General features: G+C 40.5%; 1 protein-coding gene across 1 annotated transcript; it reads left to right on the forward strand.

Moving 5' to 3' along the window:
* Nucleotides 1-6,774: 6,774 nt before the first annotated feature.
* PDE7A (phosphodiesterase 7A) lies at nt 6,775-55,726 on the forward strand. The gene is made up of 13 exons (XM_056110856.1): nt 6,775-6,966; nt 15,151-15,211; nt 16,517-16,600; nt 33,922-34,073; nt 36,636-36,699; nt 39,582-39,677; nt 40,370-40,470; nt 41,716-41,847; nt 42,544-42,635; nt 47,045-47,189; nt 48,030-48,126; nt 50,626-50,706; nt 53,897-55,726. Exons 1-13 carry the CDS (start codon nt 6,907-6,909, stop codon nt 54,100-54,102), a joined length of 1,371 nt encoding a protein of 456 aa, XP_055966831.1. The 5' UTR covers nt 6,775-6,906; the 3' UTR covers nt 54,103-55,726.
* The last annotated feature ends 5,222 nt before the right edge of the window (nt 55,727-60,948 follow it).

Here is a 60,948-nt window from a genome sequence, read left to right on the forward strand (position 1 = left end):
CCAGTGGAAGCCATGAAACTCCAAAATAATTCCAGTATCACATTTGAATGGCGCTGGAGCCATAGCACAGCAGTAGGGCGTTTGCCTTGCACGCAGCCAACATGGCTGACCCAAGTTCGATTCCTCCGCCCCTCTCGGAGAGCCTGGCAAGCTACCGAGAGTATCTCGCCCGCAAGGCAGAGCCTGGCAAGCTCCCTGTGACGTATTCGATATGCCAAACACAGTAACAACAAAATCTCCAATGGAGACGTTACTGGGCCCGCTCGAGCAAATCGATGATCAACGGGAGGGCCTTTACTTTTACTTTACACATTTGAATACCTGTGGTACTCCAGGTTGTTTTTCTGCACCGAATTTCTGGTGGTAAACTTCCTGGGTTTACCATAGATAAAATATTTCCCCCCAGCATATATTCAGGTCATATTCAGCACTTTCCAGACTCTTGGCTCTGGGGTGCTATTATCTTTGTTCTGCATAAATAAATGCCCAGTGTGTCAGGAGGCCAGTGTGTGGCATCCTGTAGATGAGAAGACCTGTTGTTGGACACGCACAGAGAAGTGGCTGGTTGGATTCATGTCAGTGCCAAAGACTACCTTCATGCACTCACACCTTTCGGGTCCCAGGGCAGTTGATGCCCCTTCTTGACACTTTTCTAACATTTTTGTTTGCCTTTGTGGCAGCTGCTTTGGTTTGTACTTGCTCCTGAGGAAATGTACCACTCCAGCCACCTTCTTATCAGGCCCGTCACTGAGCAAGATGAGCATGTGGTGGAGCCTCTGAGTGGCCTGGATTCCCTTCCTGACCGCCGGGAAGCCCACATTTAACTTGCTTGATGGAATGAATGGCTTAGATGAGAGTGGGGCAGGAGCTCATTCCCTGAGAATTCTGGAGACCCATGGGTATCCCTGCCACAGAGACTCAGGCACCACCACCTTGGATTAAAGGCTTCTCTCAGCTACAGGAACCAGTGGACTGTGAGCCTCTTCCTGGGCCCTCATATGTCAGTGTTGAGAGTGTCAGGAAGAGTGTGGGCTGGAGGTGGGTGTTAATGCTGGTCCCGGGCACCTGGTGAGACCTGAGGTGCTGCTGGAAGACACCCTCCATACACAGGCCTTGCTTGCTCGCAAACTCTTAGTAGAGCTGAGGATTCCTTTCCGTTTTGATCAACCTAGACTTCCAAGACAGAGACTTAAATTCTATTTTCCACAAATTTCTGCCCCTTGGTCCTATTTCTGCCTTCCATAACCATATAGAATACAGGTAAATTCCATAGGTCTATTTATGTTACATAGGATTAACACCTTTCTGTCCCTCTTTTTCTTTGCATAAGGTATCTTAGTTTGTATATATAATCTATCTCTGCATTTAAAATGCCATGTATTTATACCAGCCAGTGTGGTATTCAGGACTCAATTCACTCATATAAATTGCTCTGAATTGAGAATAATGGAGCATCCCTGATCTGGATACTTTCTGACTTTCAGTGGCTCCGAAGAGTGCCTCTATTTATTGTCTTCCTATTCGAGTTTAAACAGTCAAACTTTTTTTTTAAGGCATCCAAGAAAACTCCTCTGCATGTCGTTTATTTTATATAAAAACGCAGACTATTCTGTCATGTTTATTATTTATCAAATAAGCCTCGTGGTTCACATACAGATTTTGATTTTGATCAGAATTTGTCTGTTCTCCACCGCAAAACAGAAAATATAGAACAGCACAAGATCACATACTGAGGTCTATTATTGAAAACAAGACAGGGTTAAATGCTGAGTTCTTTTAGCAACCTCTTGAATTCCTTCGCTAGTTTCAAGTACTTCTTTTCCGGGTATGTGCATTTGGAGAGCTAGGAGTTTGCCTAACTCCAGTTTGGGGCTTACGTTGCTTTGAGATGTCCCCAGACACTGCTTGGGCCTTGCTAAATGCTCTGCTCTGTTCTGTGACGGTCTCCTGATCTAATCGAACAGCAGCCTAACCCTTCCCATTTATCTATTACATGGCTTCCAAGTAGACAGTTGTGGATTCTTACACCATTGGTTTTATTTCATTATGGAAACTGATCATTTTCATTTTTCCATAATTTCAAGAAGTACTGTGAATAGTGCTTCAGTAAGCAACTCTTTGTTTCTCTCCATCTCCCTCTCTCCGCCTCTCCTTCTCTTCCATGACCCAACGTGTGAGCTGTGGGCACTTACTACCACAGAGCCATTTCCCAATCATACAGGTCTTTATGGTCTTTATGATCTTAAATTTTCCCTTTTCCCCTTTCCTTCCCCTCTGTCGATGTTGCAGGGACTGGGGGTGACATACCAGCCTAGTTGTGGAGCTCCTGGCTTGTGTGCTCAAGCATCTTTTTTCAGTTGTGGTGCCTGCAAGATAGCACAGCGGTAGGGCATTTGCCTTGCACGCAGCCAGCCCGGCCAAGCCGGGTTCGATTCCTTCGGCCCTCCCGGAGAGCCCGGCAAGCTACCGAGAGTATCTCGCCCGCACGGCAGAGCCTGGCAAGCTCCCCGTGACGTATTCGATATGCCAAAACACAGTAACAACAAAGTCTCACGATGGAGATGTTACTGGGCCTGCTCGAGCGAATCGATGAACAACTGGAGGACAGTGACATTGATAAAGATGGACTGTCCTGAAGCAATAGCACAGCGGTAGGGTGTTTGCCTTGCATGAGGCCAACCCGGCTGACCCGGGTTCACTTCCTCTGTCCCTCTCTGAGAGCCCAGCAAGCTACTGAGAGTATCTTGCTCGCAGGGCAAAGCCTGGCAAGCTCCCCATGATGTATTTGATATGCCAAACACAGTAACAACAAGTTTCAAAATGGACTTGTTACTGGGCCCACTTGAGCAAATCGATGAACACAGGGAGGACAGTGTGTGTTTGTTTTGTTATCATGATATAGTTTTCTGGACCAGAAAGCATCAATATTTAGAAAATATCATGATGCTTTTACTACAGTTATGGTTGAATCACTTTCATATCCTGTAGGCCATCAACAGCCTGGATAACAGTATTAACAAAAACTTTATTCAGAACTTAAATCAGCCTGACACAGTCCCCTACCCCCACCCACAGAGTTCTTGACTGGTAAAACCTCCAAATTTAGTACAGGTTTGAAACAGTTTTGGTTATCAAAGCTTAATATTTTGGATACTATCTCTCTTGAAATTCATACCTTTGAATAACCTCGCTATATGTAGAAACAAACAAAAGCATTCCCTGGTTTGTTAGTAAATTTGACTGAAATTCAAAATGCTAAAAGCATGACTGGAGGGTATTTAATCTAGGCTTCACATTTTTTCTATTACAAATTTGTTTCTACTTTTCTTTTGACACAACATTTGTATAAGGAACTGTCAGGCTATTTCTGTCCATGAGATTCCAAAATTATGGACACTGATGTCAATGCAGATGAGGCTAGCCTAATTTGGCCAAGAGAGGGACATGCTGAGTCTCTATATGGAGCCGGAAGGTTATTGCCAAGATTGACAGGTGTTCTGTGAGTGGCAGAGAGCCCCAGGGATAAAACTTTGCACTTGAATTACTTCTGTAAGACACAATGATCAAAGTCTAAACTTTTCTTGCTATCAACAATGCTCCTGAAAATTATGATGTCTTCTTGCTAGAATTTTAAATTTTTCGGGTACTGGTCTTATGACTACCCTGAAGGTAAAATGTTTTGTTTTCTTTTAGTGTCAAATTCCATTTTCAAAACTTTAGCTGTATACTTTGTACTTTTTCTAGCATCGTCTAATGATTTCTTTTTGTTATTGTGCCTTTTGCCTTGGTCTCTGGGAAATAGCTATAAGAAGCTAGATGTAAATAAATACATTTGTTACTAATGTGAAATAGGTAGTTGTTCCTTTATCTGAGTGCCAAGGGTGGACTCCATGACCTCATACAGGCAAGGCAAATACTATACCCCCAGCTATCTCCCCACCCCTTGATGTGCATAAATTTTATGCACATGATTATATATTATTATTATAATTATTATGTAGAACATAATTATATATCATTATACTATATGGTTATATAATATATAATCTATTCTAATATGTTAAATATTGCTTATTATGTTTTTATCATATATTATATAATTATATTAAAATTATTAATCTTTATGCATAGGATTATATATTATGTGATTCTGGAAAGATTAATTTTTAGTGGATTTTTAAAATACAGTAATACTGTAAGTATACGATCAGCCTAATTCAAGAACATCTTTTATTGCTTCTCATTGAAAACTTTATATTAAAGCTTGTAATTCATTAAGATAAGTTGGTAATAAATATATGTCAAAATAAGAGTGCATGCCTTGCATGTATGAGGCCCTGGATTTGATCCCCACTGCTGGCAGTAAAAAAAAAAAAAATTAAAAGAAGAAAAATATAAACACATCATTAGCAATGATATTTATTTGTAGATACAGTCTTGGTAATTTGATATTTATTTTTATTCAAGTAGGAATTTTTTTTTTATTTGGAAGGATTGTGTCAGACACACAGTTAACAATTTAAAAAGTAGATGCAGGGAGAGCAATATTTAGGAAATATTTGTGCTTTGGAAGCTGTTCCTCAGCTGAAAAGTGAAGGCCAAGACCCCATCCTTTCCTGGGCTCTGCAGTTTCTCCAGGGCACTAGTACAGACTCCCCTAGGGAGTGCTGTGATTTCATTGCGGCCTACAGGCAAGGTGAGCTGGAGGAGTTAGGGCTTGACATTCTTAGCATCCGGTTAGGTTATCATTTTTAGATCTTAAGTATTTGAATCTACAAAAGTTGGAGAGCCTAGAATGATCCAGGTGTTCTTTCTGTAGGTGTTTCTTAGCTCCAGTGCAGGGGAGGAAGATAAAATCCAGGAGGTGATAGGCTGGCTGCACAGGGTCACTCAACTCGGGGCTGTAAATCTGGAAAATAAATCTGGACCCTTGTCTCCAGACCCAGTAGAGTTTAGAGATTGGAAATATAATCTCCTGTAAATGCATTTGAATGAGAGAACTTCCAGGACTGCCTTAATTTTTTTCTACTTATGTCACTCAATTTTGACTTCTTCTCATCCTTTTTTCAACTTCCTTAGAGTAAGAGAAGTGCATATTTTGAGCTGGATGCTATGCAAAAGACTTTCATAAAAATATTTAAGTATTGTACCAAAATAGCAGCATTGGGCTGGAGCAGTAGCACAGCGGGTAGGGTATTTGGCTTGCACACGACCGACACGGCCAACCCGAGTTCAATTCCTCCGCCCCCTCGGAGAGCCCGGCAAGCTACCGAGAGTAACTCTCCCGCACAGCAAAGTCTGGCAAGCTACCTGTGACGTATTTGATATGCCAAACACAGTAACAAGTCTCACAATGTTACTGGGCCTGTTCGAGCAAATCGATGAACAATGGGAGGACAGTGACAGATAGTGACAGTATTTGCTTCTCAAAACTTGGCTGTAAAAAAAAAAAAAGAATTGGCTGTAGGCAGGTGAGTGGAGGGGAAAAGTGTGAAGTATTCCTGGGCTCCCCAATCTCACTCTACAACCGCAACCTGCAGTGTAGCAATAGGCTTCAGGATGAAAACAGTTCCTTCTTGGGCTCCCCCCTCATCCCTGTTCTCTCCCTCCTGCTCCTCTTCCCTTCTCCCACACTCTGATTGGGTTGGTGAGACTGTTCTTCCGGTCTTCTTCATGTTCTTGCAGCTTCACTTCAGCTCTGGGTAATTTCAGGGTCTCTGAGTAAAAGCCGTTTAACTAGGTTAGATTCCAGCTAGATGGTATTCCAGTCTCGGCTTCCTATTGCACTTCATATTACACAGTTACACTTGCAGTGGCGTGCTTTGCTTAAGACTGGTGGAAAACTGTAACCTTTATAAGGATAGGAGCCGTATCTGGATTCTGTGTGGGTATGTCCCTGCTGTGTAGCACAGGACCTGGTACTTAGTGTTTAATACCTGTTTCTGTATACTTGAAAGAAGTTTCATGAAGCACTATTTTCTCAGCAATACTTCTTACAGGCAGCTAGTTGCTGTGAGGGGTCATGAAAATAAATGAATTTGAGGAGCTCATTCACAGTCAAGAGAAGAATGGGGCCTGTATTAAAAATACTATAGATTGCACAAAACCCCAAGTTCTATCCCTGGCACAACATGCCCCCTCCCTGCCCCTCCCCCCCCCCAGCACAGCCGGGTTTAGCCCCTGGGTCCAGAGCTGTGCTGGGAAGCCTCCCAAATTCTCCGCTAACTTGATGTAAGTGAGGCTGAGAAATAATCAGCTTTCAATTACTTGAAAGTGCTAGCTAGATTAGCCTTTTCGATAGGTCTAAATGAGTGAATTATGTTTAGTGACTCAGATAAAACTCATGAAAACCTCTAATACTCAAAAGTCATTCTAGCTCTAAAGGAAATAAAAGGTTAAATCCCAAGTTAAAAGTTGAAAAGAGAGACTAAAATGCATTACTATTTTCAGATGCAAGGGTATTGCACTTGTGAAGATGATTTGTGTGCAAGACCTGAAGAAACTTTTAGTACAGCCAAGTTTTTGTTGTTGTTGTTGTTGTTTTTTTTTTAAGTTCTTTTAAAACACTGGTTGTGCCTAGACTGTCTTTTAGCTCTATTCAGTGACGATGTTAGGTCAGCCCTGGCTGAGGTCTTGTCCTTTCTTTAACAAGATTACTCGCACCATTCTACCCCAGCCCAGGGCTGTGACGTTAAGCACACGCCAGGGGAGGCCTGTTGGCAGTGCTTTCTCGGGACAGTCAGGTGATCCTGGTTGGAGGGCAGCTGCCCGAGGTTCAAGGCAGTCAGTGTTCCTTCAACTGCCTCTGCCTCGGACAGCTGGTGCTTATCACACTCCTAACAAGGCTTCTGTGCTCATTGCGCTCGGGGACGACGGAGATTATGTAGTGGGCTTTTGACTGATCCAATGGGAATGACATTGATCTGGTGTCTGGCTTTAGTTCTTATCAAGTGGATCACCTCCAAGGTAGGCCCTCTTTATTTTTAGGGCTGTGACCTTAATCCTGAGTTTATGTATTTGGTAGGAATGAAATAGTTAGTTGAGTTTCTTCTCCTTTTGCTTCAGGTTTTATTTCTCTGATTCAAAAAGTCATGAGTTTTATTAGACAGCAAAAAAAAAAAAAGCTTAAAATAATGGTATCTAATTTTTCTTTTCCTACACTATTTTTTTGGTATCAAGTCTCAGTATTATTTCCTTAAGCAGGTCTTAATTATTAAAATGCTGAGCTTTTAAAATGATACACTTATTAAACAATTTAGATGTGGGATATTTATTTTAAACATTCTTCTGTGGAAATAAAGGCTTTACAAAAACTTAACATCTTTAAAGTTTACTAACAGATTTCTAAGAAATTAGAAGCTTTTAAAAAGTTAAACAACACCCTCTATCATATCTCTTAAAGCCTACCTACTGCTAAATGTTTGCTTTACTAATATATTGAGAAAAATATAAGATTATTAAATATGTTTTTAAACTTGAATTCTAAACATCAGCCTTGATAAATGCTTGCTAGGATGCTAATTATTTGCTCTCTAGATGAGGGCCTAAGGTAGGGAATTTAAGTAGGGAACATTTAAGTTATATTAATTAAAATTATTTTTATTATGTAAAATGATTACATCTTTCATCTGCTCTTCAGCTTCCTTTTTCTATTTAAGAAGTTAAGTAAAAATTTATAAGGAATTTTTGATATGCTACGCACAGCTTTCACTAGGTTAAGTTTTTCTTTTCAAGTGAGGTTTTTAGACCCTGATAGGGACTGTTTGACATTTGAGCATAACTTTTTTAAAAAGCCTAATTATCTCTAACTTGAAGCATTCCTGTTTTCTTAGTGAATGTGCTTGAATAAATGTCTTAAGAAAACTGCACTCAAATTTTTAAAATCTTAGTATTTTATAAGTTTTGGCACTTCTTAACTGTTTTTAAGAATTTGCCGAACTATTGAATTAAGGTCAAGTTAACATTACTACTGTATTAGTTGAATTGTAGATGTTTTCAATGGCTTTGCACTTTTTTTAGTAATCACCAAAATGTTTAAATTGCTTTTGAGCCAAAAGAAAGGCCTGAGGTGCATGCTTTATATGGAAGAGACTAATATTTGATCTCTGGAACCCCATGGTCCCCAGACACCCCCAGGAGTGTCCTTGAGTAAAGCTGGGTGTGGCCGAAAACCAAAGATGGAACCAGACCAACAAAGAATGTTGTTTTAGTAGGAAAGAAAAATAGGTAGGATACTATTCATTGGATCAACACATTGTTTGAATAGCATGCTACTGTTTTCTAGTATCATTACCAAAAAATTTTTAGTGCTACTGTGTAAGGGTTTAGTGCTACTGTGAAGAGTTTAACTTGAGTTAACCATCAGTTCACTAATCTACAAAACGGTGCCAATAAAACCTGCCTTGTCGAGCGGCCTTATGAAGTTTTGTATGAAGCACCTAGAACATTTTTTGGCACAGAGTAGAAGCTCAGCAAGTGCTAGTTAATAATATATTATTACTTTTACCATGTAAGGGACATAAACTTGTTGCAGAATAGGTTATTTCAGAGGAAAACTTTAACAAGATTGAATATAAAAATAATGACTCTTAAATTATCTCTGCTCAGTTTAAAACATGTCTTTAAAAGTTATGTATTAACTATTATGGGGTACACCTCTTTCCCTGGGGAGTCCAGTCTTCAGGGAGGAGTAATTCTCCCTGATTCAGTGAGTGTCTTCGCAGGGCACTCCGACCTATCTGTGGTCGCCGATCCTCTGGAGCCTTACAATTTAACTTGTTTGTGCTGGGACTGTCGGTTTCTGATTAGCTCAGCCTCGCCCATGTTTTGACCTATACTAGTTTGCTTTACAAGCTGTTCCCAGGATGGCTAAATTAGAAGAGTCACGAGTCACAACTTCTCGGCTGTTTCCATTCGCTTGTGAGGTGGAAATGAGATAGTTCAGAGTGTTTTGTGACTGACATTGTGACACAGTCTTTGATTTCTTTTGTTCTTACTGTCTATCAAAACTAGAATTTTAATTGTATTTGACTTTTCAAATGAATCTTTTGAAAAGCAAGTCGTGTAAAGCTCAGATGCTTTCTTTAATATCGTGATTCTATCATGTAAATAAATATTTTGATGTTGGTTTATAATTCATGTATTTTTCCCAAACAAGATATTATAGGTATCAAATTTATCAAATTTCTCAGTGGGATCACAATGAATACACAATAAATCCGTGGGCTGGAGTGATAGCACAGCGGGTAGGGCGTTTGCCTTACAAGCGGCCAACATGGCCGACCCAAGTTCGATTCCTCCGCCCCTCTCGGAGAGCCCGGCAAGCTACCGAGAGTATTCGATATGCCAGACACAGTAACAACAAAGTCTCCAATGGAGACGTTACTGGGCCCGCTCGAACAAATCGACGATCAACGGGAGGGCCTTTACCTTACCTTACCTTTATCTCAGTGGGAGTGTTATAGGATCATTTAAATCTTGGTTTGTGAGGAGATAGATGTATAAAACTCAGGATATACTGATGGATTCAGACATATATATATATATATTTTTAATTTTTATTAGTGAAACACCATGAGGTACAGTTATAGACTTACAAATTTTTGTGCTTGGGTTTCAGTTATACAATGATCGAGTACCCATCCCTCCACCAGTGCCCATTCTCCACCATCAATGATCCCAGTATCCCTCCCACCCTCCACCCTCCCATCCCACCCTGCCTCTTTGGCAGGGCATTCCCTTTTGTTCTCTCTCTCCTTTTGGGTGCTGTGGTTTGCAAAAGAGGCATTGAGGGGCAGTCATGTTCAGTCTGTAGTCTACTTTCAGCATGCTTCTCCCATCCTGGGAGGATCCCCACTACCCTCTTTATTTGGTGCTCCTTTCTCTCTCTGAGCTGCCTTACCCCCTATCATGTGCAGTTGGCCTCCAAGGCATGGAGTGAATCTCCTGGTACTACTTACTTTGGCTATTCTTGGGTGTTAGTCTCCTATTTTGTTACTTTATGTTCCCCAGATGAATGCAATCTTTCTATATCTATCCCTCTCTTTCTGACTCATTTTGCTTAGCATGATACTTTCCATGTAGTACCACTTGTATGTAAATTTCATGACTTCATCTTTTCTAACAGCTACATAGTACTCCATTGTGTAGATGTACTAAAGTTTCTTTAACCAGTCATCTGTTCTCGAGCACTCAGGTTTTTTCCAGATTCTGGCTATTGTAAACAGTGCTGCAATGAACAAACAAGTGCAGATGTCACTTTGACTATACTTTTTTGCCTATCTAGGATATATTCCCAGGAGTGGTATTGCTGGGTCAAATGGGAGCTCAATTTCTAATTTTTTGAGAATCATCCATACTGTTTTCCAAAAGGGTTGAACAATTCAGCATTCCCACCAGCAATGAAGCAGGGTCCCAGACATACATATTTTTAAAATTTTTATTTGTGATTGGTCTAATTACATTTTTATGTATATATTTTTAAAGATTTTATTACTGAATCACTGAAATGGATCTTTACAAAGCTCTTCATAATTTTAGGTTTCAGTCATACAGTGTTCCAATACCCATCTGATCACCAATGTACATTTCCCAGCACCAGTGTCCCCCTAGTTTCCCTCCCATCACTCCCCAACCCCCACCCCCGCCTGCCTCTATGGCAGGAACTTCTCTCTCTCTCTCTCTCTCTCTCTCTCTCTCTCTCTCTCTCTCCCCCCCCCCCCCCAGACATAAGACATTTTAAAGTTTGTTCTTTTAAAATATTTTCTCTCATTTGGGTCTATTTTATAAGAACTGTGTCTTATGGTTTAGTGTGACATTTAAGATATTTATGTACCAAACTTACTTAAATTCTGCACTGGGACATAGACAGTAGAGCTCTCGCCTTGTATGTGAAGCCCTGGATTCAGTGACCAGTCCTTGAATGATCACCATTAGTACTTACTGATGTTTTAGTTGCTCCAAAATAAAAGCAAACACCCATTTACTTAATTTAATAATGAATAGGATAACTTCATTATTTTGTGCATCCTTATATGTATACGAGGGGCCGGAGCCATAGTACATCAGGTATTGCCTTGCACGCAGCTGACCCAGGTTGGATCCCTGGCATCCCATATGGTCCTCTGAGCACCTCTATGAGTGATTCCTGATTGCAAAGCCAAATTGCAGAGTAAGCCCCAAACCCAGCTGGGTGTGACCCAGAAACAAATGTAATGAAATTACACTCTTGCCAAGTTCTGTGATTAATACAAATCTTACCATTTAAATATCAAAATTAGTATTTCTATAAGTAAGTTTACGATGGTTACCTTAAAAATAAATTCATTATGTCGTATATGCAGGATAATTGCCCCTATTTCTTAAAATAATGTGCTGTGACCCCATACGGAGTCTTGTAACTTATAAAAATGTTGTTCCAGGTGGCTGGAGAGGTAGTATGGTGAGTGAGGTGCTTGCCTTGCAAGGGCCTCTCCCGGGCTGAGTCCATGGCACAACTTATGGTCTTGCAAGCACAGAGGCAGGAGTAAGCCCTGAGCACGGCTGAGTGTGGCCCAACTCCCCCAACCCCCAATTCCAAAAGAAGATTGTCAGGGAGCAGGTGAATATGTGTTTTATCATTATTTTATCCAAGTTGTTATTTGGCAACTAGCAGGTAGTAGGTATTGACCATAACAGGCCGTTGATGTCTTAAATTTCATTAGTATTTGGTTCATAAAAACATTTACTTCTGAGCTGGAGAGATAGTGCAGCGGATAGGATGCTTGCCTTGCACACAACTGACCCAGTTTTGATCCCTGGGATCCCATATTGTTCCCCAAGCACAAGGAGTAATTCCTGAGCACAGAGCCAGGAATAATAAGCCTTGAGCATCACCAAGTGTAGCCCAAACCAAAACAAATTTAAAAAATCTTTATTTCCGTATGCATGCTCTCCAAAGCTCCTAAGTTTTCCTTTTAGGGAATCCTGTAATCTAATAAACTGTCTCCTGGTGGGGTTAGAACAACAGGTGTGAGTGGTGCCTTTTCATACCTGGTGATTATAGTGACTGCTCTAGAATAGAGTTTACACAAAACATTTAGTCTTGGGGTAGTTGAGATCTTCCTTTCTTGCACATTTCTATGTCATAGATTTTTTTTTTTAATTTTATTGAATCACCGTGAGATAGTTACAAGCTTTCATGTTTAGGTTACAATCACACAATGATCAAACACCCATCTCTCCACCAGTGCACACTCCCCACCACCAATATCCCCGGTATAACCCCCCCTTTCCCACCCTCTCCCTGCCTCCATGGCAGACATGATTCCCCACAATCTCTCTCTACTTTTGGGTATTATGGTTTGCAATACAGACCCTGAGAGGTTATCACGTTTGGTCTTTTATCTACTCCCTGCACACATCTCCCATCCTGACCTATTCTTCCAGCCATCTTTTTCTTAGTAAATTTCTTCTCTATTCCAGCTGCCTTCTCCCCTTTGCTCCTGAGGCAGGCTTCCAGCTATGGAGCAGTCTTATCTGTCCTGTGTATCTACTATCCTTAGGTGTCAGCCTCATGTTGTGTTGTTTTATACTCCACAAATGAGTGCAATCCTTCTATGTCTGTCCCCCTCTTTCTGACTCATTTCACTTAGCATGATACTCTCCATGTCTATCCATTTATAAGCGAAGTTCATGATTTCATCTCTCCTGACAGCTGCATAGTATTCCATTGTGTAGATGTATCAAAGTTTCTTTAACCAGTCATCTGTTGTAGGGCACTTGGTTGTTTCCAGATTTTGGCTATTGTGAACAGTGCTGCATGGACATATAGGTACAGATGTCATTTTTTCTGTGGTTTTTGCATCCTCGAGATATATTCCCAGAAGTGGTATTGAGGGGTCATATGGAAGCTCAATTTCTAGTTTTTGAAGGACTATCCATATTGTTTTCCAGAAAGGCTGGACTAGTGGGCATTCCCAGCAACAAGTAAAAGAGTGTCCCTTTTTTCCCACATCCATACCATCACTGGTTGTTTTTGTTCTTTTGAATGTGTACCAGTCTCTGTGGTGAGACGATTTCTCATTGTTGTTTTGATTTGTATCTCTTTTTTTCTTGTACAGTTCTACTAGTGTCTTGTATATTCTGGATATTAATCCTTATCAGATGGGTCACAATCACACAAATCACAAATCATCCTGTTATTCGTCGATTGCCTCGAGCAGGCCCCAGTAACGTCTCCTTCATCCTAGCCCTGAGATTATATTCAAGGCTCTTTAGGAGAATGAGACCCAGCATTGTTACTGGTATTTGGCATATTGGGTATGCCACGGGGAGTTTGCCAGACGCTGCCATGTGGGCAGGCTACATTTGGTAACCTGCCAGTTTGTCCAAAGTAGGAATGAGGTAATAAGATGTCATAATAAGATGTCACGCGGCTGCAAATGTGGCCACACGGTTCCAGGAGCTGGTTTTTATAGTCTCTGAGTCTTGGCCGTTGATGGGATTACACGGCGCCAGGGGGCCAGTTGGTGGGTGTGACCCCCGCCTACTGGAATTTGGAGGATCTGGGTGGAGGATGCTCGGCCCAAATTCGAGTAGGCTTGGAGATCTCGGCCCCGGAACCCGCGTGACTTTGTCCCTCTGCCAGTACCTTCATGTGTGCGGAGAGTGGTCTCAGCATGGTGGTGACTGGTCCTGGAGGTCTTTGGCTGCCGGAGCCCTGGTCGGGGTGGGTATTGGGTAAATATTCTTTCCCATTCTGTGGGCTCTTTCTGTATTTTGGTGACTGTTTCTTTTGAAGTGCAGAAGCTTCTTAGTTTGATATAGTTCCATTTGTTTATGTTTGCTTCCACTTGCATGGTCAGTGCTATTTCATCCTTAAAGATGTTTTTAGCTTCAATGTCGTGGAGAGTTCTGCCTACATTTTCCTCTATGTACCTTATGGATTCATGTCTGATATTGAGGTCTTTATTCCACTTTGATCTGACTTTTGTGTCTGGCTTTAGAGGCATGATACTGAGCTAGAAACAGACCTGCAGACCAATGGAATAGAGTTAAATATTCTGTCACAGACCCCCAAATATATGACCACTTAATCTTTGGCAAAGGAGCAAGAAATGTAAAGTGGAACAAGGAAAGCCTCTTCAACAAGTGGTGCTGGGAAAGCTGGATAGCTACCTGCAAAAAAAATAGATTATTTGACTTTTTATTTTATGAATACATAATATACACATGCTACAAAAGTTCAGAAGGTAGACATTGAAGAATCCTCTGCTACTCCTTCCTCTGTGTGCGTAACCAGTATTGGAAATCAGAATTTTATTTTTGTTGGACATTTTTGTTCTCTTTCATGAACTGTTGCCCACATTCCTCTAGCTGTGGTGACGGGCACACATTATCGCCAGGAATCACATTCCTGGCCACAGTGTCGCGTGTCCTTCTTAGCTGTGGGTCCTCAGGGATTGCACCCCTTTTGGTGGTGGAACTCACACTCTGCTGTGGTGCAGCCAGAAGTCCTGTGCAGGGGTCACAGAGCTGCTGAGCATAAATCGCAGAGGTGCCAGAATCACGCTCAGGAATGGAACTCAGTACCTCGTGCTTGGTCACTGAGCCATCTCCTAGCCCCCTGGGTCTGTTTTTAATTTCAAAATATATATTTAAATCTCTAAATGGAATCATGTTTTTTTGTTTAATAGATTCAGTGTCTTCTCACAAATCTTCAAGTATACTTTTTCTTTTAAATGTTAATCTTATTTCTTTGTAGCCTCTGTGCCATTTTGTTCACTTTATTTTTTACGAATGGGTTTCTTCCCACATATAATTCTTGTTTGCCTGTTTATTGATTTCTGTTTAAATGGAGCAAGTACTTAGCCCACTGGTTTTCTTCTATGCAGAAGATCTTTTTCCCAAGTGAATTTGTTTGACTTGTCCACCAGGATAAGTGCCTGACTGCTGTTTACTCCTCTCCTGTGGTAATGCTTAGCTACATCATAGTTCATTGTCTTCCTCACATCTAAAAGTTTTAGGAGCAGATGCAGTTTATCCACTTTCTTTTTTAATCTCCAGGTTCTTTTATACTGTGCTTTATACATAATAAATATAGTTACTGAATTAAATTTATATCACATTTACTTATTGTCATGCATTAAAATGTGTTTTATTTTTTTCCAGAGACGTGGAGCTATTTCCTATGACAGTTCTGATCAGACAGCATTGTACATTCGTATGCTAGGTGAGCAATATTTGATATTTTATCTATTATTTGAGAATAAGGTGCCTTTCATTGGATATTTTTCATCACTGCTGCAGAAATCATGTATTACATTGAGGTTTACTGACTATAAACTAAATACTGAACATGATATGAATAAAGGAAGGAGGCATTTTACACTCTCCTGGTAACTGGGATTGTTATTTGTGCAGAGTGTGAAATTGCATCCTCGATGTTTATTCACAAAAAAATCATAGATTTGTAGAGTTGCTGATTGCCTAAGCATTGTCTGTGCTGATGTAGACAAATATAATAAGGCTCTGAATTACCTCATCAGTGCTGTTACTGGGTGTGTTTTGCTCCTAGTTGGCTAATGGTATAAAGCAGTTGTCTTTCTAGTTCTGGTTCTCAAATTTTCAAGCTGTTACTCAAATTAAATATTTGTGTAGCGTTCTTATTCTCTTCCGCTCTTTGCTAGACTTGTCTCTTTATCCACACTCTCCTTGATCTCTTGAACTTTAGTTCATGCTATGAGACTCCAGTACGCAAATTTACTCATCATTTTTTAGAGGGATAGTCTATGAACCCTCCTCATTATGCTCGGAATTCCTCCCTTCACTTCCTGTATGGAGCCAGTAATAAGATATTAGCACACACTTGGAGTCATCTTTCTGAAGGCTAGCATTAAGTTAGATAATAATGTGATAATTAGGTTATTGGGTAGATGTAATTTCTTTAAATTCATGTGCCCTTAAAGTCAGTACTGAAATTTTATAAACTTCTTTAACTAAATAAGCTCCTGTGGGCCAGGGAGATGGCGCAAAGGGCTGGAGTGTAATACCTGGTTTGCCTGCTAGAGCCCCGCATTGTATTCAGAGCACTTGCAAGGCCACCTGAGCATTGAGCAGGAGTAACCCCTGAGTACCACGATTTGTGACCCCAGAAATCTCACTCCTACCAAAAAGCAAAAATAAATCAAACCTATTTCTTTTTTTTTGTAAAGCAAAAATAGGTTTTATTAAAACTGACTTAGAAAGATGTGAGGGAAGAGAAAGGGAGAAATGTGTGTTCAAGAGAGACTACAAGTGTCACCAGAGAGGAAATTTCTTTGCTCACCAGAGGCAAGCAAAGAAACATAGAGACAAGTAAGCAAGATACATGATTGAGGGAGAACACGGGCTTGACGAGCAAGGCTTAGTTACCTATTTCTTATATAATGTTGGTGAATCACTAGGGAAATGAAACTGGTGGGCCTTTGTTGCATGTGGGAACATCTTTCCAAATGACAGCCTTTCAAACTGAGATTCCACTCTTGATTCTGTCCAGGAGATGTACGTGTAAGGAGTCGTGCAGGATTTGAATCAGAGAGAAGAGGGTCTCATCCTTATATTGATTTCCGTATTTTTCATGGTAAGTCTTGGCAGACAACATTTCTGTTAGATGTTCAATAAACTCTTTAAGTTTTCATAAAATTACAAAAATTTTGCAAGGGGAAAGAATTAGAAGCTAACATTTGGAATGTTTTAAAAACTCTGGGTTATGACAAATGATGCTTTGTTTGTATATAATATTAGTGAATGTTTAAAGCAAAATAAAATTGGAAAGTTTTAGAATATAAAATGTGATAGTTTTTTCTCCTTTCTAATTTAAGTATAAAATTCCTTTGGCACACTTTTTTTCTTTCAACATACTTTTAAAAAAAATTTTGTGGGGCTGGAGTGATAGCACAGAAGGTAGGGCATTTGCCTTGCATGCAGTCAACCCAGGTTTGATTCCCAGCATCCCATATGTTGTCCCGAGCACCGCCAGGAGTAATTCCTGAGTGCATGAGCCAGGAGTAACCTCTTGTGCATCGCTGGGTATGAGCCAGTAAAAAGCCAAAAAACAAATTGTTTTTGATTCTTGGACCACACCCAGCTCTGCTCTCGGCTTTTACTTCTGGAAGTGCTACGGAGACATATGCCACAGGGCAAGTGCCCTATCTGCTCTGCTGTCTCTGTGGCACTTAAAAATACTTACACACTTTCTTTTATTGCTTGACTTGTCCCTCTCCCCTTTTCCTTTGTTGTTGCCATGACCAGGGGTCACACAGTCTTGGTTTGATGCTCACACACTTAGCTGAGGTACCCACTGGGAGTCACACTCGTTAGCTCTGGTCCTTGCACACATGCTCACTGGTGGCATTCCTGCACTCACCCATCTTCAGTTGTGGTGCGGGCCAGAGCTGACACACTTTAGCTGCAGTGCTCACACCCCCCAGTATGGTGGGACAAAGGTCACAAACTCCTTTGCGGAACCAGTGGTCCCAGGATTTGCACGTAGTGCAAACCTACAATCACCTGGCATGGCAGGTACATTTGCTGCTGGGCCACGCTTGGACACTGAAAATTTGTTTTATTCCAATTGGTTTATCTTCATTGCTTCAGATAAAGTATTTCCATGGAAGTGACATTTTATAAAGGTACTTCAGAGTTCAGAAGGGGTTCTTCTCTGTTGGAGGGGTGGTGTGGTGTTGGAATGCTGCAGGCATGTAATTCTATTACAAACAGGATTGTAAATCATGGTGCCTCAGCAAAAAGTGGCAAGTGGAAAAAAAATTTTTTTCTTTTGATGTGTTAAAAAAAATGCATCCGCCCTTTGCAGATGTTTGGCAAAGAGACAGTTTTTGAAAGCCCATTCTGTCTAGGTCTGGCCCGTGATAGGAAAAGGGAAAAAAGTAAAAAGAAATGCAGTTCTTAAATATGATCTGTCTGTTTTTGGAGGAATTCCACTTTCAGTAATCTTGGATAAATTATTTTGATTATCAGTCCTTTAAAAAAAAATCGGGAATCCTGGATAAAATATGAAATTCATTAGAAGGCTATTGAGGCAAAAAGATAAGCCTGGCATTTCAGACTACTTCCCTATAAAGCACTGACGGTGTGAAAGGAGGATGAGAAACTAAGCTAAAATTCTCATGGACACTTAACCCTTAAAAAACAAAAACTGGGTGTTGCCACGGTTGGCATGTCGGTTCTGGTCTTCCATCCTTGCTTAAGTTGTATTCCTAAGTTCAGGGAACCGTATGTGGTGCCAGCTTGGAGGCATGCAAGGCAGTGCCTTATCCCCTGCACATCCTCTCTCTCTCTCTCTCTCTCTCTCTCTCTCTCTCTCTCTTTCTCTCTGCCTCCCTTCCTCCTTCCCTCCCTCTCGCTCTCTTTCTCTCCCCTGAATTTGATTACTTAAAAGCCCTTGTATTATATAAAAGCCCTATAATTCTATTTTTAGTATTCCTAAAATTTTATATGCTGTATCAAGCACTAAGTTAAAATTTTAAATGCATATTTTAATTAAAAATCAAAGAATAAGTGTGACCAAAAATGAAGAGCAACAGCAGACGATGGACATACTATAGTACAAGGGCTTTTATGTGACCAAATGTAGGGGAGGGAGAGAGAGGGAGGGAGGGAAAGAAGGAAGGAGAGACAGGGGGGAGAAGAGAGAAAATGAGAATGAGAATGTACAGGGGATAAGGCATTGCCTTGCATGCCTCCAAGATACGTGCGATCCCTGGCACCACATATGGTCCCCTGAACTCTACCTAGGATTACTCCTGAGCACAGAGCCAGGAATATCACCAGAAAACCAGCTGGTGTGGTCCTCAAGCCCCCCAAAATAAATAGACAATTGTAATTTTGTTGATGGGGGTGGGAAATAAAAGTGAAGAATTTCAGGAGAGGACTGGCGATGGCTCGAGGGGTAGGTACACTGCTTTGAGAGCCAGTGACCCAGATTTGTTCCCTGACACCACATGGCCCCATGAGTATTACCAGAAGCTACTCCTGTGCAAGGATTTGCAAGTAGTTCCTCCCCCAAAAATTTAAATAGCAAACAACTCCAAAAACAGAAAAGGGATTTTGAATAGAGAACTGAAAACTGTAAAAAGAACCAGGTAAAGAGCAGAATGTGGAGGAGCACATGCTTAGCATGTGAAAGGCCTTAGTTTGGTGCCCCGTGCCATATGGCCTCCTGAGTGTCATCGGGTATGGCCTGGTAACTCCTGAGCACTGTTGAGTCAGCAGCAACACATCACAGCCCTGGGCAGCAAACTGTGAGACTGTGAGCCCTACATCGCCAAACCCATGGTCCAGAGAAGCGTGTGTGTGTGTGTGTGTGTGTGTGTGTGTGTGTGTGTGTGTGTGAGAGAGAGAGAGAGAGAGAGAGAGAAACCAAATAGAAATCTTAAGACTGAAAAGTACCGTGTGTGTGTGTGTGTGTGTGTGTGTGTGTGTGAGAAACCAAATAGAAATCTTAAGACTGAAAAGTACCATGCCCTAAATTGGACATATTAGAGAAGATTTTAAGAGTAAATAAGACGGAAATGAAGAAAGAATTAGTGTTTTGGACCTTCGGTCTGAAGTCACTTAGAATGAAGCACAAGGAAGCAAAAAGGTAAAAATACAGAAAAGATAGAATCCGTTCGGATTTTCCATCAGCTGTGCCTCCTAGGAAGGGTGAAGGGTTGAGATTCGACTTCATGGCACTGCCAGGAGGTGGGGGCCTCCACTCGGCCTCATTGTCTCTAGAAGCATCCTCTCTCTGGGCTGCTAAACGTGGTGCTGAGAAATGGCTCAGTAAAGACAGATGCCAGGAAGGCATGTTCGGCACACTCAGCACGGATGGACAGGGGCACCTGCCCCCTTCCCCATTGTAAACATCCCCCAGTAATTAAAAGTGAGCCTTACCTAGAGAAATCAATAACTTTTTTCTTCCTTTTGATTCAGAGTTAGAAATTCTGGCATGTATATCAGGTTCCATCTCTCTGTCCTCCACAGTATTTTTTTTTTATCTGTAACCAAGTAGCTTCAAACAGCCTCCCCACTAGGACCATGTGTTTGGAATCTTCGTTCTTCTCTGCATGTCATTTCCTGGAGCTGGACCATTCAAGATGACTTCTCACTCATATCTGATGCCAGGCAGGAAGGCTGGATTTCTGGGGTTGACCAGCCTTTCTTTCTTTCTCTCCATAAATGGCAGTCCCGGAGCCTAGACTACCTTTCACGGGGCTGTTGCCTCCCTCTCGAGCAAGCATTCCGAGAGAGGAGTGTAGGAGCTTCTGGTCTCTGGTGCTAGGGGCGTGGGCACTGCTACATTACCACCTTGCCATAAGGTGCTGATCAGTTGGGTCTCACAACCCACCTAAAGAGAGGGCAACGGCCCCATGTGACAATGGGAATAAAGTTTAAAAGGATTTATCTTCTCTCTTCAGTCTGCCACAAAAAGTGATGTAAGGTCGTGCAGGTGCCAGGAGAGGCAGACTATAGCAGAAGCTATCTTGGGAAAGAGAGTGGCCGAGACCTCTCTGAAGCTTGTTGAGAGCTATTAAGATGCAGATGAAAGAAGCAGCCTGAATCTGTAACATGGTCCCAGTATTAGAAAACCACAACTCCTGGGGCAGAGTATAACTGCAAACCAAAGTGCCCTAAAAACTACTAAGGATAGCAGGGGAAAGATGGTTGTGACCTTCAAGACAGCAGTTATGTCAATCAGCTTAATGGCTGAATAAATAGCAGTACTCCTACATTTAAAAAAAAAGGAGCAATTATGATGCTGCCAGAAATGGGCTCATTTTCTTCATAAAACAAGAAGCTAGAAGACAGAGGAAAGAATAGCTTTAAAGGATGACAAAAGAAGTGCCATATTGATACCAACAAGCTCTTCTAGAGAATAGAAGAATATGCTTCTGTTTGGTTGGTAGATTATTTGGGTGCTCTGTTACCTTTAATTATTTATTTATTTATTGGGTTGGGTGGGGGCATGGCTGGCAGTGCTCAGGGATTACTCCTGGCTCTGTGCTCTGAGATCACTCCTGGCAGGTTCAGTGGGCCATGTGTATGGGGTGGCAAGAGATTAATCCTGGGTTACCCCCTGCAAGGCAAGCACCCCATCTGCTATACTGTCTCTCTGACTTCGCACTTATATTCTTTAAGAAATGTAAATTGGGTGCCGAAGCAATAGTACAGCAGATAGGATGTTAGCCTTGCATGCAGCCAATCTGGGTTCAATCCCGAGCATCCCATATGGTCCCCTAAGCACTGCCAGGAGTAACCTGAGCATTTTCAGGTGTGGCCCAAAAATAAGCGAACAAACAAAAAAGATAAAATAAAAAGAAAAGAAATGTAAGTTGATTTACATTAAAGAACAATTACTAAGGGCCACCACATTAGCCGAATAAGGAAAGGTCTTGAATACATTTTGGTATTCTTTGTTTATAATTCTGTATCAAGTTAAGAACAGAAAAAGCATATTTGAAAGAATATTCAACCTAGAAGAAACATATTTCATGATTTTGAGACTTTCTGGAATGAAAATCAAGGTGCATCCTTTATTTCTTTTCTATACAGTATTGTTTTGGAGAGTCTGATTAATACAGTGGTTCAAGGGGATAAAAGGATAAGGATTGGAAAATAAGTGTATAAAAGTCATTTTTTATGGGTACCTTGATGTACTTTGAAAATTATTAGGATTATTAATTTAGTAGTTTTTTAGGTACAAAGTCAACATGTAGCTCTTTTGGGGGGATTTTGTTTGTTTTGATTCTGGGCCATAGCGGCTATGCTCTGAGGTGATGTTTGGGAGCCCCATGAGATGCAGGGATCAAACCTGGGTTGACTATGTGAAAGGCAAATAAATGTCCTTCCCACTCTACTGTTGCTCCAGTGCCCAGCACAGCGTTCTGTTTCTATAAAGCAGCATTGACAAAAATTGAAATAGCATATGATTAAAATTTTCATCAACTAAAGATGTAGGGTTAACTCTAATGAAAGACCTGTATGGCATTAAATAGAAAGTTAAAGGAGGCCCAGGGATATATATATATGTATATATATATATGTATATGTATATATATATATTATACAATAGTAGGGCAATTGCTTCATCTCTCTGGGATCCTGGGTTTGATTTCCAGCACTCCAAAAAAGAGGAAAAGACATTAAAAAAAATTAAAGAGAAAAATTAGAGATCTAGAGAAGTGAAAATCTGTACTGTTGTTAATTGATGGAACATCCAGTATTTTGTAGATTTTAATGTTCCCAGATTGATGAGACCACATCAAAAATCGCAGCAAATTTTTGCCACTTTTTGGTGGAATCAGCAGTTTGATTCTAAAACTTACGTCAGGGTCGGAGTGATAGTATAGCAGTTAGGGTGTTTGCCTTGTATGCAGCTGACCCAGGTTGGATCCCCAGGACCCTACATGGTCCCCACCAGGAGTAATCCCTGAGCACAGAGTTAGGAGTAAGCCCTTAGCACTGCTGGGTATGGCTCAAAAACCGTAATAAAATAAAAATTAAATGCCCATATTGAAAATGTCAAAAAGAATGAAGTTAATTAAAAAATACATTATGGAAGTTACTCCTGCTCGATAAATTTAAAATATGTTATTTATTTTTTAAACTATAATAATTAAGCTAGGTTAATACTGGTATAAGGATCAATAAACACCATAAATATTATTGTAAATTCCAGTATCCTCATGCCTATGGATATTAGATTTGCAACAAGTGGTAATATACAGTAGTGGAAAAATTATTTTAAATAAATGGTACTACAGTGTAGCCAAAGCATGGAATTAATCTAAAGGCTCTTCAACACATGATTGGATAAAGAAGCTGTTTCTGTTTCTTTAGCTGCGGTATATTCTCAGTGGAAAACGACCCTGCCTTTACCAAAGTTGAACTGGCACCAGGAGCACATGCTTTGTATGCTGGAATCTCAGGTTTGATCACTAGTACCAGATAGTCTTACAAGCCCTTGAGCATCGCCTTAACCATATGCACATGCTCAAGGACACACACACACACACACACACACACACACACACACACACACACACGCAAACACACAGGCACACACGTGCACATATAACTTTTGGTATAAAATGGATGGCACTTGAAAGATTATGCTCTGTGAAATAGGAAAATGGAAGATAGGTATCAAATGATTTCATTCATATGGAATATGAATTACTAAACAGAAAAGCTGTCAGAAAACAGTAAATTAGATTTCATGAACACACCTGGTGGATCCGGAAGGAGAGTGAAGGCAGGCAGAGGGTGAGCTGGGGAGGTTTTTTTATAGCACACAGCTAAAGCCAAACCCCTAAAGTTCCATGATACTTGTAAACCAGTGATGTTACAAAGTAGTAGTTGTTAAATAAACAAATGGTGATAAATCTGTTAGATAGTCTTATGTGGGGAGTTATTCTTGAGTATCTGTTCACACGTTAGGTGAAAAAAAATTAACTTTTGGTGTTCTGAGTATGGCAGATTAAGCTGCTGAGTCAGAATGTGAATTAAATATTGATTGGGTAGTATAGAGAGCTACTTTTTTATTTTTTAAATTATTTTTAAATTGCAGTATTGTGGTCTGCAGTACTATTGAAGCTGTTTTGCAGTGGTAGTCCCACCACACCACTCCCTCCAGCAGTGTTTCAGGAAACCACCTTATTCCACCGTCACTTTGCCCTTCCAAAATACACCACTCCTGACTATTCCTTTTTTCTTTTTTTTAGACTTTATATTTGGAAGCACTTCCGTGTTGCTTCCTGATTGAAACTATTGTGATTAGTTCCACAGTGAGCATAGGTGTGTTTGTATCTCTTGGATTCGTTGTTTTTGTTTTCTTTGACTAGATAGATACTTGGGAGTAGAACTACTAGATATGATATCTTTTTAGCTTTTCTAGAGAGCTGTCTGTATCTTTTTCTCCACACCCTCACCATCACTTGTTTCTAGCTTTGTTTGATACAGCCCTTTCTCACAAGTGTGTGTGATATCTCATTGTCATTTTTATTTTGATCTGGGTTTTAGTGGGAATAAGCATATTTGTACTTGTCTGTTGGTCTATCTGTATGTATTTGGTGAGGTATCCTGCTCTTCCCAGTTTTTTTAAGTTTTATTTTTATAAAGTTGTTCACAATAATTATCACGTTCAATATTCCAACACCAATCTCACCACTATTACACCTTCCCACCGCCATTATTTTGAATTTTCCCACCACCACTCAGGCCTTTCCCAAAAGCAGCTCCTAAATAATTTATTTTGTATTCTTGTTATAAATAATCTGCTCAAAGTGATCTGAAAAAGTTTCCTTAGAGGAAAGTATGTGAGGATTTTATTGTATCTCACCCTGGAGCCATTAAGCCCTTGCATAAGAGATTACTAGCACGCTGTTACAGGTTGAGCCCTATGTGATAATTTTGTGTGTGTTGGGGGGGTCAAGATTGGTTGTCTTCTACTTTACATCCCATCAGATGTGGTGTGCTACTCTTAGTATACCAGTAGTGTAGGATATGAGATGCCACATGGTTGCAAATGCAGCTTCATGCTCCAGGAATTCTAAAATTTTAAATAGGTTGATGCAACTGGAGTTAAATTTTTAACTGGATGGAGACGTCTCTGCAGTTTGTTGCTCTCTTCTGAGAGATTTATTTGTGAGTCTCTGGATCATGGCCATTATATGGTGCCAGAAACAGTTAGTAGGTATTACCACCAGACTCCCGGAAGAACAAGGAGATGGGGGTAGGTCACCCATTCCCAACTTTGTGAGAGCCTGGAAATTTCTATCACTCGCGTTCCTGAGTTTTTCAGCAGATTCATTCTCATGAATGAGGCTCATCCCAAGCCTGTGGAGATCAGCTGTGAGCATGGTGCCAATCAGCTTCTTTTCGGCTGCCAGGATTCTGTTGGGGCGGGTGGTGGGACTCACCCGCCCCCTCTGGGGTGCCCTGGATGAGACTCAGCCTGGTGTGGGGTATGAAGGCATCTCTGTTCTTCCTAGTATTTTTAATGAAGGTATTGTTGTTGAGTTATTGTTGTTGTGAGATTTTTTTCCTTAACATTAAAACACATACACATAAATTCCTTTTCTGTTAGCCTGTTATTGGCTGCATGATATTTTCATCCATTCATTAGGATTTTAAAAAAATTAGTTTGTTCTCCTTCTTTCGCTTGTTGCTGCTGCTGTTGCAGTGACGGGCTTGCACCGCTGGATGGTAAGTGCACACTTAGCTGTGTGCCGGGGCCTCTCTCCATTATGATGCCAGAGATAGCCAGCGCTTGCTCTGCTGGTGCCTACGGTGAGTTGGTGGCACCAGAGACTGAACACAAGGCCTCATGTCTGCAGGAGACACTGAAGCCGTGCTTCATTCCTGGGCCCCTTTTGCTTTTAATGATAGTTTCTTTCACTGTGCAGGAGCTTTTTAGTTTGCAGTAATTTCATTTGTTTATTTTGGCTTGTTTTTCCCCCTTAACATAAAAGTGATATTTTAGGGTGTTTTTTTTTCTCCTACTTTACAAAGTGAGCACTGAATTTTGCAAACTAAGATAAGACTTGCTTAAGGAGGGGCCAGAAGGATAGTACGTGGGTAAGGCACTGGCCTAGCCAGAGGCTGGCCCAGGTTCAGGGAACTGTATATTATACCTTTTATTCTCACATTAACATTGGTCTAATTTTAGATTTAAGAATAGCTGACTTATTTATTTGATCATGTAATAAAGCTTTGTCTATATATTCATTTTAAGGGAATGATACTCTACATATTGCTTGTTTAATTTTTATGTAAATTTATCTATTTTCAGAATCTGTTTGTCTCTACACAAAAGTGTATAATGATATTCAGTATATAATGATGTCATCATGGAGGCTAAAGCTGGCTTTGTTAAAATAATGTAAATTATGGTTTAAAATATTTGATCACAATAATAACTAGCCATTAATGTCATTTATTTTTATTTGATTTAATTATTGTTGTTGTTGTTATTATTTTCAGTTTGGGGGCTGCACCCAAAATGCTCAGGGGTTTCCCTGGCTCTGCAGTCTGGGATCACTCCTGGGGAGGCTCGTACAGGGTGCCAGGGATTAAACCCAGGTTGGCCACAAGCAAGGCAAGTGCCCTAACTTTGGCCCCAAATGTCATTTATTCTTTCCCCAAAAGACATACGTGTTATCTCATTTTATTTATTTATTTATTTATTTATTTTGGCTTTGATTTGGGGGCTATACCTGGTGTGGGTTGGCAGCATGCAAGGCAGGTGCCCTCCCCACTGTACCATCGCTCTGATCCTCATTTGATTTTTACAGCAGCCCTCTGAAGCCCGCTTTGTGGATGGTACAGTATCAGAGTCCCCATACAACTTTCCTTTTACTACTTTACGGTGCTCTGCTGCCGACAGAGGCCAGGGCCTGGGCCTGGGGGCTGGTCAGTGTCCACAAAGTTGATTCTGCAAGCGTGAAGCCATTGAGTTCGCTCCTCGGTGCGGTGGCTCCCACCATCACTGACCACGGTCTCAGCGGTTCTCTTGTCTGGGACTGCTCCCCACCCCAGAGGGTCTCAGCTCTAGCACAGCCAGAAGTGCACCCCTGGGTCATCACAACAAAATAGCAATAACAAAGGGAAGGGAGAAATGCAAAATGGCCATTGTTCTCAGCACCCTAGCACTTGCTACCTTTCATCCGTGTGCTCCACATAAAAGTTCTAATAAGGAGGGGCTGGAGCGATAGCAGAGCGGGTAGGGCATTTGCCTTGCACGTGGCCTGCCCAGGTTCGATTCCCAGCATCCCATATGGTCCCCCGAGCACTGCCAGGAGTAATTCCTGAGTGCATGAACCAGGAGTAACCCCTGTGCACCGCTGGGTGTGACCCAAAAAGGAAAAATAAAATTCAAATAAGGAAACTTGGTTCATTGATGAATGTCTCATAATGTTTCAAAATGATGAAGGCCATTATTTTCTTTTAACTATCAGCTTTTCAGCTATACTTTCAGCAGGGTAACTAATAAAAAAAGAAAGGTTAGAATATAGACTGTCTTGTTCTATATTAATAACTGCTATCACTTATATAGTTATTGTACTGCCTGATATTTCCCTACAATAGAATTAATGTTCCAAATTTATGATGATAAATAAAAATTTTAAGGGAAAAAACAAAGGTAATTTGTGACAATATGCATTTGACTTGATTTTTATGGGGAATGATGGCAAATGGCAAACGTTGTGACAACAGGGCTCCCTCTTGTGGTCTTTTAAAGCTAGGGTGGTGATGTCCCAAGTTTCAAATTTTTAAAAAAATTTCACCTCGTTTATCTAAAAACTAAATAGCATTTATTGTGCCATTTGAATGGCAGTTTGCTGGAGAGCCTGTAGTAGAGGCCCTGGAGTTGTGTTAATTATCTGCTGTGTGCTTTTGTTTCCCTCATGGGCGGCCTGTTTATTTCCTGTCTTATTTTCTAACATGAGAGGAAAATCAAGATATAAACACAGCTCCTGAGGTTATTTCAAGTCTAGCTTCTCTCTCTCTCTCCTCTCTCTCTTCTCTCTCTCACTCCCTCTCTTTCTTTCTCTATCTCTCTTAATTTTTTAATTTTTTTTTGGTGACTCAGTGGGATGAAGAACAAATGACTGGAAGTAATCAAGATCATTGAGGAAAAAATACCTCTAATTTGAGGGGAGATAGGTTTAGTTTTTTTTTTCCAGAAGAGAACCAGCAGCGTTTGATAGTCAACAGCTCTTTACGATAGTAACATGATTAATTCACAGTTTATCAGCTCTCTAAGCAGAATCAGAATGTAGGTAACCATGTAAACTAGAACAAGCCAGGACTTAAAATAAATAGCCCTAGCCCAGAGGAACCGGAACTTTAATAAACACAACCTTATTGTTTATTATGCTGTGAAATAATGTTGTGTCTCATGTTACAGGATGAGCTCATGAGAATGTTGGTAATCGGGTCAGATTTTTATGTAATATGCTCAAAAGATGGAAACTTTAATGATTGAATAAAAGTACGAGTTACATTCTCATTGTTGTACTTTCCTGTTTTCAGACCTCCTATATCCCCTTTTATATAGTCTTCAAAGACATGACTTTTTAATCATAGTGAACTCTATCTGCTTGTTTCAATTACAAAGTTTTTACTTCTACTCACAATAGAGCATTAGAATGTGCTTGAGGAAAGAAGAGTAAAGGGGGAGAAAACTTGGGAAAAAAATGAAAGTTTCCATCTTAATAGCCTCATCATACTAAAACAAGTTAAATAATAAAAATAACATTCCCAGCATACCTTTTTCTTGAAGGAGTTACTGATCGCTTTTTCTTAGGTAATACTTTGGAGGCTATTTTAAGACAGTTCTGAAAACACCTCTAATTTTGTTTAAGAAAGCATATTCCTGTGCGCTTGTCTGCTTCTGATAATTTACTATAAGGGTATCAATTAGGAAGTGTACAAAGATTTCAGTGTAAGAATATGTGTTATGGTCTCTGGACAAGAACTGAGTACTGAGAGTAGGTAAAGGGATATACATGATAATACGTACATGTCAGTAGCTGTATTGCAAACCATAATGCCCCAAAAGGAAGAGACAGAGACAGAAACAGAGACAGAGAGAAGGAAAGTGCCTGCCATAGAGACAGGCTGGGGAGGGAAAAGTGGGAAATGTACACCGGGGAAGGGATGGCTCTTGGAACATTCTTTGACTGAGACCCAGTCATGAACAACTTGGCAACTGTGTATCTCAATAAAAAATATTTCAAATTTTAAGGAACGAGTGGATATTAAGGGACCTCCGGATATGGTTCTGCCTCGAAAGCATTACATTCTGCTGTGCTTTTGATCCCCAGCACCTCACAGTTGATCCAGTTGGCACTGCCATGGAGGTTCCCTCTCCTGATACGCACAACCCCCAGTGAGCACCACAACCAAATCTGCAGCACCGGCTAGCACCATGCTCCAGGAATAAGAGCTCCACAGCCAAGTGTCCAACCACCAGGCCTCACACCAGCAGCAACAGAGAGAAGGGAAGGGGAGGGAAGTTCATTGCAGGAGAAAAAAGAGTTTTAAAACTCTGCTGCCCGTTGGTTGGGACACTGCCTTCGTTCTCCTGAGGCCTTGTGGGGTGAAACTTGGCCAGTAGAATATGGCCCAGATATGTATGTTTATTAACTTGAAAACATGCACATTATTTTTAAACAAAGACAATATTACGCACTCTCTTGGATAAAGAAATCCTATATGTATATGCATGCCTAGAAAAAAAGTTCATTAAAAAAGTACCTAGAGTGTCTGGTGTTAACTGGTGTTTGTTCAAACAAGTGTTCCTGTTTACCTTTTCTCCATTCTCAAATCTAAATTGAGCAGAGAATAAACTTTTGGAAGCTACTCCCCAAGCACACTTTTTAGAGAAAATGGGCAGATATTGTTTTTCTTAAATGACAAGAGTATCAAGAACTTTTTACCCCCCCCCCCCCGCCCAAATTATTTGGTATGAGTAGGAAAGATCGGCATCAGCTATTTCAGAACGTTTTTGCTTTGTTTGTTTGTGTGGGGGGGGGGGGGGTTGATTTTTGGGCCACACCTGTCAGTGCTCAAAATTTACCCCTGGCTCTTCCTAGAAATTGAGTCCAGGTCAGCTACATGTCAGGAGAAGTGCTCTACCCACTGTACTCTCTCTGGCCCGTATTTCAGAACTCTGAACCCTGATTGTATACTTATGAGGAGGGTACACCGTGGTGAAGAAAGAAGCAGCTGCTAATTGGCAGCTAAAACAGTGCTCATTCCCCGTTCCTCTGCCCCTGGGGCTCGGGGTGTGTCTTGTTGAATTTGGGGTGTACTAAACTTCGCGGGCCATGTCCTGCAAAAGCTTCAAGTTGCAGTGTAGCAGACCCCTGAAAGATAGCCAGAGTTGTTTGTTTCGTTTTCAGCTCCAGGTGATTAACATGTGGCATTTATCAGAATCTTTGTCTAGAGAATCACACTTGGTGATCAGTGCTCAGAGAGCCATGTGGTAACGGGGATCAAACCTAGGACCTCATATATGCATGCTACGTGTGCGCTGCCACTTGTACCGTATCCTCAGGCCCTAAATCGAGATTTGTATTAGCCATTGTGTCTTTTTCATTGTCCTACCCCATCTTACTACACCCCTACTTGGGCCCAGGGTATTCAAGGAAATCTGTGTTAGGTCACTGGCTGACAGGTGAGATGATGGAACAGGAACTTCAGTGCTCCTAGACAACAGGATAAACAAAGGCAGGTACACAAAAGCAAGCTAGGAAATTTAGAAAACTGATGTCTCTAGCCAACCATAATAGGAATTAAATTCTCTGAACCCCAGCAGCCGCAAACGTCCAGAACCCAGTCACCGCCACCCTCATGGCCGATCTTCACAGGCTCATCATGGGCCTCCCAAGCAAGAGAATGAATCTACTGAGAAACCCAGGCATGCAGGATCAGTGACTGAAAATGCCAGGCCTCAAGGGCTTGGGACTGGATAGCTGCTTCCCATCTCCCTGCCCTTTCGGGATCCTGGCTGCCGCACCCACAAACTGTCTCCTCGATCCCAGAGACTCACAAATAAATATTGGAACCAGCATCTCGCTGCAGAAATAGCCCCAGACCCCAATTATTTAAAACTTTAGAATTCCAGGTGCATGCAATTCCAGGAGCAGACATCTCATACTTTTTTTAAAAATTTTTTGTTGAATCACTTTGAGACAGATTCTTACAGACATCTCATACTATTCATAATAAACAATACAAAATAAATTATATAGCATTTGCCTTTGGGGCAGGATTGAGTGGTGGTGGGAAAATTCGATGTAATGGTAGTGGGATTGGTGTTGAAATAATGTAATCAATTATCATGAACAACTTTATGGAAATAAAATTTAAAAATTAGAGTTAAACTCTCGGGGCCAGAGTTATAGTACAGTGAGTAAGGCATTTGCCTTACATGTGGCCAACCCGGGTTCAATCCCTGGCATCCCACATGGTCCCCCAGCACTGCCAGGAATGATTCCTGAGTGCAGAGCCAGGAGTAATTCCTGAGCATCGCCAGGTGTTACCCAAAAAGCAAAACAAACAAAGAGTTAAGCTCTCCTGATCTAGCTGGGTGTCTCAGTGATAGCATGCACACCTCACAAGAATGATGCCTTGGATTAATTTCTTGCTTCCACTCAAATGAATCAAAAAACAAAACCTCCTCGAGGAGGAAAAATTAGATTCCCCAAGTTACCTTTGAACATGGAATGTGCATTTCTCATTTGAAGAAAAAGCAGTCAAAAGAAACTGGAAAATATAACCCATACATGTAAGAGATAGAACAATTTCATAGATATAATTCCTTAGGGATCCCAGACATTAGTGGTACTAGTCAAAGATGTTGAACCAGTTGTCATTTTATTTTTAAAAGACTTATGGATTAAAAGAAAACAATGGCCAGAGAGCCAAAGGAAACCAGGGATAATGTTATACATATTCAGTCTCAGTAGGTATAGAAATTATAAGAGGAAACTAAAGTTCTGGAGCAATAATAATACATTAATAACTGAAATCAAGCATCGTCTAGAAGCATACTTGAGCAGGCAGAGGAAAGGATTGGTAAACATGAAGGTAAGAACATTGAAAGTATCTAGTCTGAGAAGCAAAACAGGGAACAAAAATCACATGACATATACAAAAACTAGAGAAGCTTTTTTTTCCTTGGTGGTGCTTTGGATCAAACCCAGGGCTTCCCACTTGCCATACAAGTGCTCTACCACTGAACCATAGTCCTAGCCCTTCTTAATAATCACATTTCAGTGGCAGAGATTGGCAGACTGGGCTTTGAAAAACGGTCTCTTTATACAGTATAAAGAGACTTGCTTTAAATATATAAATACAAAGAGGTTGAAAGCAATGGGATGATAAACATTAAAAAAAAGAAATAGGATGGAAATGATACTCTGCATACTTAATAGGAGATCGAGATAGGGTCGCTATATTTTCAGACAAAGGAGACTTAGTGAGAAAGTTACAAGAGATAACATAGGACATTTTGTTCTAATAAAAAGTTCAATTCAAGAAAATATTAATTACAAGTATAATTGACCTTGGACTCTGAATTCTAATGATATTAATTATAATTGACCCTTAATCTCCTAGATCAAGTGTTCTTGATCCTAGAATCTCAAAATCTCAGTGAGCTTTAGTGAGCCTTAGCACGAGGTTGGGGTTGGACAGGATTGGGTGCAGCCCCGAACAGGCTGGTGTAGAGCACTTGTAGATGTATTTGGAAGAAGCAGAAGCAGGAGAGAGCTATTTGCGGGGTGAGCTCTGAAGGCTTCCTGCCTTCCCCCGACCTCACCCCATTAAGAACTCAGTGGACCTTTCTTTTCTTTTTTTTTTTTTTGATAGTGCTGCAGATCAAACCCAGGGATTCACACGTGTCATGCAAGTGCTTGATATTCTATATTCTTGTTTTATCCACTAGGAATGGTTTCTGTAAACCTCTTCAATTTTTTACACGTGTGGGCCATACTTTCCTGTATACCTTTGACTTTTGGGGTTTGTTGAAATATACATTCTATATTCAAAGGTAACCTGGGTCCTTTAAACAACTTTGTCAAACTTAATTGGAGCATTCAGACCATTCAATTACAATGACTCTTTAAAATTCCCCCTGCCCCATGTTCCTTTTCTGAAGAGCCGGGTGCTCATGCGCGGACCTTCTTGCACACGTGCTCAGCAGCAGTTGAACTTCCTTGATGGTGGTGCTTGTTCGATTTCTGGCTGGACAGCTTGCTGGATGGTCATTTTGTGCTGCTTACACATGTGCTTCTCAGGGTTAAATCCTGGCCTTGGTGCTCAGACGTCTTTAGGTGCCGGCTCGCCGGGGTGGGGGGTGTCACACACATCTGACTGCAGTCCTCCAGAGGTCACCACACTGCTGCACTACCAGGGACTCCAGACAGCAGAACACCCCAGCTTTCTACTCGTGGGCATCTCATTAGTATTCTCATTAGTTCACTTGTTTTGTTATGTTTGGGGGGCCACCCCAGGCCATGCTCAGGGCTTGTGCTCAGTTATCATTCCTGATGGTGCTCAGGGGACCCTGTGGGGTGCTGGGGATTGAACTTGGTGTCAGCCACATGCAAGGCATGTGCCCTTCCCACTGTACTATCACTGTCCTCAAAAGTGACGATTTCGTGGTATTTTAGCTGAATAATTATTAATATAATTAATAATTAAAATTATTAATAATATCACTGTCATCCCGTTGATCATTGAGTTACTTGAGTGGGCGCCAGTAATGTCTCTTCCTCCCAGCCCTGAGATTTTAGCAGCCTCAAGTACCCATCCTTCCACCAGTGCCTATTCTCTATCACCAGTGTTCCCAGTATCCCTCCCCTCAGCCTCCCCATAACCCCCTGCCTCTGTGGCAGACATATTCTCTTTTACTCTGTTTCTTCTTTTGGGTGTTATGGTTTGCAATACATGTACGAAGTGGTCATTATGTTTGGTCCATAGTATACTTTCAGCACACATCTCCCATCCTGAGTGAGCCCTCCAAGTATCATTTACTTGTTGTGGACCCATTTATTCTTGTTATTTAATTAAAAATAAAAATAAAGGGGCCCAAGTGATAGTACAGTGGATAGTACAGTGCCTTACACATGGCCAACCCAGGTTCAATCCCTGGTATCCCAGATGGTCCCTGAGCACTGCCAGGAGTGATTCCTGAGGGCAGAGCCAGGACATTGAGCATCGCTGGGTGTGACCCTAAAGGCCAAAAATCAATCAATCAATAAATATAATTAAAGTACCTTATCTCTTAGAAATGTGGTATAATGATTCACTATGTAGAATAAAAACAGTGTTACAAAGATTGTTTATCTGCAGTTTTTAATTTGCTATACTCATCTTTTATTTCAGCTCAATCTGAAATTGAAGTTTCTGTGTCTGCTCGGAATATAAGAAGGTTACTAAGTTTCCAGCGGTATCTTAGATCTTCACGCTTCTTTCGTGGCACCACGGTTTCAAGTTCTCTAAACATCTTAGATGATGACTATAATGGACAAGCTAAGGTGTGTAGAATTGGCTCAAATTTTTTCTTATTTCCATGAACTCAGTGGAGCCTTTTTTCATACTTGATTTATAGGGCCTTTTTTACTTTGTGTGAAAATCAGTTGGCCCACTTTTCTAGTTTTTCCTTTAGAATAACTGTTCATTTCTTATTTAGGTATTAGAGAGAAAGCATCATTTCTGAAGTAACTAATGAAAATGTTTTTGTTTTAACATCAGATAATAAGTAGCTCAGTAGAGGATTTCAACAATAAGATAATTCAGAGTATCTGAACACGGAAATGAGTATTATGGGTTACCTTTAACATTGGGACTGTCTGGGGCCAAGCGATAGTAGAGTGGGAAGGGTGCTTGCTTTGGCAAGCAGCTGGCCTGGGTTCAGTCCCCAGCACCCCTGGTGAGCCTGCCAGGAATGATCCTTGAGTGCAGGGCCAGGAGGAATCCGGGAGCACCAGGGACGGCCCCAAAACAAAACAAAAAAAGTTTGGTCTGTCAAAATTGGAGTAACCTGCTGAATTGATATTTTGTCCAAGACATTCTTCTGTTACCATTAGCTAAGATAATAGTGGGACAAAAGATAAGAGTAACAGCAACACACCTTTTCAGACAACTTTTTATAAAGAAAATTATATTAAAAACCAAAAAACCTTATGGTGACCAAGAAGTCTAGAAAAAGTTTGATTTCAGATAATTCACTAGTTATTTCTGGCTAGTCTAAAACCCTGTATTCCATATTTCTGTATTCTGGAATGTAAAGCTAATGTACGTTTGCTACAAGGTACAAATAAAGTACAAATTACTTTATTTCGATTACCCAAAATAAAGTAATTTATATCTTTAGAGTTCAAAAGACGGGTAAATTCTAATTTTTATGTTCTACAGATAAGGGAACTATGACCTGAGAGTAAAAAAGAATTTATTTGAGCTCACCCAGTTGATTAGCAGTAAAGCCAGCATAGGAATTTAGTCTGATTTGCAGTTAAATGGTTGTCTTATTGTCTCTTGTATCAAGGAGATAGTTCAAAGACTTAATCCTGGTGAATGTGAGCACCGTTTTTTAATATAGTATTAAATGTCTTAATGAAGGTGAAGTGTAAGAAAACCTTGTTTTTGACCAAATAAGAATTTGTAGGCATGCTGGGGGGTAGGGGGGAGGGAAAGAATTTGTAATAATCTTGACTCTCTATTATACTTTTATTTAAGAATAAAGACTGCCAGACTTTGTAGGTCTGTGTAGATCAGGCTGTGGTTCCTTTATGATTATATTAAGCTAAAAAAATTGCTTTTCTGTTTGATCAAAGAAATTAATGAAAAAGTGTTCATGCTTTCTTTTAATTTAAAGAAGGTCCACAAGTCTGTTCTTTAGATGAGAATATTGATCTGTACATAAATGTTAGTATTATCATAATTAGTCTGTATTAATATCTTAGTATTGTTCATGTCAGTTTATAAATGTATGCAGCAATGAATTTTTATGCAAAATATTTTATTGGAAGTAAAGTACCCAGAGATTTTAAGTTATGAATATATGATGCAAATATGTAATCACTTTGTATTAAGAATCACTGTGGGTTTATTTTCTGAGATAAATACACATGCCTAAAGTTAATGTAGTACACTATTGTTTTATAAGAATACTTTATGAATTAAAAAGTAGCCACAAGTTGGGACTAAATTTTAAATGGCTGCATATTTTTTTCCATGAAATGAGTATGTTTTAAGTAATACAGACTAGGTAGTTTAGATGTCAAGTGTTTTGCTTTCAGAATCAAACTGGAAGACCCCAGCACTATAATTTTTTTGAGCAAGGTTGATAACTTTTTGTCTATTTGCCTATCAGTAAGAGGATTGAAAGCAAATCTTTGAGGGGCTGGGAAGTACAGCAGGGAAGTTACTTACCTTGTGTGTGACCAACCCAGGTTTGATCTTCCACCCTGGTTTTGATTTCCTGTGCTGCACAAGTAAGAGAGAAATTCTTTGCCTGATGTTGATCGGTGTAAGTGAAAATGGCACTTTTCACAATTCCTGGAAGATACTGCTTAACGTTTGGTTGCTTTGATTTTAGGGCCATACTGAGCCTGGTTGCTGTGGGGAATTGAACCCAGGTCGAACCCTGCAATGCAAGCACCTTACCTTCTTTACTATCTTTCTTGACCATAACCTTGTTCTGTGTGTGTGGTATCAGGATTGAACCCAGGTCTCATGCTACTGGGCTGCATAACAGATCTAAGACTTATTTTTCCTTAAAAAATCTAGACTGTACAAAGTATGAACCGTATTTCAATGACAGTCATTAACTTGTTTTCGGATTCTTGAAGTTTTATGGAACTCTTAAGTATAACTTGAAACACCTGGATAGTTATTAATTGAAAAATAAATTATTTGCTTTTTAAATACAGCTTATCCTTTTGGACTTTTTTTCTTTAAGAGATCTTGATTATAAGGCAAGTGACGCTTCTTAAAGTAAATCACAGTCCATTTTTATCAACTTCTTTGTGGATTCTTTGTAAAAGAAAAGGTTATTGAAATAAAATTACAGTAGATATGTTTGATTTTTATTTCAGTGTATGCTGGAAAAAGTTGGAAATTGGAATTTTGATATCTTTCTATTTGATAGACTAACAAATGGTAAGTGAAGAATTTGACTTACTCCAAGTTAATGTATTCTTGCTATGTTATGCCTTTACACACAGTCAGCAGAGGCTCGTAGCTTTTATTTACTGAGGTTGTGAGCCCTCTGCTGGCTGAGCCTCATCGTTTGCCTCTTTAGTGACTGATCTAAAGTCAGGATTATTCTGAGAATTTTGTTTTTCGATTATGACTCTAAGAATATAGTCATTTAGCCACCCCTCATTAATGTTATTGTAGATAATAATTCAAAGGTATGCAACTGATTTTTCATTTTTTAAATTCTGTGGCGGTTCATAGTAACATTCTAGTCCAGTTTTGATAGCTACCAATATGTAGTAGACGAACGATCTTTTGAGAGATATCCTTTCATCCAGCATTATATTGGCTTTTAAGCTTTTGTTTCTCTGAACATTTGAGATTCAGCATATTCTAATCAAATCCATAGTGAGGTAGGAAAGAACTTCAAACGCTTTAGGAAAGCGTTTCAGAATCTCTAGAGTACAGATGGTATGAAAAAATGCTATACATGATTCTAGCTATTTTAGCCCCTTTTTAGTTTTGTTTTGGGGTGGATTCATGTTTCTTTATTCTCTTAAGGAATAGAATTCCTTTTGGGAAACATTTTTCACTTTTTCTGTTTTACTTTAATTGCAAAGACATAGTGAAAAAGCAGGTCTTCTGATAAAATGGTTTAATCCATTGTCAGGCAGGAATTTTTCTCATCAGTATTACACTGAAACAACATTGGATGACCTGATGTTCTTAGAGGACCTTCATGCTCTCCAGATTCTGCATAGTGTAGTTCCCAATAAAGGAGGGTTTGTTTTTGTTTTTGTTTTTTGGTGATCATACCCAGCAATGCTCGAGGGTTAGTAGCGCTTGGTATACCATCTGGGATGCCAGAAATCAAACTCAGGCCTGCTGCATGCAAGATGAACACCCTACTTGGTGTTCTACATCTCAGGCTTCAAATGGAATTTTTTTTTGCTTTTAGTAAATAGAAAACAATAAAGTCCACTATTTTTTCTTCCAGCCCCTCCACTCTTTCTTCTGCTCCTCTTCCCCTCAAATAATTGAAGTTATGTTATTTGTAGATGAACATTCACTGATTTATATTCTATATTGTTTTATATGCTTGTCAATTTTATTTCTTTATATTGTGCAAATGGGTGAAATCATCCAATATTTATCAATAGCTTTCTGCCATGTTTAGCTTTGTGTAAGCATTTTGTACATGTTCAAGAATCATAGCGGCTGGAGGTAGGGGGTAGGGGGTAGGGCGTTTGCCTTGCATGCGGCTGACCAGGGTTCGATTCCCAGCATCCCATATGGTCCCCTGAGCACTGCCAGGAGTGATTCCTGAGTGCAAATCCAGGAGTAACTCCTGAGCATCTCCAGGTGTGACCTGAAAAGCAAAATAAATAAAAATGAATCATAGAGAACTCTTTAGAGAATCTTTAGAGAATTCTAGACTCATGTTCGTGTTTTGTGAATGTCTGAATACTGTGAGGATTTATGAGTACACACTCCTGTAAAATATAGTCAGGGGTCACAGTAAAAGTACAGCGGGGAACACACTTGCCTTGCATGCACCCAATCCATGTCTGAACCTAAGCGCTACCAGGAGTAATTCCTGAGCACAGAGCAAGGAGTAAGCCCAGAGCAACATTAGGTGTAGTCCCCAAAAAAATAAAAATAAATGAAAACAAAAATAAATAATTTAACTGTTAATGTTTCCTGTAGAGGAAGTGTATAAAACTTTGAGACATTATGAAATGAAAATGGTAGTTTTTCAAATCCAGTTTCCATACTTGACTCTAGCCGAGGACACGAAGATGGGGATAGTAATGGCAGCTCTTTCAGAAGACTTAATTATGTAAGGGAACTGACAGGGGTTACAACTAAAGGGACCAGGAGAGTCAAGGATTCATGGTTGCTCGAAGATGAGGGAATCTAGAACACATCTGATGCTGGCATGTATTGAAACAGTATAGGGAAAGAGGAAATAATATTTGACTCAGGGAATTGGAGCATTGATAAATTATCTAGTGGGCTGATGTATGATTCTGTGCCTGCTTCCAATGATTACCAAGTTTTCTGCTCCAAGTATAGGAAATATAAATGATTGATTTCTGAGTTTTGATCTTAAATGATCCTTCCTAATCCTGCATAAATAATGTTCACCTAAAGTTTTAGCCAAGAACATTTGCTCTGGGCTAACCTTGGTTATTATTTTATTTGTTTGTTTGGTTTGGTTTTTGGCCACACCTGGAAGTCCTCAGGGGTTTTTCCTGGCTCTGGACTCAGGGATCACTCCAGGCAGAACTCAAGAGACCATATTGGGGGCCAAGGATTGAGCCCAGGTCAACTGCATGTAAGACAACCACCTTACCCATTGTACTACCTGAACCCATCACCTTTATTTAAAGTAAAGTGGTAAAGGTGAGAATAGGAGAAAGTTAAGTACAAACTTGTCTTCGATACTTTGGAAAACTGAAGTAACTTACCCAGATAGAAAATTTAAGATTTTCTATTAACAGATTTTAAATGATTTTTGGAGTCATTAAAAAGATTTGCTCTATTAAAACATGCTTGTGTCCTAGTCCATTGGCTATAACAAATTAAAGCTTTTTTGTTGTTGTTTTTTAGAATGGGGGAAAAAAAAAAGATGAGATGGTACCTGAACTCAAACCCAGGTTTCATACATGCAAGACATATTCTTCATTATTGAGCCACATCCCCAGCCCAAGAATATGCAAATTTTTAAATAGCTTTAAAAGTAGAAATTAGCACTCCGTATGTATATTCAAAGTCCGTATTTGAAAGCACAATGCAATGTTAGCTTGTATTTTGTACTAATATTCCTTCTTTCTTTTTAGGAAATAGTCTAGTAAGTTTAACCTTTCACCTATTTAGTCTTCATGGATTAATTGAATACTTCCATTTAGATATGATGAAACTTCGTCGATTTTTAGGTAAGTAGTTCTAATTCATCTAATAGTAATAACATTTTGTGTAAAAACTTGTATATTTTATATCATTACGCTCAACAACCAATCACTCCCAGATTGAATGACTTAAGTGGCACGTAACTGTCCAGCACCTGAGTGTGTGCCGTTGCTGAAGGCTAGGTCTCTCTGCCTGAGCCTGTTTGTGCACCAGCATTTGCTAACAGGTGACCCTGGTGGGAACCTCAGCTGGCTCATCTCTGCCTGCCTTTTATTGAATCCAAAGGAGGCAGCACATGTTGGTTCCATGGCACATTAAGATCCAGACAGAAATATTCTGACTTTGTTCCAGGAGTGGTGCCTAGGTTATAAAAATGAAGTGGGATGCCCTGGCATGTGGGCTTAGCACCAGCTTAGCGTCGTTGCTGCTGCTGCTGCTGCTGCTGCTGCTTGCCCATGGCAGAACCAGGCAGGCGGACATGAGCTGCACTTCTCGCAGGAAAGCTGTTGAAGGCTCAGAGTCCTGAGTAGAAGGGTGGGGAGGAATCCAGAGAGTTTTATATGTGGGTTAGAAGATACAGCATATCTTTGAGTCTGAGCGGTCATATAATAGCCATGTGAAAGGTGTGAGTGGAGAACTCATAGCTATCCCAGTTTTCATGCTTACACATGCCTCCTATTTGTAGTTTAATTTGAGTTCTTATTTTCCTTTGCTGCAGTTATGATTCAAGAAGATTATCATAGCCAGAACCCTTACCACAATGCAGTCCACGCTGCAGATGTTACTCAGGCCATGCATTGTTACTTAAAAGAACCTAAGGTAAGTTGTTGATGTTTTAGGAAGAATCCTTAGATTTTCTTTTATGTATATTTCTTTAGGCTTGAGTCTGATTTGACTCACAACCAAAGGCTTTCTTCACAAGAATGGGATCTAGCTGGATCAGGTTTCTAGATGTGGCTATGTCTGTAAGCGCCCTGGCTGGAAAATTGCAGTGATCATTGACAGTGGTTGTGGGAATCCAAGCAAAAACCTGATAGAAATCTCAAATATTGTGCTAGGCATTTCACTGGGCTCCAAGTGGGCTCTGCGAGCTCTATGAGCTCTTAGAGCCTCAGAAGGCTCTACAGAAGGGGAGCAAGTGCCAAAAAAATTGAAATTCTAGTAGAAGCCAGAATGGCAGTATAGCAGGTAGGATGTTTGCCTTGTGTGCTGCAAAGCTGGGTTCAATTACCAGCACCACAGTATGGACCCCTGGCATCCCACTCGGAGAATAAGCCCTTAGCACAGTCAGGTACAGCCTCTGGGTCATGGATAAGAGTAAGTCAGACCAAGTTCAGAAATTTGATTATCTATCAGGAGCTATGTCAGTGCTCCATGAAAGTATTAAGAGCCTTAGCTAGGCAGTTCCCCTTGGGGAAGGAGAGAAGTGGATGGTGAAATAAGGTCTCTTGGGAACGTGAGTGGGTAGGATGTGGTGTCTGAGTGCATTGGGGCACTGAAGTAGATATAGCAGTTCATGAAGAATGAACTGGACTTCTGAGAAGAGGAAAGTCTTCCACAAGAGGAGGAATATAGAAAAATGAGCAATTTGGCCATGTTGAGCTGGTAGCTAAAGAGTTTCATTTTGGATATGTTGAGTTAATGCATTTGCATGACAATGAAATACAGATGTCTCTTAGAGAATTGCATAAAGTAGTCTAAACTCTTCTCTACTAGAATATTAGTTTTGGCCAGATGTGAGGCTGGAAAGTAAGCTGAGGTCAGAGAGAGCACAGCAGGTTGTGACTGGCCTTGTACACTGTTCGATCCCCAGCATCCTGTATGGTCCCCAAGCGCCCCCAGGAATAATTTCTGAATACAGAGGCAGGAGTAACCCCTGAGCATCACTGGCTGTTGGGTGTGGTACAAAAATCAAAAGGGAGGGAGGGAGAGAGGGAAGGAGGGAAGATAACCCCCCAAAACACAAAAAAGAAAGACACTGTAGCCGCTGCCATTTAGGGCTCATGCAAAACTGTTGTGTTGGCACAGTGTTTATTTCAAACTCACTCTGTTTTTTTACTTTAGCTTGCCAATTCAGTAACTCCTTGGGATGTCTTGCTGAGCTTAATTGCAGCTGCCACTCACGATCTGGATCACCCAGGTGTCAATCAACCTTTTCTTATTAAAACTAACCATTACCTGGCAACTTTATACAAGGTTAGTGCAAACTTACTAGAATGTGATGGTGTTTCATTCTAGAAAATGTTTCTTGTTTTAAAGTCTAAGTGATTGATAACTCATATCATTTATCACATCTATTTCTATGTCCATTAAGCTTTCAGAATAAATGACCTATGGCCATTAAAAAAGAAAAAGAAGTCTAAGTAGGAACACTGACAAAATTCTTCAAGAGTACTAGATTTTTAATCAGGTTATTATTTTTTAAATTTTTTATAATTTTATTTATTGAATCACCATGAGAGCAGTTACAGAGTTTTCAGTCTCGGTCATACAATGAAACACCCATACCTTCACCAGTGCCCATTCTCCACCAAACCCCAGTATACCCCCATCCTACTCCCACCCCCTACCTGTGGGGGAGATGATTTCCACATTACTCTCTCTCTACTTTGATCACATTCAATATTTTGACACCAGACCCACCATTACTATTTGAGATTTTACCCCAACACTCAAATCTGCCGAAAAGGCAACAGTAGACAATTTGTGTTCTATTGCTGGTTATGAATAACATATGATGTCGCTTGGCTGCAGTAGGGCCATGTGATTTTGAAATTCCGAAATTTTAACACTTAAATCTAACCAGGTTATTATTTACAAATAATACTTTATGTGCAGAAAGAAACTGACTACTGAATAATTTAGAAATACTTTTTTTTTTCTCTTTGGTAGAATACCTCAGTACTGGAGAATCACCACTGGAGATCTGCAGTGGGATTATTGAGAGAATCTGGTTTATTCTCACACATGCCAATAGAAAGAAGGTAAGTTGTTTAAAACAGACTTTCAGCTGTTATAGATGATGGAAATTTAAGCCCTCAAAGAAATTGTCAAAACTTAAAAATTGTTACAGGGCTGGGGAGATTTACAACAGATAGGGCACTTGCCTTGCACATGTAACCAACACAGGTTCTATCCCCAGCACCACATATGTTCGATCCTTCCAAGCAATGCAGAGTGTGGCCACCTGCCCCCAGAGTAAAACCCATAAAAAAAATTAAAATTATGTTACTATATCCAGGTATTCCAGAAATATAGAACAAGCTTATGTCAAAATATTGGAAATTTAAACGTGCAGCACAGTCACTACTTTCTAGTGAAGTTTTACAAAAGATTTTCAATAGATCTGAGTACTGGAACATTCACTCCAAAGGTCTGGAGAGATAGTTCAGGGATTAAGCAATTAAGGCACTTGCCTTGCATGTTACCAACTCTAGTTTGCATCTTAGTTTTGCATGTTCCCCTGACGGCCAGGGATCATTCCTAAGTATAGAGCCCGGAGTAAGCCCTGAGTACCACTCGGTGTGACCCCAGAACAAAATAACAATAATAAATTCACTCCAAGAACAAAAGGGAATGCCCTGCCACAGAGGCAGGGTGGGATTGGGGGATGGGGGGTGGGAGGGATACTGGGACCTGTGGTGGTGGGAAATGGGCACTGGTGGAGGGATGGGTACTTGATCATTGTATAACTGAAACCCAAGCACAAAAATTTGTAAGTCTACAACTGTGCCTCATGGTGTTTCACTAATAAAAAAATTTTTTTAAAAAAACAGAAACAATAAATTCATTCCAAATGCCGAATGTAAAATCTTGCCTGTCTATATAAATAGGTGTTACATATTTTCAATTTACGCTCACCAACATTTTAATTCCCACATATGGAGGTAAATTGGATAGAAAGCAAACATTTTGTATCATAATAGATTTTTTCTTTTAATTTTTATTAAGACACTGTGATTTGCAAAGTTGTGCATAGAGTTATTTTGGGCATACAGTATTCCAATATCTATTTGGCCTCCAGTGTCCCCCTCCCTCCAGTGTCCCCAGGTTCCATCTCAATGCCCAGCTTGCCCTTTTGGCGGGCATATAACAAATTTATTTCATATTAGTGATGGTTTTTAAAAATCTGTTTTTGGAAATTCTCAAATATGGAAATTAGAATGCTTTATAACCTCAATAGCAGCATCTGGAGTTAGGATAAGATGATGGATGGTAAGAACAGAAAATACTAATTATTAGAAAAGATGATTTACTATTTGAAATTGCGTGTGTCATTTGAAAGCATAATAAGAAACAGTGAAAGGACCAGAGACATTTTGTAGCTGATAAGATGCTTGCCCTCCTTGGGGACAGTCTGGGTTTGATTCCCAGCCCCACATACCCAGTCCCCAGGGCCCCGCCAGGAGGGATCTTGAGTACAGAGCCCAGAGTACCTGAGCACCACCAAGAGTGACCTATAAATATTGATGTAAATGAGCCCAGCAGGCTGGTGGTTGTTTTAAGTCCCTGGTCCACAAAGCTTTTTTTTTAATGCCTCACGAAGAGAAGATGCACACACTTAAGAAAGCTGTGAGAGGGGATTGCCCTGCCACAGAGGCAGGGGGGGATGGGGGGATGGGGGTGGGAGGGATATTATCCATGGTGGTGAAAAACGGGCACTGGTGGAGGGATGGGTATCTGATCATTGTATAATTGAAACCCAAGCACAAAAAAAATTGTAAATCTACAACTGTAAAAATATAAATAAATAAAAAAATTTAAAAAAAAAAGAAAGCTGTGAGAACTGAACCTCTAAAAGCCACCAAGCTGCCATATTGTCCAGGTAGAATGATCTCGAGGCTGAAAATTGTCATGTTCTCAGAACGGAGGTGGCATATTTCCTTCCCTCCCAATAGCCCCAGCAGCTGCGGCATCTGACCTTTTCCGCCATATAAGCGGCAAGGTCCACAGCTCCTTGAAAAGTTGTATAGAAGCCCACCAAGCTTAGTGAGTGAAGACACCCAACCAACTTCAGCCAACTCAGTAAACCCTCGATGACATTAGTAACAGCATCGCAAGATACGACATCACAAATTGAATTTTATTGATCTTTTTTCTGATAATTCTATTTTCCATTTGTTGTAACAAGCAATATGGGATAAGTTTGTTTATGCCTGCTAAGGAGGCATGCTGGTGGGGGGATAGGGATGTTGGTAGGTTGGTGGAGGAAAGGTCGTGGAGGCAAGGTCACACTGATGGTGGGATTGGTGTCGGAACATTGAACACCTGAAACAACCTATATTATGACAACTTTGTCAATCAGTGTTCTAATTTAAAAAAAATACACTGTGTAAGTAGATGTAATTTTGAAAAATGATGAGGCATAAAATATGTTTGGGTATTAAAATTTAAGTTATTCTTTCATTTTTCCCTTTCATAATTAAAAATTACAAAAAAGCCTTTTGTGTTTGTATAATGAGCATTTAAAAAGTTGGACTTTTATTACATGTTCTTAAAAATCTTTATTCAGGGGCTGGAGCAATAGCACAGCGGGTAGGGCGTTTGCCTTGCACGTGTCTGACCCGGGTACGATTCCCAGCATCCCTTATGGTCCCCCAAGCACCGCCAGGAGTAATTCCTGAGTGCAGAGCCAGGAGTAACCCCTGAGCATTGCTGGGTGTGATCCAAAAAGCAAAAAAAAAAAAATCTTTATTCAAAGACAAAGTTTGGAGTTATGGCAATACTTCTGATAAGTAAAATTGCTTATTGTTGTAGTACAAATATAGATATTGCTTAAGCCAGTGATTGTACATATAATCTACCTTTTCTTGATTAAGGTAAACAAATGCTTTTTGATACGTTCTCCTTTTTTTGATATTTTGAATTAAATTGATTAGCCCTGCTATCTTACTAGATTTGGTAAAAGTAAAAACAAAGTAAAGATTATTACTACATAGAGCTTTCTTTTCTGTTTTTTCATTTAATTCATATTCAATATTGTGAGCTTTTTAATCTGATGGTATAGTTCTTTGTTGATCATTATAAAAGATACTAGTTTATAGTTTTCTGCAGGTTGACTTTAGGTTGACCTTGCGTCCACTCACTACTTTCGGACTAGCCACACACAAGGGGGGCCTGAAGCGATAGCACAGCAGGTAGGGCATTTGCCCTGCATGCGGCCGACCTGGCCAACCTGAGTTCAATTCTTCTGCCCCTCTCGGAGAGCCCTGCAAGCTACCAAGAGTATCTCGCCCACACAGCAAAGCCTGGCAAGCTAAATGTGACGTATTCTATATGCCAACCATAGTAACAAGTCTCACAATGGAGACGTTACTGGGCCCGCTTGAGCAAATCGATGACCAACGGGAAGACAGTGCTACAGTGCATAAAAGATACTATTTGCTATGCCCCATTTAAACAAAAGTGAGGAATTTTTTCATTTGACTTGTTACTGACTTAAAAGATGCTAATTGTTATTATGTTAACATGTTATTTTCACACCCTCAAATCGGACATTTGTATAGTTAGTTTTTTATTTGGACATTGAAAGTAGAATTTAAGTTTTGCTAGATTTGGGGGGAGTTTTTTCAGGAGTCACTAGCTCAGTTTGTAGGGTATGTGCTCTCCATGCCTGGGACCCTGGTTTCAGCCCCTGGCACTGAAAAAGAAAATCTATAGGATGTATTTGTTAAGTGGGTTAGTCTCGCTATTTGAACTTTCCTTCCTCTTTTCAGATGTCAGTCAGGAAATAAAGAAACCAGATTCTCACGCAGTGGTGTTCAGGGCTTTTTCCTGGCTCTGCACTCAGCAGCACTCGTGGCGGGGCTCAGGGGTCCTTATCCTTTGTGGAGGATGAAGGCAGGTTGTTCCCATACAGGGCAAGCACCTTACCCACTGTACTGTCTCCCCAGCCCCTACACACCTGTTTTTTATTATTTATTAGCTACACCCAGTGATGCCTGTGGAGCCATTTCCTGGGATACTCAACTGTGAGGGCCTCATGACTCTCAGCTTGGGGGGTGCCACAGTTATACATAGATTTGCTGCACAAGGGCAGAGGGCCCTGTGGTGGCAGGGACCCAAGACAGGGGCTCACACTGTCATACTTGCGCTATCTGCACATCCCTAATGTTTTGTTTATTTCTTTGTTTTTTGAGCAAGTAATTCTACCTTGGCAAGATAAAACACTTTTTTTTTATAATGTTTGCCTATTGGTGGTTTCTTATGAACCCTGTTGGTTTTGTTTTTGGTTTAGTAGTTTTTTGATGTGTTCTTTTAAAATTCATTTTGGTGCCAGTTTAACAGGTTACTTGCCAATATGAATATCTTAAGACTCTAAAACTTTCTGGACATAAAGAAAAAATTTAGAAGTAAAAGTCTTGCATTTTCTCTCTATTATTTCTCATTCCAGGCAACAAATGGAAACTCAGATAGGTGCTTTGATATTAGCCACTGACATCAGTCGCCAGAATGAGTATCTGTCATTGTTTCGGAGCCATTTGGATAGGGGTGATTTACACCTAGACGACGCCAGACACCGTCATTTGGTTTTACAGGTAAAACAGGGACTACTTCTTGAGAGAATCTTGGCACTATTCCTCTAAAGATGAAATATTCTAGTATAATTTTAGGAGAAGTTAAAGGAAAAGGGGCATTTCCTTTCACTTGATGAAGCATTCTACAGAAGCAGTCACTCGTAAATCTGCTCCCTAGGAGAGCATTATCAGTTTTGTTTTTCATACTCCGATTTTGTAACAGGAAGTAATCTTTATGTGATTAGGCTGCCAGTCAACAAACAGCATTTCAGGGCATCAGGAAGGAAACTGGGGACATTGGTGGATGGGTGTGGGCACTAGTGAAGGGGATGGGAGCTCAAACATTGTGCAGCTGAAACTCAATCATGAACATCTTTGTAACTGTGTATCTAATGGTGATTGAATTTTTTTTTAAGTATTTTATTTTTAATAAGGTCTTCTGAAAAAAAGAGAGGAGAGAACTGCATGTCTTTGTTAGTACTATTCCAGTTGTGTAGTTGCTGCTTCGGTATTCTCGGTCACATCCGGTAGGGGAGTAGGATGAGAGTCTGTATTAACATTTCTGCAGATATCTTTGGTAGAACCAGTAGCATCATAAAATAAATAGAAGGGGTGGTGAATTTTTTTTAATATTTTTTTAAATTTTTATTAGTGAAACACCATGAGGTACAGTTGTAGACTTACAAATTTTTGTGCTTGGGTTTCAGTTATACAATGATCGAGTACCCATCCCTCCACCAGTACCCAGGGGTGGTGAATTTTTTTTTATGGTGTTCTTTTCCAACACTACTACAAGTATTTTAAAATTTAATGTGATTGAGATTTAACCCTTTTTTTCTCAATACATATTTTTGTTGTTAGATGGCTTTGAAATGTGCTGATATTTGTAACCCATGTCGGACCTGGGAATTAAGCAAGCAGTGGAGTGAAAAAGTAACAGAGGAATTCTTCCATCAAGGCAAGTGAACAGTGTTGAGTGAATGTTTATTCATTGTTAGCACTATATGAACAAAAAACTCAGCCACTACAGGAATCTGGCATTAAAGTTTGTTTGATATTTTTAAGTAAAGTTTGATATTTTAAAGTGACATTTCACTTAACTACAGTGTACAAATTGAGCACCCATTTTTAATATTAGTAATTCTCTTTTGAGATGATCAGCTATTTATGCATTTATGAATAGACAGAGGGACTGAGAATTCTGCTGCACAAAAAGATCACCCTGAACTTGATCCATCTTTGTTATATATGCAGGGCATTCCCATGAACTTAGAAGACATTTTATAGAGATATAATTGATATATAGCATTAGTTTCCAGTATGTTGCGTGGTGATTTGTCTGTTAGGAAATGATTCCTCCAATAAGTCTAGTTAACTAGAATCATCTTATGTAGTTGCAGATTTTCAGGGGGTTGTTGATTTGGACCACACGGGGCAATGCTCGGGCCGTTCTTGGCTCTGTGCTCAGGATTGGTTCCTGGCAGTGCTCAGGGATCATGTGTAGTGCCTGGGTCAGCCATGTTCAAGGCAAGTGCCTAAACGGCTGTGCTGTCTGACTCCAAGAATGATGGTTCTTTCCCTTGAGGAAAGCTTTTAGGATCTGCTCAGTTAGCAATGTTAAATGTACAATATCACAATATTAGCTATCACCATACTAGACATTGCATCCAGATACATATAACTGGAAGTTTGCACATTTCAGCCACCTTCGCCCATTTTTATTCACTCCTCATCCATGCCTATGGCAACCACTGATTTGTTCTCTATTTATGAGTTTGGTTTTGTTGTTATTATTATTGTTCACATGTAGTATAGCATCCGTCTGTCTTTTCCTGTCTGACAGAGTTCTTTTTCTTGTTACGATTCTCTTGTAGTTCATTTGAGTTATCACCGATGGCCAGGTTCTTTTATATAATTAAATAAGACTTGTGTCTGTGCCACATTAATTGCCATTATGTGGGTATGGCATGGTATCTTATTATGGTTTGGTTTTACATTTTTCACTTAGTGATGATAAACACCTTTTCATATATTGGTATCCATCTTTATATTTTCTTTTAGAAAAATCTGCTTACTCCTGCCATTTTTTCAAATTTTTGTTTTTGGATATTGAGTGTCTGCGTTCTATGCATATTTTGAATATTAATCCTTTATCAGATAGACAGTTGGCAGATATTTTCTCCCATTTGCTAGCTTTCCTTTTCTTTTCTGGTTTTGGGCCATACTCAGCAGTGCTCATAGCTTACTCCTGGCTCTGTGCTCAGAAGTGACCCTTGGCACTGTTCTGGGACCATATATGGTGCTAGGATCAAACTGGGGTCAGCCACATCAAAGACAGGCAGCTTGACCCCTGTACTCTCTCTCAGGCTTCTACATTGTTATTGTTGTTGTTTTTTAATTTATTGTACATAGAAGTGTTTAGTCTGTTGTGGTTCCACTTTTGTTGTTGTTACCTTTGCTTCTGATGTTTGATTTAAGAAATCAACAAGATTGATGTCAAGGAACTTGCCAGCTATTTTATGCTTTTATGTTTCTAATGTGTTTTTAAGTACCAACTTGGGGGCTGGAGAGATAGTACAACAGGTAGGGCATTTGCCTTACACACAGGTTCAGTCCCCAGCTCCTCATATGGTTCCCTGAATTTAGAGCCAGAAGTAACCACTGAGCACTCCCGAGTGTGACCCAGAACGAAAGGAAGGGGTGGGGGAGGGGGAGAGAGAGAGAGAAAGAGAGATAGAGGCAGAGAGAGAAAGACACACAGAAAGAGAGAATGAATTAAAATGTTGGCAGAGGGCCAGAGAGAAAGTATTGTGGATAGGATGCTTTCCTTGCACGTGGCTGATCTGGGTTCGATTCCAGGCATACCATATAGTCCCCAAAGCCCTACCAGGGATGATTCTTGAGCACAGAGCCAGGAGAAAGCCCTGAGCACCTTTAGGTGACCCAAAAATCAAAAAATAAAATGTTGACAAAATTGAAAACTTGGGGTCCAGCTGATAAAAAAATGTCCTCTTCCCTTTTTAAAATAGGTCATCAGGAGGCCAAAGAGATACAACAGCTAGGGTAACTCCTTTGCATTCCCCCCACCTGGGTTTCATGCATAGAGTCCCCTGAACACAGGAATTTTCCTTGAGCACTGTTGGTTGTGGCCCCAAAAATAAATAAAATGGGTTATCAGGGGTGGGAGGGATAGTTTAGCGGGTGTTCCCTTGCAGCTCCTGACCCTGGTGTGGTCCTCGCACTGCATGTGGTACCCCAGACACCACCAGTAGCGATCCCTGAGCACAAAAATAAAAATAAATAAAATAAAATAGGTTATCAGCTTGGCAGCTGTGTAACTGTAAAGTAATGTTATGCTTGTTTTTTACCAAGGAATTTATAGGTTAGGGAAAACTTTGATTATTTAACTAAATAGGAATGTTCCACATTAGTAATTCTCTTTTTTTTAAATTTCCAGGTGATATTGAAAAAAAATACCATTTGGGCGTGAGTCCACTTTGTGATCGTCAGACCGAGTCTATTGCCAACATCCAGATTGGTAACTATACGTAAAATTAAAGTCAGCTTATTAGAAAAATATTGCTGGGGCCAGAGCAATAGTCCAGTGAGTAGGGCATTTACTGGCATCCCATATAGTTCCCCAAGAATCAGTAGGAGTAACTCCTGAGTGCAGAACCAGCAGTAACTCCTGAGCATCGCCAGGTGTGGCCCCAAAACAGAACAAGAAAAAAAATTGTTGCTGATTTTAACTTTGTCAAGAAGAGTTATATGCAATAATAAGTTACTGATTAAACCAATGATAAATCTGTAAGAAAGAGATAAATATTTTAAAAATAAAATATTAACATTATTCTCATTCCTACTTTTTAACTTAAAAAATTTTACCCTTTCTCTTTTTTAATCTCTTATATTTTCATCAGAGGTCATAAAAAATAATTTCATAGAATCAGTATTAACTTTCTGAACTAGGACTGTAAGACTACATTATTGACCTTTGTGGAAAATTCTTTTTGCTTAGTTTTGATACTGTCATTTTTATTATTATTTTATCTTTTGGTGGGGGGGGGAAGGAGTCACACCCAGCGATGCACAAGGGTCTCTCCTGGCTCTGCACTCAGGAATTCCCATTGGCAGTGCTCCGGGGACCATATGGGATGCTGGGAATTGAACCCAGGTGGGCCACATGCAAGGCAAATGCCCTACCCACAATGTTATTGCTCCAGCCCCTTATTTTATCTTTTATAGTACCACCAGTAAAACTGTCAGTATTTATTATTATTATTATTATTGTTATTATTTACAATGCCAACAATATTGTTTTGTACTTGTAGTAGTGGGGCTGGAGCGATAGCACAGTGGGTAGGGCATTTGCTTTGCATGCGGCCAACCTGGGTTCGATTCCTTCATCCCTCTCGGAGAGCCCAGCAAGCTTCCAAGAGTATCCCACCCATAAGGCAGAGCCTGGCAAGCTCCCCGTAGTGTATTCAATATGCCGAAAATAGTAACAGCAAATCTCACAGTAGAGATGTTAATGGTGCCCGCTCAAGCAAATTGATGAACAAACAACAGGAGGACAGTGCTACAGTGCTACTTGTAGTACTGCTACACACTGCTGACCACCAGAGTACCAGGATTCATCCACCCTTTTCGCCAAATCCTTCCCTCCTATTCCTTTCCCAGGACCCACAGATCACAGTTCTATTGACTGTGTCTTGTGGTTGTTTCCATTGGGAACTGTCCAATCCCTTGCTTTACTCAACATATGAGCAAGACCATCTGGTGTTTGTCTTTATCTTTCTGACACACTCACTTAGCATGACTTCCTCCACTTTCATCCGTATCGCAGCAAACTGCAAGATTTCATCTTTTCTCATAGCTCATAGTTGTATTCCATACCCTCTCATACAGTATTATTCTCTTGTGTATATATGCCACAACTTTTTTTTTTCAAGACACAACAATTCTTCTTATTGATAACTTTTTTTTTCCTGATGCCCATCACACTTTTTTTTTTTATTAGTGAGACATCATGAGGTACAGTTAGACTTACAAGTTTTTGTGCTTGGGTTTCAATTACACAATGATCAAATACCCATCCCTCCACCAGTACCCATTTCCCACCACCATGGATCCTAGTATCCCTCCCACCCCCCATCCCTCCCATCCCACCCTTGAGTACAATGCCACAACTTCTTTATCCACGGGCTGTCATTGGGTATTTGGACTGTTTCCAGATCTTGGCTAATGTAAATAGTGCTGCACGGAACATATGTGTGCATGTGACTATTTAGATTAATGATCTTGTGCTTTCTTTGGGGGGAGTCACCTAGGAGTGGAACTGCAGTATCATATGAAAGCTCTTAATTTTTTGAAAAGCTTCCAAACCATTCTCCAAAGAGGCTGAATCAAGAAAATGTCCCATCAACAGTGTGTGAAAGTTGCTTTTTTAGTGCATCCCAGCAAGTACTTATTCACTAGTGTGAGAAAGACTTGTTGTCTTTTTGATTTGCATACTCAGTGATAATGAACATTTTTTCATATGCAGGTGGCATTGTTTATGTCACCTTTGAAGAACACACTGTTCATTTTCTCTCCCCATTTTTAATAGGGTCGTTATTTTTGTTGTCAGTGAGTTTTGAGCATGACATCTTACCTGTTGAACATTGACCTTTTGCTGTGTGATGGGCAAGTATTTTCTCTCAATAGGTTGTCTAGAAAGGCCTCATTTCTTTAAGCCCTTTAGTCTGAGTAGTTCCATTTGTTTATTTCTGCCTTTTTTTTTTAACCAGCAGGGTCATCTCATTGAAATCAAAATATTACAGAGTTCCACCTATGTTTCCCTCACTCTGCTTTATAGAAATAAGTTTGATATCAAAGTCTTGAATCCATTTTGCATTAATCTTTGGATATGTGACAGAGGGGTCTAAGTTTCATTTTTTTGCATGTGGCTAACCTGTATTCACAGTACTATTGGATTTTTTGGGGGGTTGGGTTTTTTTTCCTTTATTTAGTTGGTTTTTGAGTCACACCCAGTGATGCTCAGGGGCTACTCCTGAATCTACACTCAGGAATTACTCCTGGCAGTACTCAGGAGGACCATCTGAGATGCTGAGGATCAAATCCAGGTTGGCGACTTCGCAAGCTGCTGTACTCTGGCCCCTCACAGTACCATCTGTTGAGTGGCTTTCCTCTCCTTGTGTCACTTCATGAACTGAGCCCTTTTGTCATAAAGCCACTGGCCACACATTTGAGGTTTCATCTCTGGACTCTCAAGTCTTTTTTTCTTTTTCTTTTTTTGCTTTTTGGGTCACATCTGGCGGTACACCGGGGTTACTCCTGGTTCTGCACTCAGGAATTACCCCTGTGGTGCTCAGGGGACCATATGGGATGCTGGGAATCAACCATAGTTGACCACATGCAAGGCAAACATCCTACCCGCTGTGCTATTGCTCCAGCCCCCTGGACTCTCAAGTCTTTCACTGACCTGAGTCTCCTGTTGTTTGAGTATCATGCAGTTTTGTTTATAAGAGCTTTGTAGTTCAGCCTAAAGTTACAGTTTCTTAGATTCTTTTGAGAGATGAATCTACACATTCATACACACCTTCGAATCTTCTGAAAATTAAGATTCAGGTAACATTGAAATATAGGTCTAAAAAGAATAAACACTGTAAATGTCTGAAAATTTCAGAACATGGGTTAATACTCTTTTGCTCTCTTATTTTCTGAAGGTTTTATGACTTACCTGGTGGAGCCATTATTCACAGAATGGGCCCGGTTTTCCAACACCAGACTATCCCAGACAATGCTCGGACATGTGGGGCTGAACAAAGCCAGCTGGAAGGGACTGCAGAGAGAACAACGTAGTCGGGAAGACACCGATGCCACATTTGCGTTGAACTCACAGTTATTACCTCAGGAAAATCGGTTATCATAACCCCGTGTTAGTGGGATAGACTGCCTCCTGGAGGTTCTAAGAAATGTGAAATGGGGTCTTGAGGTGAGAGAACTTCAGTCTTGGCTGCCGAGGTTTCCAGGTGAATGAGGCCAGCATTATTTATTCCAAGATTTGCTCTGTCAGAGCATTGGAACTCACTTTCGAGATTTTAAGACGTGAACATACAGCAATATGTGCTTGGCTTTGGTGTGAAACCTTGACTCTGCAAGCCCCAGCCGAAGGGAACAGAAAGGCGTAACCGAGGAAGTTTCGCGGCGTGCCACATGCTTCTCAAAGCATTTACTCTTCAAACCATGAAACTTGAACTGAATCTCTCAGCAGAAATCTCTTGGAATTTAACCAGTCTGATGACGCAGCCACGTATCTCTGTACCTTCCACTAAGTTCTCTCTGAGTAAACTGAAATGTGAAGTGCCCAGCCTCTGCCGCCTCTGGCAAGACCCGATGTTTACAAATCAACTCTGAAATCTTGGTTCTAAATTAGCCTTGGAGCATGATTGTGAAGGAACCACTGAGAATTTTAAAGATCAAACTTTGAAACCACAGCTCTTTCCCCTGGTTTGCCTTTTCTCTACTTTGGATGCCACCAAAGCCTCCCCTTCACTATAGTTTTCTTTCATGCACTGGAAAACTGAGCATTGATCACAGAATCCCGCGCGCTTTCATCCAGTGCTGTTGGGCAATGCAATTTTTAAAAAACTGTTAGATGTTCATTTCAGGGCGGGAGGGGAAGAATACCAGTGTCCTAGCTGTATTAATGATTCTGCAGTGAAGACATTGCATGTTGTTTTCACTACTGTACACTTGACCTGCACATGCAAGAAAAGGTGGAATGTTTAACACACCATAATCAGCTCAGGGTATTTGCCAATCTGAAATAAAGCGGGATGGGGAAGGGTGTCCTTCACAGCAAAGGGGTCTCGGGCCCCTTCACTGCAGTGTGTGCGAGATGATGTTGTGTGGATGTGTGGATGTGTGTTTGCGTGCATGCTGGCGCATGGGTGACTGTGCATGTGTTCTATTTATCCTCGTGGGAAAGGATCTGAAATGTAAGCTTTTATTTATTATTTTCGAATGTGATGTAATGAGCAGCCACTCTGGGGGAGGGGAAGGTAGGTAAGCTGTAACAGATCGCTCCAGTTGCCTTAAACTATGCACAAAGCTAAGTGACCAAACTTCTTGTTTTGATTTGAAAAAAAAAAAAAGTGCATTGTTTTCTTGTCCCTCCCTTTGCTGAAACGTTACCCTTTGATGGGATTTTTGATGTGAACAGATTTTCTAGGAAAAAAAAAAATCTAAGGACTAATTTTAAACTTCAAACATTCCACTTTTGTAATTTGTTTTAAATTTGTGTTATGTATAGTAAGCACAACTGTAATCTAGTTTTGAGAGAAACCGGTGCTTTCTTTTTAGTTCAATTGTATTTCCCTTGTTACTGTAAAAGACTGTTTATTAATTATGTTTACAGTTTGTTGCAACAGCCATTTTCTTGGGAGAAAGCTTGAGTGTAAAGCCATTTGTAAAAGGCTTTGCCATACTCATTTTAATATGTGCCTGTTGCTGTTAACTTTTGATGAATAAAAATCTGTCTTTTCACCTTTTTATCTTTGGTATTTACCTTGCATCTCAATCCTTCGGACATCACAATGCTTAGCTTACTATGAAGTCCAAGACTGAACTTGGCTCTAGCATTCACTCAGCAGATGTTTATTCAGGCTGAGCTGTACGCACAAGAAGTTCTCTGGCAAAAGCCACAGTTCTCCATGCTTCCAGCTGAGTCCTGACTAGCGTACAGGTCTGTGTTGAGCTCTGACCTCTGGACTCCACCGTCTGTTGTTCTCACCGCTGGGATCTGCATAGGACAGCACCTCCTCTTGCAAGTGTTGGTCAGAGTGACCCATTTAAGTGAGATATTAATGGTCGCTTAATTCTGCTTGATTGATTTTAGCGTTCTAAAGGTAACCCTGTGTCTTCCCAAGTCCAGTTACTTTCAGTGCTGAAATATTATTTGCACAGTAGAGTCGTGCCCCATCGAAATATAACCAAAGCCACTGTTAAAATGACTTTCCATTTTCTATTATCTACTATTAGATGGGATATTATGAGGGAAGGATGGGACTAATATCAATAAAATTGACTCCAGCATATCCTAAATATTATTTCAGGGTGTTCCTTATGAAAAATAATTACTGAAGGTCGGAGCAATTGTATAGAAAGTACGGCACTTGCCTTGTATGCAGCTGACCCAGGATCAGTCTCTGTCATACCATATAGTCCCCTGAGAACCTTCAGGAGTAATCCCTGAGCACATAGTCAGGATTAACCTCTGGACATTGCCGGATGTGAACCCCCCCACCGCCGCAAAAAAAAAAAAAATATATATATATATATACATATATATATAAAGATACAAAGATACTTGATTTTTTTGGCACTGAGTCTTTGTGGGCGGGTTTTGTTTATACTTAAAGCATATCACAATGTGGACTGATTCCAAGTGTGCCCAGTACACAGATGGCTAGTGGAGACCATAGCCAGAAATCTGAGAGTACCAGAATTGAGTGTAACCTGGAGAAGGTCATCCAGTCGCCACTTAAATGAGGGTTTCTCAGTGTTGCATTGACTTACAGATTTTGGTAAGGCTCTTTTAAGCTCACAGACTAAGGCTTTTGACTTGCACATAGCTGACCCTGGTTTGAATTCACAACTCTGCACATGGTCTCCCAAGCAGAGCAAGGAGTAAGCCCTGAGTACCATCAGGTGTGGCAAAAAAAAAAAAAAACGCTTTAAAAAAATAACACCTCACAGATCTAGAATGTTAGTACTCTGAATGATGCCATTTTGAGGGAAGTCACAGTAACTGATATTTTTAAACTTAAATATTTTAATTTTCAATGAGAAATATGTCAATTATTCTCATCCTTTAGGCAACTATTCTTGGGAAAGCAGGTTATGATCAGCTGGTTACTTGGTGAGCGTGGATTCTGAGCAAGGCTTGAGTTGTATTCCAAGTGTGCCCAGTACATAGCCCAGTAGCTATGGTCTCCGCTAGTACGTTCATCCCTGTGGGGGTGGGAGACACTGATACATATTGGTGGGCCAGGCTGCCCTCTTCCCCTGGATCGCTAGTCTGCCAGCAATTCCTTCTCCAGATCATCTTCTGATTTGGCACATCTAGTAGACAAGTCAGTATCTCCAACCTTTTCTCAGTTGAGTCTGCCTGTACTTGATTGCTTGATTCGGCTCTCATCCAGTATGTCTTACTTTGCTACTGAGAAGATTCACTTCCACACAGACTTTCTTTGAAAATCGCTGTGCTCAAAGGTGGAAAATACAACTGTGTGGTTTTGACTTGCATTTTCCTCATAAGTGAGGAACATCAGTGTGTATCTCTGTGTCTTTTTGAAGAAGTGCTTATTCAGATCCCTTGCCCAGTTTTATGGACTATTACAGAACCACTTGGAAAAATGAACTGGGTTCCCGCCAGTGTCTGGGAAGGCATTCCAGGAGGTTAGAATGAGGACTAATGGATAAAGTGATAAAGGCTTATATTCATAGTATGATTCTTTGCAAGTACATTCATGGGTTGTGTCTGAATGTTTATATACAAACATATAATGTGTAAGTCTGCATGTACTTTCCTATATATCAAGGTTTATATACCAATACTTTACTTAGAAAGTATGGAGGGTAAAGGAAAAGGGAGAGGGCATCACACCAAAACAGAATCTACTTATGGAGTATCAGGCCTGTATTAAATCAGGAAAAAAAAAAAGATGTTTATAGATTCACAGGGATAGCTTTGGACTATTCAAATTGCAGCGTAAAGAACAGATTCTCTGCCCATTTTAAAAATCAGGTTACTGCTGGAAAATTCTTTGGATATTGCTGGACGTATGATTTGTAAATACTTTCTGATTAAAGGTTACCCTTTTCTTTTGATGTTTCACTTTGCAGGTTGGGTTTGAGAGTTTTTAGTGTGTTTTGTTTGGGGGGGTCACACCTGGTGATGCTCAGGAGTTACTCCTGACTCTGCACTCAAAATATTCCAAGTGGTACTTAGGGGACCAATGGGATGCTGGAGATTGAACCCAGGTCTACCATATGCAAGGAAAATGCCCTACCAGCTGTACTATCACTCCAGCCCACACTTATCAAGTTTTTTAACGTAATCTCACTTATTTTTACTTTTGCTTATGTTGCTTTTTCTTTTAAATGTAGGAGTACTGCTATTTATTCAACCATTTATTAAGCTGGATAGGACTGTTGGGGTTTGATCCACAAAAACATTGGTAATGATGATGTGAAGAACCTTACCAAATATTTTTTCTATTTAGTGTCAGCTCTCTTTAAAACCTTTAAAACTCTCCAGAGGCACAAGGACTTAAACCAGAGCCCGGCACCTTGTGGCAGAAAAGTGAATGGACTGTGCATTAAACTACGGCACCATGCCTCCCCAGGGGGGAAAAGGTGTTTCTCCCTTCCACCTCCCCTCCCCCCCCCCCCGCAGAAAGGTGGCCGCCGCCTCGGAGCTTATTGGAAAGCCGGGTATGAGCCGGCAGTGACAGGGCAACTGCAGCCTCATGGGAAGGGGGAACAGTACCGGCTCGTCCTTCATGCTCTACCGAGGCCATGAGTTGCCCCCCACGAGCGGCTCTCTGGCACGGCCATGGCTCCAGAGACACAGAAACCAATTTTGTAATTATCTGGCCCTTGGCAGAAATCCTTCCAGACTTAATTAATAAAATATCAGAAATCCAAAATCATATGGTTCTCATAACCAACTATAGAAAACAAATTATTTCACAATGCCTTTTCAGCAGTTCTGATTGTTGGGGGGAAATTTCAAACAATCATGGTGCATCTTTTGTTGAAATAATGTAATCAAAGTAATAATAATGTAATCAAAGAGAGTTAAGTAGAAATCATCTGCCTGACAGGCATTGGAACAGGTGGGAGGGGTGGTATATTGGGGTTCTTGGTGGTGAGAAATAAGTACTGGTGAAGGGAAAGATGTTTGATCATTGTATGACCGAGACTCAAACCTGAAAGCTTTTTAACTTTTCCCACAGTGAATCAATATATAAATATAACAACAAAAGAAAATTTTAAAAAATAAAAGCTTTAAAATTGTTTTGATGGGGCTGGAGAGTAAAACAGGTAGGGTGCTTGCTTTCCATACCACTGATCCTGGTTCGATCCCTGACATCTCGGTCTAATCCCAGGACCATATATGGTCCCCTGAATACCTCCAGGGGTGATTCCTGAGTTACCTCCAGGATTACCCATGAACATCGCTAGGTGTGGCCCCCTAAAAAACCACAAACCTATTTTGAATTAATTTTTGTACATGGGGTAAGATAGTGACCCAGTTTTCCCAGTACTACTTTAAAAGACTTTAAAAAATATTTTTGGTTTCTGTGTTGTAAACCAGAGTAAATGAATTATTCATGTTAGCTACCCACCCTGTCCCATTGTTTTTATTCCTATACTACACTATTTTCATCTTCTCCTTCCCTCTCTTGTTAAGATGCTCAGGATACATCCTTAATGATGCTTGCTGAGTGTTACACATACTCAGTTGCAGTGCTTGCAGTGGACAATGTGAGGCAGTTCTGAGGACTGAATGTGTGGCCTCATACAGGTACCCGACCACTAAGCTACAACCCCAAAATCCTACTGTTCAGATTCCTGTAACTTTGTAGTACCATTTAAAGTCACTACTTTTTCTTTTCAGAATTGCTTTGGTTACTGAAGGTCTTTGGTGGAACCATGCTAATTCTCAAGATTGAAAACGATGATGAGGAACTGCACTTCAGTAGCAGAAAGTTTTGCATGGAGTGGGAGGCACTAGTTGGGTTATTAATCATTTACCTTCCGGTGAAAATCTAAATTAAACTCATTGTACTCTAACCTAACAGAAGGACTTTGTGACATCCAGGGGGGCTGAGAATCTTTAAATGTCTTTAAATGAAGCTCCAGCTTCTATCTCATATAGTCGTCAAAGGGAAACTATATATCTCATATAGGCTCAGCCAGGGAAACATGTAAAGTTTTTGGATCCCTAGTAATATGCTTTTTGAGGTGATGATACTAGTATCAATAAAGTTACAAACTTTAGAAGAATTTGCTTCACATGTGTTGAGCACTGGGAAGCCTGGGAGTTTGGGGTCTCGGACAACTACAACCAGCTGTGTGTGTTTGCATGCAAATGCTCACAAATTCATACCCCAGTGTTAGCACCTGTGCTAAGTACAATATGGGCAGCTCTGCTTTCTGTGATCCTCAGCATCGTAAGTGGTTTTCCAGCTGCACACCACCAGCTGTGTTAGTCCACAGGATTGTGACCCAAGTGAGCACAACTGAAAAGGTGTCACAGCCAGGAAGCAGGAACCACGGTGAGCACAAAGAAGTGCAAGCATCACCAACTGTGAACCCCACACTGGCTGTACAAGCACCAAAGCCAGATGTGCGAATGTGTGACTCCCCCTCCCCCACACCCTGGCCAGTTCATTGCTGCAAAAACAGGGAAGGGGAAGGGGCAAAAGAATGGAAGCAGCACAGCCAGGTGTATATTCCTTGGTGAGCCCTACAACCCACTTGTGTGTAAGCATTACAGCTAAGGAGTGTGACCTTGGGGGAAGCATGTGTGCAAGTGCTGTAACTTTTTGTGCATTGGGGGGCTTCACAAGCAGTGCCGAGTGCACCTAAGGATGCAGTGTCAGGGATACCTGGGGTCACCCTAGCAGTGCTTGGGGGACACCTGGCTGTGCTCATGGGACTATAAGTGCCAGGAATTGCACTGGGGTCTGCCACATGCAAGGCA

Source organism: Sorex fumeus, unplaced genomic scaffold (assembly GCF_029834395.1).
Source record: "Sorex fumeus unplaced genomic scaffold, SorFum_2.1 ptg000002l, whole genome shotgun sequence".
Lineage (NCBI taxonomy): Eukaryota > Metazoa > Chordata > Mammalia > Eulipotyphla > Soricidae > Sorex > Sorex fumeus.

Bases quoted from the DNA above. Each gene is read 5' to 3' on its own strand.
- PDE7A (XM_056110856.1), top strand. From the start codon at position 6,907: ATGGGAATGACATTGATCTGGTGTCTGGCTTTAGTTCTTATCAAGTGG. The intron at 41,848-42,543 runs GTTAGTGCAAAC...TCTCTTTGGTAG, and splicing joins ACCTGGCAACTTTATACAAG to AATACCTCAGTACTGGAGAA. The intron at 50,707-53,896 runs GTAACTATACGT...TATTTTCTGAAG, and splicing joins TATTGCCAACATCCAGATTG to GTTTTATGACTTACCTGGTG.